Here is a 72089-nt window from a genome sequence, read left to right as displayed (position 1 = left end):
GTTCCTACTCAAGGTCAACCTATTCCAACAACCTTGGCTAAAGATGAGGAAAATGATTGCAAAGCAAGAGAAGCACTTTTGAGCGCATTGTCTGATCAACAAATCATGGGATTATTAGATAGATCTATTGCTAAAGCTATTTGGGATAAATTGGAGACATTTAATGAAGGTGATACCATAGTCAAAATTGCAAAAATGGAATGCTTCCGGGAAAATTTGAAAATAGAAGAAGACGCAATAATTTCTTCTTTTATGGAAAGAGTAAATGAAATTGTTTTGGGCATACAATGTTGTGGAGGAACCTTAAGTGAAGATTAAATTGTTTCTAAAGTTTAAATAGCTTTGCCACCGGCATATAAAATGAAAGTTACTGCTATAAATGAATTGAGAACAATGCCTAATACATCAGTATCTAGAGACACTTTGGTTGGAAAACTTTCATCTTTTGAACTTGAAGATTTGGTCTTGTTGCTACTATTAAGACAGATTTAGCTTTCAAAGCATCATCATCATATGCAACATCATTATTGTCATCTGAAAAATCTGATTGGAAAGCCTTTGATGCAAGAGAACTTGAAGAAATTAGAAAACATAATGAAGAACTAGAAGAACTTGAAGCACTATTTGCAAGGAAAATGCCTAAAGGTCCAGTTGCAAGTAAGTATGAAGGTCAAGCACCATTTAAATGTTTTAACTGCATTAAGACTGGTCATATGGCTTTTAGGTGTCCTGATAGACATGCAAGATTGAAAGAAGAAGCTAAAACAACATACAAGCCTAACCCTGAATATCAAAGGTACGGATTTAAGAAGAATAGAGACAAATCATGTTACTGTGCTGATGAAGGAGTTACTAATGATTTTGATGAGGAACCAACACAAAATGGATGGGCTTTTGTTGCAATAACAGAAGATCAACCGGCACCTACTATTCAACCAGTAGAGCAGGCCCTGGAACCTAAAATTGAAGAAAAGGATGAATGGATTATTGATTCTTGATGTTCACATCATATGACTGGTGATAAGAGTAAATTCTTAACCTTTCAGGAATACAATGGAGGTTGGAGATGACAAAGCTTGTTTGATCAAAGGAAAAGGCACTATATCTTTTGATGGTAAGCATAATATTGATAATGTTTACTACGTTGAAGGTTTGAAGCACAATCTTTTGAGTGTTGGTCAATTAGTTGAAAAGGGATTTTAGTTACAATTCAAGAATGGTAAATGCAAAATCATGAACATAACTGGCTTAGAAATTGTAACCGGTAATCAGACTAGAGGTAATATCTTTCATTTGAATAACAATGAGAAGACATGCTTGATTGCACATATTGATGAAAGTTGGCTATGGCATAAGAGATTGTGTCATGTAAATTTTGATTGCATTGTAAAAATCATTACAACTAAGGCAGTAAGAGATTTACCTAAGATTGTTAAGCCTCACAATCTAGTATGTAAGGAATGTCAATTTGGAAAGCAAGTTAGAACAACTTTTAAGAGTATTCTAGAAAAATCCAATAATGTTCTTGACTTAATTCATACTGATTTATGTGGTCCAGCAAGAACTAGAAGTTTACAAGGAGATAGGTATTTTATGCTAATCATTGATGACTATTCTAGAATGTGTTGGGTTACTTTTTTCAGGGAGAAATCATAAGCTTTTGGGAAGTTCAAACTATTCAAGGTGATGGTAGAGAATGAAACCGGCAAGAAAATCAAATGTTTGAGATCGGATCAAGGAGGTGAATTCATATCTAAGGAATTTAATACATTCTATGAAGTGAAAGGAATCAAAAGATAATTATCAGCACCTTGGACACCCTAGCAAAATAGAGTTATGGAAAGAAAGAACAAAACTATTTTGGATGCAGCTAGAAGCATGATATCAGAAGCAAATCTACCTCATGTATATTGGAGAGAAGCAGTCAATACAGTTGTTTATACATTCAACAGAGTACACATTAAAGGTGAAACCGGTAAGACCCCTCATGAACTATGGTTTGGTAATACTCCTACTCTTAAATATTTTAGAATATTTGGAAGTAAATGTTATATTAGGAGAGATGAGTATATTGGAAAATTTGATCCTAGAAGTGATGAAGGAATATTTCTTGGTTATTCATCTAAGAGAAAGGCATATAGATGTTTTAATAAGAGATTGGAGAAAATCATTGAAAGTGAAAATGTGAAGATTGATGAACAATTTAGAGATCATTCAAGGTACATAGACTCTGAATCGACAGTTGAGATAATCACAAATGAACCTACTATGAGAACACTAGTATAGAATGTTGATCCAATCACACCGACATCATCTAAGAATTCCATAGTGACTGAGGAACAACAACAAGTAAAAACACCCTGGTATGTAAGATTGAATCACTCTAAAAAATTAGATAATTGGGAACAAGTATCAAGGAGTTATGAATAGAGGAAGACTGGCAAATGAAGAGGTATGTCTTATTTCTCAAATTGAACCAGCATCAGTTAATGAGGCATGTGAAGATAAACACTAGATTAAGGCTATGGAAAATGAATTGGAACAAATTGAAAAGAATAACACATGGACATTAGTTCCCTGACCTAAAGACAAAAATGTAATTGGAACTAAATGGGTATTCAAAAATAAACTAAATGAAGATGGTAAGGTAATCAGAAACAAAGCAAGATTAGTGTGTAAGGGATATTCACAGAAAGAAGGAATTGATTACAATAAAACCTTTGCACCGGTAGCTAGAATTGAGGCAATCAGATTATTCTTGGCTTTTGCAACACACAAGAACTATAAAGTATATCAAAGGGATGTTAAATGTGCATTTCTAAATGGTGATCTAGAAGAGGAAGTTTACATTGAACAACCTGATGGATTTTATTTGACAGATGACAAAGATATGGTTTGTAGGTTAAGGAAATCTTTATATGGATTGAAGCAAGCTCCTAGAGCTTGGTATGCTAGATTGGACAAATATCTTTTGAAGATTGGTTTCACTAAAGGTAATGTTGACGACAATCTATATTACAAAGTAACTAATGATGACATCTTGGTTATTGAAGTTTTTGTTGATGATATAATCTTTGGAGGAGAAGATGGATTGTGTAAAGACTTTTCTAATAAGATGCAGGAAGAATTTGAAATGTCTATGATTGGGGAGATAAAATTCTTTTTAGGATTGTAGATCTCACAGACTGATAAAGGTATATTCATAAATCAATCAAAGTACTTGAAGGAATTACTAAAGAAATTTGGCATGGAAAACTCTAAACTGGTAAGCACACCTATGACTACAACTGATAAACTATCTTTGAAAGATAAATCAACACCTGTTAATCCGACAAGATACAAGTCTATGATAGGAGGTTTATTATATTTGACTCAAACAAGACCTAATATTATGAATTCAGTATGTATTGTTTCAAGATTTCAAAGTAATCCTAAGGAAAATCATGAATCAACAGTAAAAAGGATTTTCTGATATCTACAAGGCACAACAAATCTTGGTTTATGGTATCCTAAACATGAAAATTTTAATTTATGTGCATATACAGATGCAAATTGGGCAGGAGATGTAGATGATAGAAAAAGCACCATCGGTGGAGCATTCTTTCTTGGTAGCAGATTAATCTCTTGGTTGAGAAAGAAACAAAGTTGCACATCTTTATCAACAACAAAATTAGAATATGTTGCAGCAACAACTAATTGTACACAGGTATTATGGATTAAGAAAATGTTGAAGGACATAAAGGTAAAATACAAGGAACCTATAATCATTTACTGTGATAATATGGCAGCAATTGATATATCTAAAAATCCAGTATTTCACTCAAAAACTAAACATGTTTCTATCAAATTCAATTTTTTGAAAGAGAATGTTGAAGCAGAAGAAGTGAAATTAGTTTATGTAAATACTAAAGAGCAGATTGCATATATCTTTACTAAACCTTTCCCTAAGGAAACTTTTTAATATCTTAGGAAGCAGCTTGGAGTTATACCCTCACCGGTAGAAATTTAGACAGTTGGAGCTTGGTATTAGACCGACAGAATTAACAGAGAAATCTTTTTTCCAGCTTTGATGAAGAGAGCTACTTCTTAGGGGGAGTAGTTGGATAAATTGATAAGTTGGTATTTTGTGATAAGTTCTTTGAACTGATTGTATTTGGTTTTGTATTGCTTTGGCATTTGATGTCAAAGGGGGAGAGATATATATGGAAAAACACATTATCTTTTGGGGAGAGATTAATCATTGGGGGAGAGACTGTTACTCTCTATATCTGTATTTTGATGATCTCTTTTGGAGACTGTTGGTTTTTAGTTTTTGGCATTTCTGCTTTGGCACTTAGATGGTTTTTCCATCTTGTGTTTCCATCAATGCAAAAGGGGGAGATTGTTGGTATTTTGGATATATTGATATGGTTTTTTCATTGATGTCAACACTTGTCAATACTTGAGAAACACTTGGAGATCTTTGGTTATGTTCACCGGCATGATCAGTGACTTATGCACAGTCACCGGTATCTGATTCACCGACAGGTTATATTGTTCACCGGTACTAAGGATGATCTGTTATCATCTGGAGATTACTTGGTTATGTCGAAGACATCATTTGGACACTTGGTTTTGGTGATTTGATTATTGATCTAATTGGGTTTTCATATTTGTTGTTATCGGCAAATAGGTCCAAGATATGCACTGGGAAGCATATCTATTCCAGATCAGCACGACATGTCATAAAGATTATTTATTATTATTGTAAATGCATTGAGCCGAAATCATGCATCACATATTGATTCATTTGTAATTGATTTTATTGTAATATCTTTTAGTGAGCCGACCTACTCATTTGGTCTTAGGTTTTGGTATATATGTAAGATCTCATTTATGAGATTGTGTGGTAGAAGTGGAAAAGGATTGTAATAAGGTATATGCGAATATAAGAATAGCTATACACACAAACATCATTCAAGATTGAAGGAAGGCTTGAAGAAGCTAAATTAGAGCTTAATCAGTACTGAATCCAACATATGAAGATGCTATTTTGAGCAGTACATTATCATTGGATTTAACCATCCAATTGTAGTCAGTGTGACTCCCATTTTGTGATTGAACAGTGAGCTCTAGGCAATTGGCCTTTCTGCATGTGCAGACTCCATATTATACACACATACTATCTACATTAGTATCATCTGATTGTGGGTAAGGTTTCTCACCGTGGTTTTTCCCCTTACAGGGTTTCCATGTACAAATAACTGTGTTATGTGTTGTGTATGTTATTTGTCTTTCTATTTCATGCTTTTTAACATTACTGGTACTGCAATTAACTATTAAACTACCTACCGGCATCAAAGTTTGGTTTACCGGTATTAAGCATTAAGTTTGGTTAAGTTAGTTTTGGTTTCAAATTTATTGGACAACTGATTCACCCCCCCCCCCCTCTCAATTGCCTCTAGGACTAACAGTTTCAAGACCATGAACATCTACACATTCAACATCAGATGGGGAACTGATAATAGCCTCTAATGCTTGGTGATTTTCTTGTTGTTATTTATTCTGATCATTAGTCAGGGGTCCAGTAGGTGTAATATACTTATTTTCTATATGATCCCAATACTGACTACCAAGACTCTAAATGTAAATCTTCCTTTTGTCACTCCATATTATATAGTTATGTTTATTGAACTTCGAACCTTCTTTCTTCATCATGATCTACAAGATGTTTTCCTCAAGTTGTTAGGCTTTTAGATTAAGAAGACCTGAGATGCTCTGATACCAATTGATGGTATGATGAAAGAATAAGTATCCGGTATAATATTGAGAGGGGGGGTGAATCAGTATATTGAAAAACTGATACAAAGTTCCCAAACTCAAATTTAATCACACAAAGTAAACATATCTCAGTCAAGATCAATATTCATAAGAATACTTAACATCAATCGCTTTAACTGTTATGACAATGTTAACAGTAAACAACTTCAATCTTGTAAGCATCAACAATGCTTAATCATAACTCAACATATTCATCTCTCAATGCTTCTATTTAACATAACTTATTAGAAGTTAACCAAATAAACAAATAAGATCATAACCACAAAAGCATTCACCACTTGACACAAATGTTTATACATGGAAAACCCAAATAGTTAAAAACCACAGTGAGATGAGACTCACAAGGATAGCTATCTGAACTCTTCTGAATTTTGCCTTGTTAGGAGCCAAGCATGTTAAAGCTTTATAATAAGTCCTATTAAGAACTAATTCCGGTTAGGAATCCCCCGGTTAAGGGAATTACAAATATGCCTTGATGAAAAGCACAATACCCTGTTAGGAGTAACCTCACTAGAGGATTTAATAATCCAAGCTAATGGACCACCTTGTTAGAGGATTTAATGAGTAACCAAGCTTGTTAGAGCTTACCCAGTTAAGGGATTTCACTTATGTTGTAATTGTTAGAAAACAACAGGTTTTCTTTATCTGTCTGAGTAGCACTACATTTACTTGATCAGATCCTTCTAAGCTTCAATATGTCTTCACTGAAAGTGCAGATCCATTCATCGGTTAGGCAACTACACACTCAACTGATTTCAATCAATCTTGCCAACAATCTTTACAAACAACTTCATTGACCTTAAATACAAATCAATTAGGTCAGTAACACAACAAAAACCTAATTCTCATCATCGAGATTACAAACAAGTCGGTACAATCTTGACCATTAGAAATCATGACAATCTCTTCACATTCTTCAAGAAAATTCCAACCTCTCTATGATCACGACTTCATCAGACTTTGTAACTCATCACGCGTTGTGTATTAGATGCAATCCACTTTGCTCCTTCCCTAGACAAAAAAAAATGCACCAAAACAATTTGAACATATCCTCATACAATGATCACACGTGTCTCCATCATTACCGCTTATCAGATAATAACCCAACAAACTTGATCTGTTAGGGTTTAACAGTTGATAGGGTTTGCCAATTATATTACAGAGAAAGGTTTAACCCTTTACACCGGTTCACCGGTTCAACTCACAAACTTTACATACCGGTTTACAACATATTCCACAAAGCTCTTCTTACTGGTAACTAGCCAATATCAAAAACAACAATATCAACAATAACATGAATACCATTACCGGTTCAATTGACATCAATGACAACATATCATTAATGCAATATCTATGCAAAATGCCAACAAACTCAAAATGCCAACAAATAGAGTGTTGTTATTGTTAATGTTGCCAGTGGGTTGTTTGTATAAAGGGCCAATAGCCTAGTTTTGCTACTTTTTAATATATAAAAAATAGAATATTATTAGGATTGTTTTTAGTCTTAAAAAAACTAGAAGCATAATTTTAATGATGGTGATTGTATTAAGGTTGTGATAGTCAAGTAAGGTGTTTATGCATGTGATCAATGTGGTCATATCCTATTATCTCCAAGAGGCAGAAATAAATGATTTTGATCATAGCCTAATCATCCACAAGGTTTCTCTTAATGAAAGCTTCATAAATCTTTACTTACAAATATAAGGTAGTGTCTTATCTTTTGGTCAATTTAGCTTCCATAGGCATTTAATTGAGGTTGGAGAATAAATTTAAGTAATGTAATTTAGTATTAGGTTGGCTTAGATCTAGATCAACTTGATTAAAAAAAATTATTATATGGTTTAGATGTGTTGATATGATGGCCTCAAGAAGGGTTTCATTAGGGAAACAAGAAGTTTTTGAAAGGTTGATCTATAAGATACTTATTAGTATATTTCTTAGATCCTCTACTAGTCACAAGGATTGACAATATGTTAGTGAACAGATTTGTCCCTTAAAAAAATATACACATACTAACTCCAAATGCCCGGGATAAAGGACAAAGAGAACTAATAGCTGGATAGATTATCATTGAATTGATAATCTTCCTTTGAATTGAGAGGTACAACTCCCTCTTTTTGAATATTTCCTTTCATTATAATGTTGCTTGTAAATATTTTCCCATAGTATTATAAATGCAACTTAATAATTAAAACATATATGAATAGAGGAGATGAAAGATAAAGTATAATCTACCCTGTTTGAGCCCACTATCACCTATTCCAAATAATTTATTTTGTCACAAACTGAGGATTTCATCATATATTAGGCATTAACCATTGATAGTTATAATGGGTCTCAATACGGGAACGATAAATCACAATTGCACCGTTGGATTTAGCTCAACTTTTTATATGTTTTCGAAAAACCTAGTCCTTCACAATTTTACTAGAGCGATTTACAAGATAATGATTGGTTAGAAAGTTATGATTAATGGAATTGAGTACTATCAAGACTGTCATTAAAATATCAACTGCACAATACCTATGCTTCAAACAAATCTTTTCCCATAAACTGTTGGAGTTCGTCATTATTGGTGGAAACACTCTCATACACAATTCAAGCATCTTTTTGCATAGAAATCTTCAAATTATATACTTCCCAATTGCAACATCAACTCTACGATGATAGGAACATATCTTATGGCCATTTACCATCCTTTCTGTATTCATAGGGTCATCAGAACAAAAGAATTTGAAAATCATATGTGTTGCTCATATTTTGAACTTAAACTGTACTTTTGAACCTGAACCTATTGCAATTTTGTACTCTGAATGAACCTGTACCTTCGAGCTTTGAACCTTGAACTTTGAAAGGTTGAACCGACAAGTTCAAGTTCAAAAAAATTTTCACAAGACCAAAGCTGAGAATTCCACAAGGCTTGATTAAATAACACTCCTTACTTAATGGACATAGGAACAAGATGCTCATTAAAAATGAGGAGGGTAACATTGGCTCTGACTGGGGAATAGGACTATAAAGAACTAGGAGAGTCTAGAATATCTCTAGGAGAGACCAGTGCCTAGCATCCATTGGATAATAGAGTCAAGGAGAAACAAGGCACAGAGAGCTGCTTGCAGATGGGAGGAGGGGCAACATGCCAAAACTAACAAGCCAAAACCCAAACTAAACCAAGACTGAAAACTAAGACAAGCTGCACCTAGATTACACCAAAAATTTATTTACAAAAGATTGGGCAAACAACCCATACCTCCAATAATGCAACTAGTTGCTCATGTAAAGCCATCAACTGGTTGTGAGAAGTATCTACCAGTGCGGAAAAGTGGCTGATATGTGAGTAGAATCATTCCCAATAAATAACCCGCAACCATTGTAAAGAAGGATCTAATATCAACATATTGTAAAAGCTTCCTCAAAAACATATCAAGTCCAAAGAGCCACTCTACATCATAGACTTCTATCTGCAACATGTCAACGCCATCTTGAGTGAGCTAATTCATACTAGAAATACCACAGTCTTTCATGCGAATGTTAGAAAAATAAGCCATGCCTTTGATGGGACAACCTTATTCAAAAGTGCAAGAATGTTCTACGAGAATTTTTTTTATCTAAATATTAATTTTGACTCTCTAGACATTCATTTTCCAAGAATTCATTCTTAACATTAGCTTCAAAACAAAATGATTCCAGCATGGGATGACTATCAAATAGCTCATCTTCACAATTAAATTTGAATACCTCTAATTCAGATCGCCTGTGTGATATCATAATAGAGGTGAATGAGTTTCCCTTGGTTTGTATTTCAATATTCTCAAAATTCTTCAATGTTTTGGGCTGCAACAATTCCTCAATATCTTGCATGCAATCAAACTGAAAAGACTCATACCTTGCCTGCATATCAATATGAGAGATACTCCCTACTTTTTCACCATAAGGTGTCTCTTGTTTATGCTAATCTATTATGCTTCCTTGATCAAAATCATTAGCTGAAATTGCATTAGAAGTATCAAATGAAAAAGATTCAAAATATAAAAAGAGACATTTTCTAGCAAACTTCCATCTAATTGTTCATCATCAAATCCTTGCTCCATAGAGGAAGCATCCAAACAAGTCATTAAAATTTATGATTGCACAGTTTGATCACCCTCATCTTTAAATGAATTATCATTCGCAACATGAAAATGACAAATCCTTGCAAGCTATGAGAGTTATTTTCAATCACAGTAGGTGCTTGGAAATGTCCATCATTAAAGACTGTTAAATTTTGATAATAAGAGATAGGTAGTGCTGATTTTGTTTCTTTCATAACAAGTTTCTTTTGTAGAGGTTCTTTCTTCATATAAAACTTCCGATTATAAAGACAAATTTCAGATTGTGGCTCCCTCACAACACATTCGTCCATGCATTTCATTCCACTTAAAAATGTATCATCATCTACCTCAATAGCCTCTTTTTGTGCATCTTTCAAATTTTGTATTTTCTTATGCTTAATTTGGAATTTAATTTCAATTTGCAATGCAGCAATAAAAACACATAGCTGATTACTTTTAGTTGGTTCGCAAGCTTGAGGAATTTTACCAACACATCTATTAAATCTATCAATAAAACCTCTCATAGATTCATCATTTTTCATCTGAATTTGAAATAAATTCAACAGTAACTTATAAGTATCAACCACAAGCTGAAATCTTCCAAGGAATTTTACCTTTAATTCATCCCAGCTAGTAATGCATCCATCTTGCAAATTCTGAAACCATTTAGCAGCATTTCCAACAAGGCTGTCAACAAATAGTCTCACAAAGACATTCTCTTCTTGCACTCCAAGAATCCCATGGGTAACCATGACTGTTTTAATGTGATCATCAGGATCTTGAGTCTTATCTCTAGCAAACTTTGGAAAGCATTCTCTTGATCCTTTAGGAAGGGCTGAATATTGGGGCAAAGCAAAAGGTCCAATTTGAGTCCCCCATGGTTGAGTTGCAACTAAGGCCATAATACACTAGAATTATTTTACCAAAATATTTTTTAAATTAATATACAAAGTCGCCAATCTCTTTATACATAAAAATATTTAACATAACTGAAGAAAGAAAGCACTGATATTTCACTTCTGAACTCCCCAGCAGAGTCGCCAAAAATCTATTGGTTAATAGATTTGTCCTTCTTAAATACCTTTTAAAAATGACTCCCAAATGCCCAAATTGAAAGACAAAAACAAGAACCAATAGTTGAGTCGCTTGTAGTGGTGAGTGCAAGTGCTCTCTAAATTTTGATATGAAGGTACAACTCCCTTCGTTGGATTAAAATGTATATTTCTTAAATATGCTTTTAACCAGAAAGCAATAAAGGCAACTAACATCTTCTCTTAGCCATGACATAGATGTGAATAGAAGATTTATAATGAAGTGAATGAAGATAATTAAAACACAGTTTAATTACCCACACCCAAGAAAATTCCCTTTCCAATAGATCAAAATGCTCTGGACTCTAATCGAGTCTCTCTCATGCCTCAAAGGACAAGGGGGATCAGAATACCCAAACAAAGAGCTAACAACACATTTATTTCCAACATACAAATTATTTCTAAAATCAAAGTTTTGGAATTAAATGCATACACAGTTTAATGTAATAGAAAAGGCAATGAAAGGTAATCACAAAAGAAACAAAGCTCATTGTAATCAAAAGAAAATATTGACAAATCCACAGATCAACAAAATCTTCTTCATTTGAGCAATGTCAAAATGTGAGCTCACAGACTCAACTTTTCTGAAAAATAAAATTGTGCAGTCCAGAAAACAATGTTGCCCAGGTAAAAAAGGAAGGGGCAGCATTGTGTTTCTAGACTGCAAAATTTTATTTCTCAGAAAAAATGAGTCTGTGAACTCACATTTTGGCATTGATAGAATGAAGAGGATTTTGTTGATCTGTGGATTTGTCAATATTTTCTTTTGATTACAATGAGCTTTGTTTCTCTTGTGATTACCTTTCATTGCCTTTTTTGTTACATTAAACTATGTATGCATTTAATTTTGAAACTATGATTTCAAAAATAATTTGTATGTTGGAAAGAAATGTGTTGTTAGTTCTTTGTCTGGGTATTCTGATCCTCCTTGTCCTTTGAGGCATGAGAGAGACTCGATTAGAGTCTAGAGCATTTTGATCTATTAGAAAGGGCATTTTCTTTGGTGTGGGTAATTAAACTGTGTTTTACTTATCTTCATTCACTTCATTATAAATATTTTATTCACATCTATGTCATGGCTATGAGCAGATGTTAGTTGCCTTTATTTCTTTCCAGTTAAAAGCATATTCAAAAAATATACATTTTTATCCAACGAAGGGAGCTGTATCTTCATATCAAAATTCAGAGAGCACTTGCACTCACCATTGCAAGTGACTCAACTGTTGGTTCTTGTTTTTGTCTTTCAATTTGGGCATTTGGGAGTCATTTTTAAAAGGTATTTAAGAAGGACAAATCTGTTAACCAACACAATATTAGGAGTGGGGTCAATAATGAAGAGCATGTGTCTATAATATTATGATTCTCTAGAGATGTGCTTGAGGTTCTTTGGTTTCATTGTTTCAAACCATTTTGACTAAACATAGCATCTTAGCCTCTCCATTTATCCCATTGAGGGATGTTGGATACTTCTACGTAAGATAAAACTATTGGTTTATCTATGGAGTAATTACAAGGGTTAGGAGAGTTTGAAGTGGTATTATGTTGCTGTCATGGGAAAGAATTTTGAATTTCAAGTTGGATATTTATACATGATGAGCCCGTGGTGACTATGGTTTATGGTGTCTCAGGGATGAAGAAAGATGTCCATGACATGGAATTGTTGTTCTTTGGTGATTTTAGAATTAAACCTACTTTCTTACAAAAGGAACAAGGTTTACAATGATGAAACTCTTTAGGCCTTCAATATGAAACATATATATTCTTTGTCAACTAGGAGATTACATTACTAGCTATTTCACCCTTATTGTAATTACGTTTTGGTGATAGTCAATATGGTTGATGTTTAGAATCCATGTATTTGAGTAGATATTATATCCACCATAATTGTTGTTGTTATAATTTTGATTATTGATACCTTTCCTAACTGGTGGACTATCTATGATTCCATCTATTCTAGTGCTTTTGATATTTTTCAGGATATTGGGAACAAAGGGGTTTTTTTTATATATTTTTTTATTGTAGTTTCTTTTGTTCATGTTTTGACAATTATTCTAGTTTTAGGTTACCAACCTTGAATTGGAACCATGTGTTCTCCTTCCACTATCAATTATATCCTAGTCAATCTTCAAAGTTCTTTTTTGAGAGATTCCTCATAACACTTATAAGGGATCATCTAGGTCTCTTCCCAATTAGACCTATTTAGGACATGTAAGAAAAGATCACAAATTTCATTACAATCCATATATGGTGCACTAATTGAAGAGTATATAATTTGTCTACACTTGGATATGAAAAAAATCATTCTCATTTGGGTCTTGTTTAACATTGAGGAATTCTCCAATTCTATTTCTAACCAAATTATTCATGTCAAAGGTTGTGGAAAATTACCAATCAATTAATGGAATGAGTAGATAGATGTATTGGGGAGATTGTAGTGTAAGTCTATCATAATTCTATTAAGAATTATTATAAACATTCTTGTGATAACATCGTCCCAAGGCAAGAGATCCCTAATAGCCATAGTATATGCTTGATGTGTTGATTTGGATCTTCATATTTCTTGAAATTATGGATTTATAAAGAGGCCGTAATAGATATTGTTGAATAAATTCTTGTCAACCTTAGCCAAATTGATTACCGATCTAAGCTCAATCTTCAATAGCTAAAACACTACTAAAACCTCCATGAGAGCCCTAAAACCCTAAACCCTAAGGCATTTTTGCCTTTAATCCTTCTCGGGCTCTAAAATTCTAATTTTATGTTGAGTGGTTTCACTAGTCAAATCACTTAAACATACTGGCTGAAGGGTCTAAGTTCATGGTGAGGTCGGTTCCCCCACTTTTCCCTTTACCAACAAGCAAAGCTTAATGGCTTTTGCCATTTCATGGAGTGGGGAACTTATTATTTTGTTCCCCCTGTGAAATGGAAAAAAGGTTAAGCATTTTTCTATTTTGCAAGAGCATCAAGGAACATTGCACCCTTCTCCACAAAACAGAGAAGCAAAAGACAAAAGCCCATGGTGGGGCCCTCTCCACAAAGCTATGAAGTGGATGCAATAACATAAAGGGTTATCACCATTTTGCATCAGTTAAGGCCAATGCAACATTCAAAGATGCGAAATGGCAATAATGACCATAGTGAGGGGAAATGATATCAATATTTTCCAGCGATCATTTTACAAAGGGTTTTCAAGGCAGCAAAATGGCAATAGCTTTCGCCATTTCACGAAGAACATAGGCGCTAAATTTTCAACCCTCACGAAGCAACGAAAGAGAAATGTGGTGTAATATCAAAAAAATCATCGCTTGTAATTAATGTGACAAATGACACTTTTCCTCCATGCCATCAGAGGTCAAGATCCGTCATCATATCCATTTGCCCACTCAGACCATCCATGTCAACTCTGGCCGAAGCATTACCAACTCTGCCAACCTATCACCTTCGGGGACACAAGCATGATGTGGAGACATACACATGGTGTACAAGTGTCCCGCAAATCTAACAATATGCAAGTGGCCATTTGAGCGTTATGCCTGGGCTTGGAAGGAATCATAAAGCCTCTGCATGTGCCAACCAATGTCTGAATTCCTTCCTCACTCTATATCTCACTTGGGATGCATTTGGGAGGATCTTTTAGCACTTTGGTTAATTGTTTCTTGGAGGTTGAGCTCTTGGAAATAACTTGAAGTCATTCCACCATTGTTGTAGCACTACCAAGCATTCCAAGTATTCCAACCTTTGTTCATGATAGGGAAGTTATCTTAATCCTCTCTTTCATATTTATCAATTTTATTTCCAATTTCATATTACATTGTTATTCTCTTTATCAAATTTATCTTTCTCGTGGCTTTCTTTGGTTGTCCATGGAGGTGGAAACACTAAAACGGGGGTCTGACTTAGGAAGGACCCAAAACACAACCCCCAACATTTTCCTTTTGTTGCATATGTGTAGGCACATTATTGTGAAGAGGAGATTAACTTGATGGAGGCTTCATAGCATGGACCTTTTGTTTGTCTATTTCTTTCCCCTTTTCTCCTTCCATTCTATCTTGGTTGTTTCGTATATCACATTCACTAGTCTAGTTTCATTATTTTCTACATTTTTATTGCACCATACTTGTACTTTGAGCTTTCTATACGAACTTCGTACCTCATCCATACAGGATGACAACACGCCACGTTGGTGTCTCATATATGTGCACTTGTCCCAAGGATAGAGGCTCTATAGAGTCATCCAGAGATGTTTATCATGTGTCTAATACTTCCTACATAAATTTGTTATCCCTTTGATCATTTTAGTGCTAATTCATAGAGGTAATTGGAAGGACAATTTGTCCTCAAGGATCCATCATCCTTGAGGTGTAAAATTCCCTCAATTACATGTGGACCCAGCCCGCCACATCGAACATCAGTAGCTATCAAATCTTCATAAAAGCCACATTAGAGGGTGATGTTTTAATGTTTAGTTGGGCCTAATGGGCAATTATGTGGCATCATCTCACGCATCCATCTTCATGTGACCTCCACGATCGAACAACCAAGATTCAAATTTGCAGGCCATTAGAATTTTAAACCTCTCTATAGGGTGGTTGCCGACTGGATGGTTGATAGCCCATTGCATACCTGGTTGGTGGCCAATATCAGATCAAATTTCAGTCCAACCACTAGGAATTTTTTCCTTAACTCTAGATTTGACTTTGTAGGCCAATTTCAGACACCACCTATGGCTCTTTAATGCGGATTGAGGACTTTTGTAATCTACAAGTGCACTCAACACATCATGCATGGAGATTTCCTCTTATTTGCAGATATTTTGTTTCTTCCTAGATATGGAGAATATTTTTAAACATTGTATACACGCAGTCAGATCATGTTGATTTGATCCTTCTTTCTAATATTTTGTAACCTAACCCTAGTTGGGTTAGGGTTTCTTAACTATAATCAATCTCAATTATGTTTGAACTATAAAGGCAATTTTGTAACCCTGTTATAAGGATCTTCTTTCTTTCTTCTATAGAAAGCTTATGTTTTATGTACCTGTAAAGTAGTCTTTCCTTCATATGAATAAAATTTACTTATTTTTCCTTCATCCAGTTCTCACAATTTATGTATTTTTCTTACTTGGTTGTCTGAATGCATTATCATTAGCTTTCCTTGGCTTGGTGACTATGTTGATCCCTCTATGAATATTTTTTGTCGATCGATACAATCCCTCTCTTCATCCTATAGAATTCCAACCTTCACTCTTCTTAAGGCGCTAAGTAGAATAGGATCTTGTGCATGCCTTGAGTGGTTTTATTTGTGTTTTGTGTTGTTATAAGTAGGGAGATGAAATTTTAATCTAGGTGCAAACCTTTCTTACCTTTCAAACATTCCCTCCTCCCCTTTTCCCCCTTAAAATTAATAGAATAGGTTTATATGTGTTGGGTTGATCCAACACCTGCATTAAATTGATAATGAATTTGGCCTTCTCCGAAGCCTCAGCCTCAACAATGTAAGGTCCCACACTTGGAGGTTGTTTCAATGTGTCACAGGGTCGATGAGCTTGAGAGTTCATCAAGGGTGCACACTTTTGTGACAAGAAATTTTGGCATGCCCAATGGGACTTGTTGAACTATCTCTATTTCAAGTTTTCTTACTAAGTTGCTAGTAGTTGGTGTGACTGCCAGGAAGTTCTGCCTTTGGAGGCAAAACTCTACATACTTGGCCACTCTACAAAGAAAATCTGCTAGTTGAAATAGTCCTAAGCTCAAACCAACTAAAGATTTCAGTGTGTTATTTAGTTCATAGAGCCTTTGGAGGAAACATCTTTCAAGAACCTAGCCCCCTACAATCATTTGATGGTATATTATATGTCTCTAGTTGGGCAAATCTATTTGCCCTTTTAATAATTTCATTTAACAAAGATCATCTCTTTTAAATGCTTCTACAGTGATTTCATACCATGGAAGTAATTTCTATTCAACCCCACCATTCATATCAATAGGCCATGATTTCCTATAACTCTCCTAGGATCCATGCTTTTGTCACCTTTTGTGGTGGCAGTCTTCTGATTTTAGCCCAAAAGATTGATATCCTAGTCACTGCCCTAAAATTTGTCCCCTTTTTTACTAGTGAATGCTCTATTACCCCTGCTAATATTTAGGATACTGCTAGCATTTGCACTATGTTTGATGTAACAAAAGATAATATAGAACTGAGGCTTCTTTCCTCTTCTTTCAAAGGAAAATCCCTACAATGGTATAGGGGATTAGCCTCTAACTCCAACCACAATTGGGATGAGTTGGGAGAAAACATATGCAAGCACTTTGAGGACAAGAGTGACCATTTGTCACCAATAGAGTAGTTAGCCACTATTAAAGAGAACCTTATGAGCTCATGGGAGATTTTAATTATATATTTCAGAAGACTTTGGAGAGGATCCCTTCTTTGGTCAAATTATCTTCCAATTGTGCATTTTTATACTTCCTCGTGGCTCTCAATAGTGATATTGCTACCATGTTACAGTCACTGGGAGGAGAAAACCCACCAGATGCATATGGTCTGGCCGTAAAGGCAAAAAAGTGTTTAATACAGGCTGGGAAGTTAGCTCCTAGACCTCCAATGCTCCTATTCCCAAAGGCTCCTACACAACAGCCTATTTTGACACCTCTCCCACCTGCACCTATTCTATTAACTTCAGAGATTCAAGAGCTCAAGGCCTCTCTAGAGACCTCAACAAATAAAAGGATCAACCCTTTCTAGGGACAAATGTAGGGCTTGGGAAATGAGTTGGTTGCAATAAAGAGGTAGTAGTCTCATACTAGAAAGCCCTATCAAGCATAAAAATCAAAGATATCAACAGTAGAGGTCACCTTTTCAATGGCAGAATCAATGGAGTAATGTAAGGCCTTCAAATAGTTTGACCCTTCCATCTACAGGTAACTCAATGGAAATAGTGGCACCATGTGAACCATCCACTTCAAGACAATAATTGCATGACTACCCAACATATACTCAAGGAGATTCTTCCTTTATGAACTAGGAGGAGGCATTATTTTGTGGTGGTTATTAACTACAAATGTAGGGGGATTTACAACAAGAGAAAATTAACAGTGAGGAAGAGGACTTGGTCCTCTTATTTGATCATCTTCCTTTCTTTATTGATCATGAAGAGGAAGACACTTCTACACCCATATCAATGGTGGCCTAAGAATAGTAGATTGGTGTTGGTGATTATAGGGAGCATTTTCTTGAGGTCGAGATGGAAGTGGATGAGGATCATGGAGACCGTAGTGGCTTGGAGGATCCCAAGTCTGCTCCTATCTCAAATTTCATAGATTTCCAAGAGAGTTACAATAGTGCCAAGACTTGTTCTATTTTGTTGAAGAGTGAAGAGGAACTGGAGGAAGACTCTTTTTGGGATGACTTGGAGGGATTTTTTAAAAATTTGGACAACAAGCTAACACCTTCCAATGTTTTGGCTCTTAAGCATCATGAGGAGGAGGTGGACATACCTAATCAGTAGAACATTTAGGAAGTAGTACACAAATGGGAGGCTAGCAATGATGGTCCAGACCTAATTCCTTCAAGGGGATGCCTGATTAGGCATCTAGCTTAGACCTACAAGTCACCCCTAGTCATTCTTATCTTTGAGCATGAAGTTGAGCATCAAGGAGAACCGCGAGGGCTTCACTTAGTGAACTTGGGTTATAGCATGTGAGTTCATGGCATACTAAATAATCCCCCTGTTTTCAAAAAATATTACCCTAAAGTCCTTATTTGTCACCCCCTCCCAATACACACCCCGAATTTAAAGCCCCCCTATTTTCACCAATAGGCAATATATTGCACCCTTATTTTTGGGATATTAAACCCCCCCAATATGAATACATATGATATAATATTGCCTAGCCAGTGAAGCCCTTGTGAGAACAAGTTCTTTTCACCCATCCATCTCAGGAGAACAACATTCAAACAAGGGTGAGCTTCTTTGTTCTCAATATTTGGAAGGCATCCCAACAGTTTGTGGGATACCTATTGTGATGTAGGAAATTAGGCAAAGAATTCAAAACATATAATTAGTCAACCACAAAACTAAAATGCTATAAAAATATTTCTAACACATTCAATAGAAGCGATGAAAATGAAATATTCAAAACAAATGCAAACCAAATGCAGATATCTCCCTCATTGTTCTTCCATTGTTCTTCTTTCTCCTTCAAATTTGATGTTGATCTCACCTATAAAGCAAGTGTGTTGCAAGAAAGATTCATTAAAATTGACAGCATAAGGATACTCAAAATGTGGTTGTTGAAAATGAGCAATAAGAGCTCAATTTAAAGAAAATTGGGATTGATTGGATGGCTAAGATTGATTTGAGACTGAAAATAATCAATGGATGAGATTGAGTGCACAATAGAGTTGTCATTCGGGGAAGGATGAAGATAGAAGAAAGCAAATGAAAATAAGTAATAAAATCCTTAATTATCCTCTCATAAATACCAAATTAGAAACTTGAAAATATCAGGAAGATTTTAATAATTAAAAATTATTAAATATCTTCATTCGAAAAGATAAATAGAAGAATTAAAAATAAATTTAAATTATCCTCTCACAAAAAGCAGATTTTTGAAGATGCATACCTCATTGTGGGATTAAAAATTAAGATTAATGAGATATTGCCAAAAAGATTTATGAAAATCAAGGAAAGATACTAGTTTCCCAAATTCGAAAAGTATGAGGATTTTATGAAAAGATTTAATAATTAAAAATTATTAAATATCTCCATATAAGAGGATAAAATGGAAGAATAAAATGTTGGCTTGATGATGATTGTAATGTATTCATAACTTGTTGTCATTGATGAAACACTCACACACACACATATGGTTACATTGACTACTAGTGTAACTTCAATTGGTTTACACTATCAACCGGTACTTTGTGTCAACCGTTATGTGCATAAGAGACAACATGTGGCTACACTAAGTCAGCATCAAAATGAAGATGAAGATGAAGATAGAGATCAAGCAGAAGATTCTAGGACAACAGTTCACATGTTTTGTTCCAACCTGTATTGACTATTCTAACCGGTATCTGATTTTGTGATGAGTTACCAGTGCCGACTTCTTGGTGGTCATTTTTGTGATGAGTTTTGATCACTTGTCTAGATACACTACACCTAGGAAATTGTGTGTTGATTTCCTTAGGCCGACATAAGATTTGAATGTCTATTTAAGATATCCTAGTGAATCATTTGAAAAATATAGAGAATGATGTTATGCGAATACTGATATGCATCAAGAGTGAAATCTTTTGTTGAAGATCGATAAGTGTTAAGATGAAGAGAAGTGTTGAATGTACTTAGAAGGATCTGATCAAGCAAGTATTGTGCTACTCAGAACATATCAAACCATTCTTGTTGTTTTCTAATCATTACAATAGAATCAAATCCTCTAACCAGATAAGCTCTAACAAGCTTTATTGTAAAAATCCTCTAACAAGGTGATCAATTAGTTTGGACTCTCAAATCATCCAATGAGGTTACTCCTAACAGGGTATAAGCTTCAAATAAAGCTTTGGGATCTCTAACAAGATTCGCTTCTAGCAGAGCACTTTGTAGACCTTAACCGGTTAGTTATCTATTACTGCAGATAGTTAACTTGTGAGTTCCATCTCACCGTGGTTTTTACCTATTTGGGTTTTCCACATATAAACACTTGTGTTATGGTGGATGCTTTACTTTTTGTGGATGTTATATCATTTTGGATAGCATGCATTTAGTTTAAATGCTTGGTTAAGTTCATCTACCGGTTAGTGTTTGAAGTAGTGTTTTATTTGGTCTCACTGATTCACCCCCCCCCCCCCCCCCGCTCTCAGTGCTTTTCAAGTCCATGAATTGGTATCAGAGCCTAGCTTCTTTGAAGCCTAACCACTTAGAAGGGAGTCTTGAAACTACCATGGGGGATAGGATCTACTTTGAGATGGATAGAAAGATAGAAGCTAGCAGAAATGAAGTTGAATCCCTTAAGGGCAAACTGAAAGCTTCTCAAGTCAAAAGGAGAGAGCTATCTGAAAGATTGTTAGAAATATCTGATAATAGTTCTTCAGATGCAGCCAATATTGAAGCTTTAGTGGAAGAAGTTGAAAAGGTGAACGGTGAGAAACTGAATCTAAGGAGAGAGCTAGAAGGTCTCACTATCCGCATGAGTCAGGAACTAGAAGCCAGAAGAGCTGCTGAAGATCTTATCAAGGAAAGAGATCAAGAGATTATAAAGATCAAATGGGAAAAAGACACTATGCATGAGAAGTTGATTGTTGAAACAGAAGAAAAGGAGAACCTAAAGCTAGATCTTGAGTTGGAATCGTCTCTTAAAGAGAACCTATCTAAGCATAATGAAGATCTCGTCAAAAATCTTACTGAAGCTAATGAGAAATTGGAGAAGTTCGTCAAAAGTTGTATCATGCTGGAAGAACAAATTTAATCACAGAGAATGAAGGGTGATATCTCTGGACTTGGATTTCATACAACTGAAAAGGGTGAATCCTTCGGTACAAAGAGCAACTATCCAAAGAACAAACTCCTAAAATCAATAAGACTACCAGTAAGAAGGTTTTTAAACCTGTCTTATTTGTTTGCCATAAGCTTGGTCATACTGCAAATGTTTGTAGAGACAAACCTAATAGAAATGCAAATTACAATACTAATGCTAGGTATGTGTCAAGAAAGTTTGAAGGTCATTGCTTCACATGTGGAATGTATGGGCATATACATGTTGCATGCATATATGGAGAAAGCAATCATGTACCACACATGAATCCAAGACCAAATGGTGACCGGATAAGGAAATTTGATAACGAGGTAAACCTAAACTGGAAAATATCTTATGGCAACCGGTTTAGTCCATTCGAGATGGAAAAGGTAACAAATTTTGTTTGCACCTTCTGTAATAACTTTGGTCATGTGGCTATGAACTGCAGAAGAAGAACAGGAAGAGGAAATGCAGGTCCTTCAAGATCATCTGGTATGGTCTGTTACCATTGCAACAAACTGGGGCACTTAGCAAAATTTGGTAGATCAAGAAATATAAAATCGATCAACTCTTTCAAGGATCAGAAAGGAAAGCATAAAGTTGATGTTGAGGAAACCAGAGAGGATATGGATAGGATTCATAAGGAGAAAAGTAATGACTCGCATGGAGAAGAAATTGTTCCTTCACCTAGTGAAGAGAACCCAACACCGATGACTTAAGCCTGTTTTAACATGGTGAAGGGGAGCTTAATGGTAAAACATCTCCGGACCCCTTGTAAAATGAGCGGGAAAGAATTTTTGAATCATGAATTTTGGTGACTTTTTGTTGACATGTTATCAACCGGTTTTTCACTTGAGTGGTGAAATTAGGGTTTGTCACCCTAAAGTGTGAGCATTTATTACAGTTGGTAAAAAGGATAAAAGCAATTTTTACTTTGTCATTTTTACCCTAACTCTTTCGAGAAAGAAATTTAAAGCGATTGTAGAGCCGAATAAGATTGTCTTGTTGTCAATTAGTGAATTGTTTCATGATTAGATAAATTAAGTTGAATCGAAAGTTGCAGAGAGGCGAACTGGTGTGCATTTGGGCATTTCAATCGAGAAACAGAGCAACGTGCAAGAAACAAGGTATTTCTTTGAGTATATCACTTTGAAACTTTCTTATCTAGAATGGCATCTACTTCTAAGTTTGTAGAGAGGTTGATGATCACTGTTGAGCCTGAGGAAGCTCTAAAGGCAGACCAAATTGTGTCTTATAATGCATTGTCGCAAGTCCTGAGTGGAGTTGTGGTCAAAGGTGACTTGTCCAGTTATATAGACTGCAAGATAGAAGATTTAGGAACTCTACACATTTATACACAATTGAAATCACTCTGTGATAAGAATGGAAAGATTGAAACAAAATATGCTAGGGTTTTTTAAAAAGGTTTTCATAATGCCGCCTACTTTCTTGATGATTTTGAAGAACACATCAAAATCATTTTGAGTCGAGTTCACGAAGAGAACATGTATTTAGAAAGGACTCACACAATAACCAAGGAAGCTATTCAGTTTGTAACTGGTTTTTTCTCAACCGGTAAAATTCCTGTGCTAAGATGAATTTTAAAGGATACTGTCTTCAAATTAATCGGTTCTACATCTGATAGGCATGCTTTTTCTATTCACAATATTAACGACCCTACAATGAAACTAGCAGCAATGGTGATATGCTACCGGGTATTTTACTCCAATAGACTTAATAGTGTTCCATCTGCAACAATTCATACAACACATAGAATGATTGTTGATAATCCATATTATGATCTCTGTGAAGCCATCAGAGGGCAATTATTTCAAAATTTGCAATCTATTAAGAAGGACAACACTCAAAATTTCAAATATGGTCAGCTATTAGTTGGGTTATTTTTCTATTTCCAGAACTTCCTACGGGGAATTGGAGACATTGAATGGTCAAAAGACCTACCGGTCAATGCATAGATCAAGAACAACATTAAGGTTGTGAAGAATATCTTTTCAACTATTGAATAAGTACTTTAACGAATTTTAGAAAAAGATGAGCATGAGAATGAGATTACCTGAAGATGTGGTAAAACACTTTTCAAAAGACATAGTCTTCACTGTTACCACTGACTTTTTCTTGATGCAAGGAATTGAGCCCAGAAAGGAAGAGATGGAAGATATGAGCTATGAGGTTAATCATGATTTACTGGTTGGCTATGCTAATACCCTATTAGCATCGCCTAAAGATAAATGATAGGCAAAATTGGGCATTGTGGCAGTCCAAGTTGTACCAACAAAAACCGGTACACTACCTGTAGCTAATGTGAAAGGAAAGAAAAAGAAGTCTGATGAAACGTCTCTTATGATAAAGACCACAAGGGTGAATTGGAGTATCCTAACCAAAAAGGAACCGACACCTAAAGTATATGTAAAGAAGGAGAGTGCACCAAAGAAGAGAAATCAAAAATTGATTTTGCAACTAGAGTCTGAGGGAACAGATTCTGAAGAAGAACCAAAGAAGGAAAAAGAAACAGGAAAAACATCCAAGAAGGTAAAGGTAGTACCAAAGGCAACTAAACCTATTGATATAGCTACCTACAACCTGACACAATTTTTGGGAGAACAATGAAGACACTAGGAAGGAATAGGTTTGACAATGTCAAAGAATATTTTGATTCTTTCACTGAAGATGAGAAGAAGCAAGTTATTCAATAGGTAATCACTTATTTGGGTCATTACAATAGATTTCCGCATGACTTGGCAAAGGATATTTCAATCTCTTTGTATAATACTCTTTTAGATAAATGGGAGGAAGCTATTCAACTGGAAAAGAAAATTATTGATGAAATATTTGTGCAATATTTTCCCAATTTATCCTCGGATGGAATTAGTGCTTTAGTTGAGCAATACAAAGTACATTTTGATTTTAAAATGAGAATATTGAAGCTTCTTAATGCAAAAAGGGCAGTTATTGAGTCTGAGACACATCAGATAGCCTGTGTAATCAAACAGAGGAAAGAACTCGTCCACTCTAGAAATAAGGATAATACTACAGATGATGTTCCTCTACCGGAAATGGATGAAGAGGAGATTGTTCAACCTGACATAGTTTATCCAATCAAGAAGAAGGATGACTCCATTATTCTTGTTGATGAAGATGATAAAAACATAGTGGACCTATCTGGAGACAACACTACACCAGATATGGAGCCTCCTACAATTACTGAAGTACAGGTTACATTAGTTGATCAACCGGCTATTCAACTAAAAGTGGACAATGAACTGGCAACAGAACGACTGGAGAAACCCCAATCTCCATCGGTCATTGAAAATACTCAAAAGGAGTCTATTGAGAAAGTTGTCACTTAGTTACCTGAAAAGACAACAGAGCAAAATACAGAGAGAGCTATCATTCAAAGTGTACCTCCTGAACCGGCAAAGCAGAAACTACTTAGAAGATGATGATGATGATTCTTTAAGTATTTCAGGACCCATTGATATGAACACTTTGAGTGCATCAAAAATGTTGAAGATTGCTAATGTTATGCAATCTAGAGTGCATAAGAAGAGACTGAAAGAGCAAAGGATTGAAGAAGAGACAATCTAGAATGCAGTAGAAATTTTGTCTGGTTTACTACCGGAAATAGCTATTGCACATCTTCCTACACCCATTAGCAAACTTGGTCAGTTAGTTGCAGATGCATTTGATCAAATCAACTCACTTGAAGATGCTGCTCAATTGTCTATTGAGAAGAGCCACAAGAAAAAATATGGAGATAAATTGGCAAAGAACATTGAAAGTGGCAAAATGGATCTATCTCATAATGGAATTCTATTGAGAAAAGCTATTGAATCTGGAGGAAAGTATCTTGCCTTTACCTCCAATGTTTCTTTCTTTTATTTTGACATTTCTAAGAGTCAAGTTGAAACCGAGCAAGAAATGGAAAGGATATGCAAGGCATATGTCCCACTCTAGGACTCCATTCATGCCTTTAACCAGTTTGTAGATGATTTGCATGACAGATTGGACATGAATGATAATGAGAAGGCTAAGAGACTCTGATCTCTAAAAGAGCTCAAGAGTCTGCTCACAACATTGGTCGACATTCTTCAGAGAGCCTACTCTAATGTAGAAGCTATTCTTGCTACTCCTGAAACCTGCACGCTAGACTCAATAGAAGAATTTAACCCTAGCTGATGTCTACATTTGAGTATACTGCTAACATACTGGAATCAAGGGAAAATGCTTAACAACAGATGAAGCAGAACTTCAATGATTTTTTTATGAGATTAGCCAATGCATGAAATTTTTTAAGTTGTTAATATATGTTGAACGCTTTGATACAGATTTTCTATATATATGTATATATTTTACTTTTTCATTTTGGCATTGTTGTCAAAAGGGGAGTAGAAATATGTATGTGTGTTTTTGAAAATTTTGTATTAATGCATGCATTAAGGGGGAGTATTCATTAAGGGGGAGTATGAGTATATATGTAAATTTGTTGTATATGCACACTTAGCGGTATTGTATTACTCTAAAATTTTCTTAGTGTTTCCATCAATGCCAAAGGGGGAGACTGTTGGCTTGATGATGATTGTAATGTATTCATCACTTGTTGTCATTGATGAAACACTCTCTCACACACATATGATTACATTGACTACGGGTGTAACTTCAATTCGTTTACACTGTCAACCGGTATGTGCATAAGAGACAACCTGTGGCTACACTAAGTCGGCATCAAAATAAAGATGAAGATGAAGATGGAGATCAAGCGGAAGATTCCAGGACAACGGCTCACATGTTTTGTTCCAACCGGTATTTGATTTTATGATGAGTTACCAGCACCGACTTCTTGGCGGTCATTTTTGTGATGAGTTTTGATCACTTGTCCAGATACACTACACCTAGGAAATTGTGTTTTGATTTCCTTAGGCCAACATAAGATTTGAATGTCTATTTAAGACATCTTAGTGAATCATTTGAAAAATATAGAGAATGATGTTATGCTTATATCGATATGCATCAAGAGTGAAAGATTTTGTTGAAGAGTGATAAGTGTTAAGATGAAGAGTGATAAGTGTTAAGATGAAGAGCAGTGTTGAATGTACTTAGAAGGATCCGATCAAGCAAGTATTGTGCTACTCAGAATAGATCAAACCATTCTTGTTGTTTTCTAATCAATACAACAGAATCAAATACCCTAACCGGGTAATCTCTAACAAGCTTCATTGTACAAATCCTCTAACAAGGTGATCCATTAGTTTGGATTCTCAAATCCTCCAATGAGGTTACTCCTAACAAGGTAGTACTCTTAACAGGGTATAAGATTCTAATCAAGCTTTGGGATCTCTAACAAGATTCGCTCCAAGCAGAGCACTTTGTAGACCTTGACCGGTCAGTTATCTATTACTGCAGATAGTTAACTTGTGAGTTCCATCTCACTGTGGTTTTTACCTATTTGGGTTTTCCACGTATAAACACTTGTGTTATGGAGGATGCTTTACTTTTGTGGATGTTGTTATATCATTTTGGATAGCATGTATTTTTTTTAAATGCTTGGTTAAGTTCATCTACCAATTAGTGTTTGAAGTAGTGTTTTATTTAGTGTCACTGATTCAGCCCCCCCCCCCCCCCCCCCCCCTCTCAGTGCTTTTCAAGTCTATCATAAAAGATTAAGAAAAGCAGGAAAGAAAGATGAATTAATAAATAAAATTGATTAATTATCTTTATTTTGGAGGAAGATAAATATGAAAATTAATAAAAATGTCTTATTAATTTATTGATCATATTTATGAATTAGTTAATTAAATAAAATGAATTTATTTAATTAATGGACAAAGGGGACAAATAAATAAATATTAAATTTATTTATGTAGGACTTAGAAGAATTGTTAGTAAAAGGGCTTTAATTAAAGACAATGCACATGATATGTTAAAAAAAATAGGAGACACATTTGTTGACAATTTTTTAGTGTCCACATTTTGCCCCTCTTTTAGACAATGCGATTTTGACCATTGTTTCAAAGAAAAATGAAAAATAAAGTCATGCCCCAACAAACAGATGGATGGAGGTAGGATGCCCCCTCGAGAGATTGTTTATGTATGAAAAAATGAATGATCTCCTGAAAGAAGAGAAGAATGGTTAGAAAGAGAAAATATGAGGAAACAAAAGAATAGTTAGTTGATTAGAGATAAAGAGTTGAATGATTGATAGAGGAAATGTTAGCCAGAAGAAATTCAAGTAAGTAGTGAAGAATTATTAGTGTGATGAAATCTTGCTTTCACAAATACAAAAATGTAAGTGAGAGCCTTTATTTAATATGGCAAAATGGATGCGGTGCTCCATGGTACTGAAGGCCAGGGCGATAATGCAATCCCTTTGCATAAGAAAGTGTTTGGACTTGGACTCCAAACAATCAATCTCATTCACAACATATCATATGGCTTGCCAGGACAATATTTGTTGAATCCTCTTGCTTAATACAACATTCAGTTGGATAGCTAGATGCTTGGTAGCACAGGCTCCCCCTTATAGTGCACTCACTTCTAAAGCATACCAAGCTTCAAATTCAAGGGTCATCACTTCCCAATAATTTTTTATCTCTAAAAGAAGATTACATGAGAGGTATCTTCGACATGCGTGTATCACAATGCTTGAGCTAATAGATAGAAGGATTTTGGAATCTAAAAACAAGAGGTTCTAGTAAGGGCATCAGTTAAGGTGGGTGTAGATCTAGTGAATTTAATCATCGCTACACCATTCTAGCACTCATCTTCTACAACTTTTGTTGCACCCACAGTTATTTAGAGTGGTTCAGAAGAGGTTCGTTTTCAACCCCATCACCACTTAGGGTTGTTCCCTCTTACCAATGCATATATACATACATATATGTACGTATATATTTATATATATACATATATATGCATACATATGTATATATACATACATAGTATATATGTATGTACATATGTGTATATACATATATACATACATACATATACATATATACATACATACATATACATATGCATACATGTGTGTGTGTGTATTATAATCAATATATTTTATATTTGTTTTTAAAAAAAAATGGACAGTTGGGAGACTACGACCCCAAGGGACCACAACACCCACAACCATGGGAATTATGACCACCATGAGGTCACAACACCTCCCAATAGGGTCAAAATGGAAGGGGGGGGTTTCAAACCCCTCCATCTAGAAAAAATAAAAAATAAATAAAAGTTATTCAAATAAATTAATTAAAATGGAATATTAAAGTTTGTTGATTCAAAAAAAATGAAACCCTTCTTAGAACATGAAACGGGGGTTGAAACCCGATAGAGTTTTCATGGCCGCCATTCTTTTCCAGTCCACACCTGAGATGTCTGCAAAATAAAATAAGGAAAAGATGCATTAGATCAAGGGTTATCTCTATTAAACAAGAGACGGGGTTTGGAATCCCTAAGAGTGCAAATGGTTGCCACTCCTCCTCTTCTCTCACCCAAATCTGTAAGAAAAATAAGGGTAAAATACAATTAGATCTAGGGTTATTATGAGAAAAAAAGAGAGGAAAAAAATAATGAAAATCTCGATTAAGAGGAACAAGAAAACAAGAACACATTGAGAGAATCTTTTAGATCTTCATAGCTTCTTTAAAGTAGGCCACACATCCTTGAGAAACCTGCAACAATGGCTTCCATGGAGAAGGATAGGATTGGAGGGCTTGAGAAAATGTCCAAATGAGAGAATAGGGTCAAAAATTCCTTTCTTTCCATCATAATAGATGTTGGGGTTTCCTTTGAAGCCCTAAGATCCAACAGTAGAGATTAAAAGAACCTAATGGATGGGATTCTTTGCACAACCCATTAAGGTTGTGGCTAGAGGTTTTTTAAATGGGGATTAAAATTGTGTGTGTGTGTGTGTGTGTGTGTGTATATACATGGATGGGATTCTTTGCACAACCCATTAAGGTTGTGGCTGTAGGTTTTTTAAATGGGGATTAAAATTATGTGTGTGTGTGTGTGTATATAGATATATATATACATATACATATACATATACATATACATATACATATACATATATATAGATATGTATATGTATATATAGATATATGTATATACATATATACATATACATATCTATATATACATATACATATCTATATGTATATGTATATGTATATGTATATGTATATGTATATGTATATATATGTATATGTATATGTATATATTATGTATATATATGTATATGTATATATATATATATATATATATATATATATATATATATACGTACACACACACATATAGACACCTAAAAATGTCTCATTGATCCTACGCTAATTATTCATCTATTTGATTAAGTAATTCTTTAATTATTTTATTAAACTAACTATTTCTTCTAATCATCACCATTCAACACTCCTAATTATCAAATTTCTATTCTCAAATCAATTTAATCAATTAACCCTATCTCAATTATTTATTTATTTTGTTTTTGATCGATAAGAGGCCGAGGCCAAAATTTTTTATTAATTATTTAAAATTTACAATGCTCCACTCGTGCGGGCGCCGGTAGGAAAGAGTGGAGGCGAGAAAACCTTCGGCCTTGCTCGGGACCATAGTCTAGCTAGTAATAACTTGATACAATAAATTCCAAATTTTGATACAACAACACCCCGGGCCAGGGTGATTAGGAGGGGTGTTTCTATTTTACCCCTCCTTTACAAGCCCTCATATACAAGTTTCAGGTTTTGAATTTCAGAAATCATTTGTCCCTTCAACTCCTCCTGTATGGCTCTGAAGATATTCTTTGAGTGTAAATACTATCCTTAAATAGCTCAAAAATACCTGTTTGGCCTACATGGTTAGTAATTAAAACACTAGGCAGATATGTTAGTATCGATCAATCCTATAAATGAAATTTTAACTATCCATCTAGAGAGATTCTTTAGTAGATTATTCTGTGAAACTTATCCTCACAGAATATGCATAAGAGAGAAAAAATCAAAACTGAGTGGTTAGCCAAGACTTTATCAGATAGGGGATCTCCAACTTACCACTCTTGTTAATGCTCCTGGATGTGCTCCTTGAGAAGGATGAGATCTAGGCTACAATAACAACAGTAGGTAAGTGGGATTCAATCAGTCTCCCTTCCCTATCCCCATTATTTCTAGCTAAGAGGATGACGGAGTGTGATTATACCCTGCAGGATATAAATTTCTATCCAAACCTCGAATTAGCTACCTTTAAACCATAATCTTAAGATATGACAGGCTAGTGGTGCTAGAGTACTCACATAGAAACGCATTCTAAAATAAATATCATCAGAGTGGTAAATACCATAAAATACATACGATCATATTTATACCCATATATATACAAACATATTTTCATATATATATGTATATTTATAAACTCATTTTTAAACTCACTCATAGTCATAAATCCATATATTGGCATATTCATATATATATATACATAGGTATACATGTAAACATATGTATGCGTATTTATATATATATAAATATATAGATTCTTATATATTTATACTCATATACTAATACAATTATTCATATATATATATATATATATATATATATATATATATGAGTATAAATATATAAGAATCTATATATTTATATATATATATATAAATACGCATACATATGTTTACATGTATACCTATGTATATATATATATATGAATATGCCAATATATGGATTTATGACTATGAGTGAGTTTAAAAATGAGTTTATAAATATACATATATATATGAAAATATGTTTGTATATATATGGGTATAAATATGAATATCTATCTATATTTGTTTATATATATAAATAGGTATGAAGATATGTATGTGTATATATCGATAGAAAGAGATTTGTGCTAATGAGGGCCTTAGGATGACTCCTGGGAACTAAGACTACCAATACCCGTATCAAAGCACAAAAACCCTTATAAACGCAGCCTCAAAGCATGATTGACACTTCCCCCTTTTTAGCCTAGAAACATAAGAAAGACTTAGGAAATTAGATTTCTTTCATAAAAAATAGAGATTGAAATCCATATTTTGCCTTTATATAAACACCTACTTTATATTTCTCCTAGCTAAATAGCTCCTTGTCTTCATAAATCAAAAAACAGCCAGGTAAAAAACCATCTCAAGTCTAAATGGAAAAGTTTGAAAGACCATCTATGCAACATTCCTTTTCAAAAGATGGGTAGAATGGTTGTTAAGCGTAATGTCTCTAAGTATTCTTTAACTTCTAAAAACAAAAAGGATTATATCTGATAACGAGACCTCGTCCTTGAAGAATGCCATTCCAGGGCCTTTATCCTTTCTTGCTCGGCATGTGGGGAGGACGAGGCCCAGAGCCCTCTGGTGCTTCTGTTGAGAGGGAAACAGGGGAGCGAGGGAGAGGCATGTGATCAGGGAAGACCGTGATATTTTTCGCCTCCAGATAATTTTGCAACCACTTCTCCTGTGGGGGTTTCTTTACTTGGAGAATCCATGAGAGAAATAGGAAATTCCTACATCTGATAGAACGTAGAGCTTCAAAAGCCACAGGGTCTTCAATAACCAGAATAGGGAAGTGAGGAATCGGGTTATTTTTCCTGATTAGGACATCATAGTCTCGTGGCTTGGGAGCTGTGAGTTCTTCATCTATATTAACCATAACCCGTTCCAATTCACCAAGAATGTCTTTAATGAAAACCTTTTTACATAATTTCACCACCGAATCCCTGTCCCTCTCAAAATACATTGCCAAGGCTAGAAACATTGTGGCAATATCTGAGTTGGCTCTTGTTTGGTCCTCATTCATAATGAAATCCCTCCCAAGAAATTTCATTACCGCTCCAGAAATCAAAGGGTTCTGTTGAACAAGAATACCTCTCAGCCTCTCGTCCTTAATCTCACCAACAAAGGCCATCTGACATTTCAGCCCCATAAGTCTGAGCATCGTATCCATTGTTGCTTAGCAGAAAGAAACTTAGTATTCCAAAATAGGACTCAGACTCTTCAAGCTAAATAATGAGCAATTACTAAATAGTAAATATCAAACATGGAGTGTGAATTTCAAGGCGCAAGATCATTAATATTAACCTTGCAGCCATCAAGCCTAGGGTACCACAACTGTCCCATCAATGCGGAGACATAAACTCATCTTTCGCAATTAGCCGTCAAAAGGCATTAATCGAGAAAGGAAGTTGATGTGTGATATCCAACAATAATGATTCATATGGTCACTGAAGCTCTCCAGCTAAAGGGGTTCGAATAATGGAAAATACAGCTATAGATGCCTAGAGAGGCTGAAATCTTAGAGGAAGGCTATCCTTACATTAATAATGTTCGCTTTATATCCATGCCACATATACTTAGATGAGCTATGAAATCATGTTTATAAACCTATACTTATTTTATGTGTGACTTATTCTTCTTCTAATCCTCAAGCTATTCTAGGCATGACATCGCGACAATAGCTAAATTTAGGTATAGCCCAGAAAGAAGGGAAAATGATACCAATTACATCACAAACTATCCATATGATTTAGAGCCTATTTGAGTAAGGTTAAAGGAGAAATTCCTAGAGGATTAATTAAATAATTGAATATTTAAACAATGGCTCTGAGGGTCTTGGATAAGTGGTTTGGAGGATTTGAGCAATTAGGGCTGACTATAAATCTAAAGATAGACTTGCTAGGATCCGAACTTATCTTGGTCATAAATAAGCTTGAAATATATGTGTGAATGTCTATAGATATGAATATATATATAAAACTTATACATGAAAATGTATTTATATATATATAGATATATCTTTCTCAAGGATATATATATATATATAGCTGAAGAAATATATGTGTGAATGTCTATAGATACATACATTTGTGCATGCATACATCCATACATACATACATATAATTGTATATATATATATATATATATATATCTATCTATATGTATTAATGTATGAGTGTGTGAATGTATTTGTATCTATGTATATATACCCACATACACATATATCTAAAAATGTATATATATACTATATATATTCATACATCCACATATATATATTAGAGAAAGTTTTGAGGTCGCCCAGATTCTCTTCATAGATCTGAATACAGAAATGAAAACTCTCTAGGTTTGCCTAGATATGTCTGTAAGATTAATGATTCTCTGAACTGCAAGGTTCAAGGGATGGTTTGAGTATGAAGCTAAACTGAGGTGACTAAGGTCTAGACATGTGAGATGAGAGGGAATGAAGATAGATCTTGTCTTAAGTTGGCAAAGACAGGAGCTTGATGCCATCAGCCCCCATGTTGGCAAGCTCATCTGCCCTTTAATTACCTTCCCTATAGATGTGATTAACTATAAACCTATCAAAACCTTTGCATAGGTCCATAGCCTTTGATAGCAAGGTATTAAGTTTCCAATTGGGCATGCTACCTTTTCTTAGAGCATTAACAACTATAGCCGAATCTCCCTCAATATCTAAACATTTAGCTTCAAGTTTTCTGCATAAGAGCAATCCTTCCACCAGGGCCAACAATTCTGCCCAGTTGTTTGTATTGATGCCAGCTAAAGAGGCAAGGGATGCTACTTCCTTTCCTTCCCAATTATGAACAACGCATCCTATCCCCGCTTGCCCTGGGTTGCCCCGGGCAACCCCATCAAAGTTTAACTTCAGCCACCCTTCACTAGGGGGCTGCCATCTGCATGTTGCTCTAGATCGGAGGCTGGCCAGAGGGCCTTCACCTACAAAGGGGGGAAAGGACAAGCCCTTCCATCATTTTTTAATCCTTTCATCCCAATAAGATATAGAAGCATTTTTAAGTGAATCTGAGGTGAGTCTATTATTCACAAGCTCGGTGACAGCTGACTCTATCTTATTGATGATTCTTAGGACATCTAGTTTTTCATTCTTAAAGATGCGCCTATTTCTTTCTTTCCATAGTTCCCACATTATGGATGATGGGAGAGCTCTCCATAAACCTTCAAAGAGACACCCACGCCTAAGGAGAGGCCAAGCCATGAGCATCTCTAAGATGGTGTTGGGGAAGGCTGCAGACCATTCAAGTTTATTGGTGAACCAGATCCAACATTGATGAGAAAAAGGACAGTTAAGGAGTATATGATTGGTGTCCTCCTCCTCTGTTTCACAAAGGGGACATCTACTAGGACCCTCATAGCCCATACGCTTAAATTTATCCATAGTGAGGAGTTTGCTTTGGATTGCAAGCTAGGAAAAAATGCCTGCCTTGGGCAGACAATTTCTATCCCAGCAAAGATTCAATGGAAGTTCTACCTTAGGTCTTAAAACTGCTTTGGATATGTGAGAATACCCATCCTTGGAATTGTATTCTCCTTTTAAGGAGCCTTCCCAAACAAGCTTGTCCTCATCATAACTTAGGACAAAGTTCCTAGAATTGAGAATTGACAAGAGTTTATGCTTGTCTTCCTCCGAGATGGCTTCATCGTCCCTTTCAATCCACTGCCATCCAACCCCTTCCTTTGAAGGGGAGAGATAACTATTTAACAGGGGACCTCTTTTTACTTCAAGAAGGGCCCGGGTAATCCCAAAGTCATGGATTTTTGCAATGGCTTTATATCCTCCCCAAGAATCTGACCAGAAGAGGGCTTTGTCCCTAGACCCTAGGTTCCAGGTTAACCTATCCAAGATGATCTTCCTACAATCAAGCATAAAATTCCAAAGGCAAGAACCTCTGGGAGGGTTGGGCTCCCTGAAGATTTGGGATGGATCATCTCCATTAAGGTACTTGAGGTTAAGTAATCTTGCCCTTTTGAGGTGTGGAAATCTGAATAATCTCCAAACCAGCTTTGCCCCCAACGCTCTACCTTGGTCTCGAAGGTTTTTGATGCCAATGCCACCGTCCTCTTTGGGTGAACATATCTTGTCCCAAGAAATGAGTGAGATTTTGTGATTGCTATCAGTTCCTTGCCAAAAGAAAGTTCTAAGATGCTTATTGATCTTAGCAAGTTTGGAAGAGGACAACCATTGAAGGGAAAGCTGGAAAATGGGCATAGCTGATAAGACCGATTTAACCAGGGTGGCCCTGCCAACCGAGGAGAGCCATTTCCCTTTCCAAGTGTTGATTCTAGATTTGATCTTATCCACTAAGTTGTCCCATAAATTAGAGGGTCTCCTACCTTTGTCAAGGGGAATGCCTAAATATTTGCAAGGAAGGGATCCTATACTAATTTCCAGGATTTTGCAGATTTCCTTTTCTAAAAGGGGGTCTATGTTGAACAAAAAGACAACAAATTTAGCTAGATTAACCCCTTGACCCGAGGCCATCATGTAGGAATTGAGAATGTTTTTAAAGGCACGAGCCTCCCCCATATCACCTTTCCCAAAAATCATTGTGTCGTCAATGAATTGCTGGTGGGTAAAGGGAGGGAGGCCACTGGTGATGGGAATACCTTGGATCTTCCCCTTCTCTTTGGCCACCGAAATAGCTCTGCCTAGGGCTTCAACCATAATAATAAAAAGGAAGGGAGACATAGGGTCACCCTACCTAAGCCCTCTCGAGCTACTAAAGAAGCCTTCCGGGGAGCCATTAACTAGAACCGAGAATCTAGGGGTGGATATGCATTCGAAGATAAGGTTGATCCAGGTTTTGGAAAAGCCAAAGGCCTCCAAGCATTTGTAGAGGAAGTGGCAATCAACTTTATCATAAGCTTTACTTATGTCCAATTTGATTAGCATGCTTGGTGATTTGTTAAGCTGAACCGAATGAATAGCTTCCTAGGTGATAATCACCCCATCATAGATTTATCTATCCATTACGAAGCTAGTTTGTTCCTTGATAATAATTAAGGGAAGGAGATTTTGGAGTCTGGCTACTAAGGTTTTAGTTAAAAGTTTATACAGAGTGTTGCAGAGAGCAATTGGTCTGAAGTCATTGAAGCTCTCTGGGTTTTCTTTTTTTGGGATGAGGGCAAGGAAGGTATTGTTGACTTCTTTAAGAATCTTTCCCGAGTTCCTTACCCCCTCCAAGGCCTCAGTGATTTTTGTTCCCATAAAACCCCAACATTTTTTTAAAAAGCTAGTGGGAAGCCATCCGGGCCCAGAGCTTTATCTGGATTCATCTTGAAGAGGGCAAATTTAACCTCCTCCACTGAGAATTTATTTAAAAGGATTTGGTTGTGGTCATTGGTAATAAGTTTCGGGATATTCCTAATGATATCGAGTTGGCCCTTAAGGTTAGAGCCTTCAAGATTGTTTAAGATATTCTCATAGAACTTAACTACTTCAGACGCCACCTTATCTAGTTCAGATAGAATGGAACCTTGGTTGTTCATAATCTTAGAAATTCGGTTGACCCCTCTCCTTTGCTTGGTGCTATTGTGGAAGAACTTGCTATTCCGGTCCCCATCATTCAACCAAGTCTCCCTGGAATTTTGTTTCCAGAAAATCTCTTCGTAGGATAGTATCTTTTCATACTCTAAGAGTAGGGCCTTCTCCGTAAGGAAAAGATGCTCATCCATCCCCTTCTCAAGTACCTCAGTGTTAACCATATTGAGATCATTCTTTATTAGGGTTTTTTTGTCAAAGATGTTACCAAAATTGGTCCTATTCCACGCTAAGAGCTTCCTTTTTATAAGTTTTAACTTCCTAGCTACAATAAACATCTTCGAACCTAAGAAAATAGAGCTACTCCACCATTCCTCAAGTAAGTTTAGAAAGTTGTCGTCTCTAAACCACATATTCTCAAATTTGAAGGGGCATTTTTTAGGGGCATTGTCGGATAATAAGTTTAATTGGAGTGGGAAATGGTCCGATCCAGATAAAGGGAGAGGCTCTGCCTTCAAGGAGTAATTTAGCTTTGAGAGCCCACCATAGATAAAGAACCTATCAAGTTTCTCTGCTATATTACAAAAACTAGGTCTTCTATTGTTCCAGGTAAAGGCATTCACTGCCATCTGAATTTCCAACAGGGAATTCCTATTGATCTAGAGATTGAAATCTACAGCTGAAGGGGGAAGCTTGCTACTTCCTCCTCTCTTATCTAAAGCTTTAGTGATGACATTAAAATCTCCACCAATTATACTGAGGTCGTTCGGGAAGCTTTTAAGAAAGGTCTCAAGTTCCATCCACACCTTCACCTTATCCTTGTTCTGGATGGGGCCATAAACATTAATTAGTTTTAATCTAAGGTTATTTTTATAGCTTACAACCTCTCCTCCTATCCAATTCTGCTGAATCTCTAATGGTGTGAATGAAAGGGTTCTAGAATCCCAAATGATAGCTAAGCCCCTTGAAGCACTTGTGGCCAGGGAATGATTTAGTTGTCTAACCCCTAGTTTTTGCTCAAAGAGAGAAATCTCAGATGAGTTCATTTTTGTTTCTTGAATTAACATTAAGTCAGGTTTAGAATCAGAGATACAATGCTTTAAGATGCGTTGTTTGTTAGGGGCATTCAATCCCCTAACTTTCCACATTATTATTTTCATGGCTCTATGGGAAGGAACTTCCCCTCCCCTACATTAAAAAGAGTAGATATTTTGGATTGACCTCTAGCCTCTCCATCCTTCAGTCTTAATTCAACAAGGGATCTTCTGCCCCTTCTTTTACTAAATTTAGCACAATCCAGAGAGTCTTTACTTTTAACAGAACAGAGAATGCCAAGAGTGTTAGGTTGCTGATTTTCCAAGTTCTCTGAGGCTATGAAGAGTTCATCTATTTCTAAGTTAACTCTAGTAATATTTACTAGATTATTAACGAGGAAATCCCTTTGTCTTTCCAATTCCTTATCATCACAGATTTTATCAACCAATTGATCCATGAAGTCGTTTACTACTTCTTCCCCTATATAATTTGCAATGATGTCCACTTCCTTAGACACTTGGTCACTCTCAAAAACTACAGTTGTAACAGGGTGAGCCCGTGGTGAAGCAAGGTAAGCCTCCTCCCCAAGAGAAGTCTTAAGATTTGAGATTGGGGAGAATTGTTGATAATGCCAAGAAGCCTTTTCTAGTTCTTGGGGAGAATTATCCTTTTCTTTGGATAGCGATAGGGTGATGAGATTCTGTAGAGGGGAAGTTTTTGAGGAGTTCATTATCTCTAGTGGGGTAAGAGAGCCCAATGGTGACATATTTGTCATACCGGGATGTTCTTTCTGGGGGAGCCCTTCACAGATTTCCCCCTCTTCCAAGTTACTAACCCCGAGAGAAGGGTCACCTCTTGGGGGGATAACAAAGGGAAGTGGTTGGGGCAAGGAACATAGGGTCTTGATTGGGGATTGATGACACAGAGACATGGCTGGGTGATTAGTGCTAGAATTATTAAAACCCTTAATGGAGAAACCCCCCCAATCCACAAATCTAATTGGAGCTATTCTCGACGCATAGATTGATTTAGGGAAAGCGTTCTTAAAGGGAGTCTTCCTTGGTCTTTCAAATTCAAAAGGACCATTGTAGAAGGGTAATTCAAGGGATAAACATAGATTATCATAACATAGTGTTACTAGTTCGATGGTTTTAATGTTCATATTCATGTTAACAATCAAAAGATGGTTAAAGAAGCTTAAAGCTGACTTTTTAACTCCTACAAATTTACCTATTTTGTTCCCTAAAATACTTAAGAAATCATTGTTTCGTAATTCAACCAGAATTTTTTCGAGTGATATAGCTCTATTGACCATGTATGAATTTGATTGCGAAGGATGAAAGAGGGTTTGCCATCCCCAACAGTCAAACCCTAAGCCCATGAACTCTGATAAACCCTTATTTAGCAATGAATTTCTTAAATTTTGATTACTGCAATCAATAGCTAAGAACTGATCAGGAAGGATGTCAATTTTTACCCGGTTATTGAGAGAAGATGCCACCCAGTTAGCAATTTGTTCAGTCGGGATCCCCCAACCTTTCCATCAGACAAAAAACATTCTATCGTTGCAATGCATTTGATACATATCTATTGTTTGGGAATCAATATCAATGATTATCCCACTGAGGCTGGCTTTGGGTGATTTGCCAGCGAACATTTTAGTAACGGGAGCCGGGGGCCTGTTTGTCCAGTTAGGTTTTACAGAACCTTCCTTCCACCCAAGTTTGGGATTTTGTTTAAGACAATTTGATTGCCCTTCTACCTTGTTATTTCGGTGCCTTACCGACTACCAATTTCATTCCCTACCTTGGAGCGAAGGAAGGGGTGCCCTAACCGAATCAACCAGTGAGTATTTTGTTTTTGTGAAAAAAGCTTCTTGCTTGATGATTCGATATTTTACTCCGCTCATCTCGTTTGCCCTAGCATCACTAGCCAGAACTACAAAATGATTTCCATAGCCCTGATAAACACCTCGCAGTGGAAAGGGATGTTCGCAAAGAGAAAGAGACTTGATTCTACTTTTCGCATGCTGAGCCATCTTCTCAATTACTGTCGAAAATGTAGCCTATCCAATAATTGATTTATTAAATAAATTAACCCTATCTCAATTATTAATTAAATATTAATTATTTAATTAATTGCGACATTTTCCTTAGTTAAATAATATTTATTATTTAATTAATTCAATTCTTATGATTAAATAAAATTATTTTAATTATTTAAATTAATTAATTATTCTTCCAAACCCCTAAATTCTAATTCCAAATAATTCTATCTTATTTCATTTCATTTTCCCCAAATTTGAATTTCACCTAATTTCAATTAATTTCATTTCATCAAATTAACATTTCACCAAATGTGAATTTCAGTTAATTTCATGTGCATTTCAACATTTGAAAGTCCAAATGCAAATCCAAATTGAAAATGAAAATCAAATTTAATTTCAAAATCCTACAACAAATGCTAAAATAAGAACTAATTGATCAAATTAGTTAACTAATCAATTAACTCATCAATCATCCTTTTTCACTTTCAATCAACTTTTTCTAACTAATCCATCTAATCAGTCATCTCTTCAATCAATGCAGTCATATCTCAATCAATTTAGTCAACTAACTGGTCTATTCAGTTCACTATCCAATCTATCTAGTTGAATCCCCAATCAAATCAACTAACAAGTCAATCAATTTTGTTAACAGATCAATCTATTGAGTTCACTGATCAATCAATTTTAGTTATCTGTCAATCAACACTTGAGTTCTATTTCTCACCTCCTTTGTGTTGAAAATCTATAAACTCGACCTCTTTTCTCAAATCAATCTAGAATCATTGAATCACAGTCTTCGAAATAGTTGTCTAATCTATGCAAGAAATCAGTGCAATACCTGAGAGCCACCTACACCAACAACAATGGAGAAGAGCAATGGAAGCTTTGTCAAATCGATTTAGGGACTCTTAATTAGATTCATTTGTTTATTATTCAATTGATTTTGCATCATTCCATTGTAATTTAGGAGTAATATTAATTAGATTAGAGTTGTGATTTTCTCTTTGATTTTTGATTATGCAATTTACACTTATTTTACCCCTAGATAACAATATATACATACGTATATGTATATATATACATATATACATACGTATATGTATATATATACATATATACATACGTATATGTATATATATATACATATATATATACATACATATACATACATACATATATATGTGTATATATACATATGTACATATACATACATACATACATATATACATATATGTGTGTGTATACATATACATATACATGTATACATGCATATCTATATATATACATGTATATCTATATAGATATACATGTATATATATAGATATGCATGTATACATGTATATGTATATGTATACACACACATATATGTATATATGTATGTATGTATGAATATATGTATACACACACATATATAAATAAATATATACATATAAATATATGCATACATATAAATACACACACACATGTATATATATGTATATATACATATGTGTGTGTATATATGTATATATATCTATGTGTATACACATATGTGTATACATATATACACACACACAAATATATATATATATATAATTGTTGTCCAAGCATAAATCCGATGTTTAGTTGTAATAGAGGAGTACTAGTCATTTGTTTAGCCATTTATAATTGTGTTGCAAAAAATGACTATAATTTAGTCATTTTTAGTTGTCATGACTAAAAGTTTTAGTCGTGTAGTCATTTATATGCCAAATTCTACTAGTGGGTCTTTCCCCCAAGCAGGCTTGGGCAGGCTTGGGGTCCCCTTTAAGTCGCCAAAAATGTTGACTAAATTCTTGTCAACCTTAGACAAATTGATTTACCGATCTGAGATCAATCTTCACTAGCTAAAACACTACTAAAACTTCCATGAGAGCCCTAAAACCCTAAACCCAAAGGCATTTTTGTCTTTAATCCTTCTTGAGCTCTAAAATTCTATTTTTATGTTGACCGGATTCATAGGTCAAATCACTTAAACATACTGGCTAAAGGGTCTAAGTCTGTGTTGGGACCGATCCCCCCCTTTTTCTCTTTACTGGCAAGTAAAGCTTAATGGATTTCGCCCTTTCACGAAGTGGGGGACTTATTATTTTGTTCCACCCACGAAATGGCAAAAAGGCTAAGCATTTCTCTATTTTGCAAGAGCATTAGGGAATATTCCACTCTTCCCTACGAAACAATGAAGTGAAAGACAAAAGCCCATTGTGGGGCCCCCTCCACAAAGTCACAAAGTGGATGCAGCAACATAAAGGGCTATCGCCATTTCAGAGCGATTAAGGCCAATACAACATTCAAAGCTTCAAAATGGTGACAATGGCCACCGTGAGGGGAAATGATATTGTTGTTTCACAGCGATGGTTATACAAAGGGTTTTCAAGGCCGCGAAATGGCGATAGCTTTCACGGTTTCACAAAGAACATAGGCGTTGACTTTTCAACACCCATGAAGCAATGAAAGAGAAATGTGGACCGAGCCCACCATGTCGGATATCAACAACCATTAGATCATCATAAAATCCACATCGGATGGACATGTTTTAATCTTTAGTTGGGCCTAATGAGCAATTACGTGGCATCATCTCATGCGACCTCCATGATTGAATGACTAGGATTCAAATTTACAAGCCATTAGAATTTTGAACCTCTCTGCAAGGTGGTTGTCGACTAGATGGTTCACAACTGATTGCATACTTGGTTGGTGTCTAATATCAAATTAGATTTTAGTCCAACCACCGATATTTTTTTCCTTAACTCTATATTTGACTATGTAGGACAATTTTAGAGACCACCTCAGACTCTTTAATGCAGATTAAGGACTTTTGTACTCTACAAGTTCACTCAATACATCTTGCACAGAGTTTTCCTCTTATCTGCAGAGATTTTGTTTATTCCCAGATATGAAGGATATTTTCAAACATTGCATGCATGCAATCAGATCATCTTGTTGATTTGATCCTTCTTTCTGATATTTTGTAACCTAACGCTAGTTGGGTTAGGGTTTCTTAATTATAATCAATTTTGGTTATGCCTGAACTATAAAGGCAATTTTGTAACCTTGTTACAAGGATCTGCTTTCTTTCTTCTATAGATAACTTATGTAGTTTTTATCTATAAAGTTTTCTTGCATTCATATGAATAAAATTTACTTATTTTTCCTTCATCTAGTTCTCACAATTTGTGTATTTTTCTTACCTGGTTGTCTGAATGGATTCTCATTAGCTTTCCTTGGCTTAGTGACTGTGTTGATCCCTCTATGAATGTTGTTTGTGGATTGATACAATCCCTCTCTTCATCCTATATACTTTCAACCTTCACTCTTCTTAAGGCACTAAGTAGAATAGGATCTTGTGCATGCCTTGAGTGGCTTTGTTTGTGTTTTATGTAGTTATAGGCAGGGAGATCAAATTTCAATCTAGGTGCAAACCTTGTTTCCATTTCAAGAATTCCTTCTTCCCTCTTTCCCGCATAAAATCAATAGAATAAATTTATATGTGTTGGGTTGGTCCAACACCTATATCAAATTGATAAGGAAGTTGGCCTTTTCTAGAGACTTAACCTCAACAATGCAAGGCCCTAGACTTGGAAGTTGTTTCAATGTGTCACAGTGGTGCAGGAGCACCCTTCTAAACTCTTTCTCTTTCTTTGTTTTGTTGGTTTTATGCTTCTTATGAAGCCATTGTACATAAAATAATGAGCCATGTGCTCATAGGTCCTAGTTAGGGTCCTAGTGGAGATCTTAGGGGTCATGAGTCAAGATTGTGATTTTCTTGAAAATGGAGGCTATGTGTGTCCTTGAAGTGTTTAGGGGTCCTTTATAACATGGTGGTGTCCTTAGGTTGGCCCAACGTGGGTCTAGGAGTCATAAAAAGTAACATTGGGAAAGTTGCTCAAAAGTTGCAAAAGTTGCATGACAACTTTTAAAAGTTGTCAAGCAAATTTTCCACCATGATGTCAAGTTCTTTACGTTAGCATGCAAAACCCTAGTTTGGGCACATAGACCAAGGCAAAGGTGGTATAAGTACTTGCAAACCCTAAATTCATGGGTTGGATGTCAAACATTGTACGACCCTAGCAAAGAGATCGGACTGAGACTATAAAACTATTACCAGTCAGTTTGAATGAAGGAAACAAGCAAATTAATGGATTGAGATACGTCCAAAACTGTGTGGTTTGTCTTTCATGGTGTAAATACTTTCATTTAAAGCAATTGGTTTAGGTTTTTACTTGCAGATTGAGTGAGTTTGTAAACAGTTTGTAAACTGTCTTCTTACTGTCCAGTTTTGGACAGGATTGTGTAAATGAAGTCTTAACTCCATTCCCCATTGTGGAAACACCATGAAACCATGGGGAATGAGAGCGAAGACCCTGTACTATAGTCCCATGCAAGCAGGGCCCTTAAAAATGCAAGAAGGCCAAGCAAAGACCTACTCCTAGACAAGACTAGATAGTGCCCGGTTAGGAGAGGTCAAAATTGCAGAGGTCTTGGAGAGCAAGGTTGGCTAGTGGAGAGAGCATCCATTGGAGGAGGTGCAGAGGAGTGTTTGAAGTATCATTAGTGTGAAGGAGGAGCCTCCACCAATCCAAACAAGGTGGCTAAAGCTCAAAGTACTCACTATGACCTAGGCAAACCCTAGAAACCCTCACAAAACCCTTAAAAACCCCAAAATTCACCCTAGGCACTGTACGGCCACTTGGAGGCCCAAAACCTAGAAAATCCTTGAGCCCTTGCCAATTGAATGGCAGTCTATTTTGGGAGTTAGGGTTGTGTATGCATCGTTTGTGAGAGGGAGCCCTAGAAGACCGGTTAGGAGGCCTAATTGGTCCTAATCCTTGTAGCCCTTTTTGAAGGCCAAAACCCAAATTTGTGAAATCGGTAAGGGGTTAGAATCTTGAAACCTCTTGGGGGCTCTTGAATGGGTGGAAAGGCCATGAAAAAGACCTAAAACAACCTTGCTAAGACCTTGGAAGGTGTGGAATAAGATTAGCCCTTATTAGCCATAGTAAGGGGTTTTGAGTCTCATGAGTAGGTGAGACCATAGGAGCAGCATAGCAACTCATTGGTGGGTGGATTGGGCAAGGTTAGGGGATTCCTCAAGCAAAGGAAATCCTAGAGACCCTAGGGTGTCAGGAGAACACCAAGAGATCCAAGGAAAGGATCCAGGAGCATAGACTAGGCTAGTTTATCCCAAACCCCATCCCATCAGATTGGTATTAGAGCAAGTAAAAGACTTGTTGGACTGTGTATGTCTGTATATACTGGTGAATCAGTATGGGAGAGAAGAATGGTTACTAATGTAGAGATGGCTAGAGAAGTAGAAGAGACGAAGGAGAAAAATAGACTCCTTGAAGCAGAAATGAGTGAGATAAGGGATAAACTGCAGGAAGTGGTGGATCAGAGAACACATGAACCTTGGGATGAAGACACCAAGGGTAAAGGCAAGAGAACTATAGACATAGATGACATAATTCCTGAACTAGATCCCTTGTTCAATGAAGAACCTTTTGTGAAGGCTATTAAGGCCTTGAACACCAAAGCCTTTGAAGGATTGCCACATTTCAGTGGAAGAATGGACATAGACACTGTTATGGAATGGATTGAGGGCATGGAAAACCACTTTGAGTGTGAAGGAGTGACAGAGGCTCAGAAGGTTAAAGTTGTCAAATCAAGATTAAGGGGAGCAACTTTGACATGGTGGAAGTACCTGCAAGAAGAAAGGGTTAGTATGGGAAAGCTACCAATTGCAAACTGGAAAGTTATGGTGAGTAAGATTAAGGAGAACTACTTACCAGAGGATTATGAAGTCCAACTTCATAAAAAGAGACAGGGTTTGAAGCAGAAGGATCTTGATGTAGCCTCCTACACTAAAGATTTTCAAAAGCTATGTCTTAGATCTAAAGTTCAAGAAGATGAATCCATTAAGGTGGCTAGGTATCTAAGCGGCCTAAAGTGGAACATACAGGAGGAGATAAGCCTATGGACTCCTACTACTATGTAGAAATGTCATCAGCTTGGTGTCAAGGTAGAAGAGAGGAGCAAAAGGAAAGGAGACTGCAATAATAGGGGTAGAGGCAGACGTAGAGACCAAGTGAATCACCGAGGTGGTTACCAAAGCAAGACAAATGAGCCAAGGAACCAAGGAGAAGCCAAGTTGACTGAGCATGGTAGTGAAACCAATCTTAGAGGAGGACATTCTAGAGGAAGAGGTGCACAAGGTGGTCCAAATAGGGGTAGAGGTACTAACAGAGGTAACTCTTATTTTGCAACTATGAAGTGTTACAATTGTGGACAATTGGGACACTCGACATATAGATGCCCTGACAAGCCTACATCATCAAACAGTGGAAAGAGGGTTGTTTATGCACAAGAAGACTCTTCAAGCAGCAAGACACCGGATGTGGACCAGATTGAATCAGAAGTTCATGGTGAGAACCTGATGTTCAATAGGATTTTGATCAAATGGCCGGTTAAGGAGGAACCCAAACATAGGAGAGCATTGTTTAGGGTGAGATGCAAAGTTCTTGGTAAAGTGTGCAAGGTGATAGTTGATATAGGCTCAACTGACAACATCATCTTAGAAGAGGCAGTTAGGAAGTTGAAACTCACAACAATACCCCACACCAATCCTTACAAAGTGACTTGGTTGAACAAAGGACAGAGTGTGCTAGTCAATGAGCAGACTTGGGTAGAGTTTTCTATTGGAGGATATAAGGATAAGATCCTTTGTGATGTGTTACCTATGGATGCATGCCACTTATTGCTAGGAAGACCCTGGCAATTTGATAGGAAGGTGATCTATGATGGAGAGGAGAACTCCATATCATTCAAGAAGGACAGCAAGACCTTCAAGATTCAATCTTTGATAGAGGATGAAGAGGGCACTTCAAAAACACCTAGTGTTTTAATGGCTACTGGTAAAGACTTCTTGAGTTTGCTACATGAGGAGGAGATAGTGAAGTGTCCCATCTTTGTGAAGCCAAAGGAGAAAGCAGACAAGTTGCAGGCAGAAATACCCAAGGAGGTGAAGCACATGTTGCAAGAGTATAAGGATATAGTGAGTGATGGAGCACCTGCAACACTCCCACCAAGAAGGTCTATAAGTCATCAAATAGACTTTGTTCCTAGTGCATCCTTACCTAAATAGGTTGCATATAAGCTCACACCTGATTAGAATAAGGAAGTAGCAAGGCAAGTGCAGTAGTTATTGGAACAAGGAATGATTAAGAAGAGCATCGGCCCATGTGCAGTCCCGGTAGTGCTAGCATCAAAAAAAGGAGGTAAGTGGAGACTATGCACTAACTCAAGAGAAATCAATAGGATTACCATAAGGTATAGGTTTCCTATTCCTAGAATAGAGGATCTAATGGACTGTTTAGAAGGGGCTATGTATTTTACCAAGCTAGACCTTAAAAGTGGTTATCACCAGATAAGAATTAAGGAGGGTGATGAGTGGAAGACTACTTTTAAAACCACAGATAGATTGTATGAGTGGCTTGTGATGCCATTTGGGCTTACTAATTCTCCAAGCACCTTCATGAGGTTGATGAATGAGGTGTTGAAGGATTTTATAGGCAGATTTGTGGTAGTGTACCTAGATGACATTCTCATCTATAGCAGAACCAAGGAAGAGCACCTTGAGCATTTGAGGTTAGTTTTAGAGAGGTTGTATGAGGAGAAGCTATCCATCAGCCTAGAGAAGTGTGACTTCTTGAAGCAAGAGCTAGTTTACTTAGGATTTGTGGTGTTTAAAGGAACCTTGAAGATGGATCCAAGCAAAGTGGAGGCAATCTTGAATTGGCCTGCACCTAAAACAAGGACTGAGGTTAGAAGCTTCAATGGATTAGCTCAATTCTATAGGAAATTTGTGAGGAATTTTAGTGGCATATGTGCACCAGTCCTTGACACCATTAAAGGAGGTCTTAAAAATAAGTTTGAATGGACTGAGCAGGTAGACAAAGCATTTCAAATGTTGAAGTAAGAAGTAGCCACAAAACCTATCCTTCTCCTACCTACATTTGATAAGCTATTCACTTTGGAGTGTGATGCAAGTGGAATTGCAGTAGGTTCTGTGTTGAGTCAAGAGGGAAGACTTGTGGCATTTTTCAATGAGAAGCTTACTGAAGCAAAGAAGAAGTACTCAGCCTATGACCTAGAGTTGTATGCATTAGTGCAGTCTCTAAAGAAATGGAGGCATTACCTACTTCCTAAAGAATTTGTAGTGTTCACTGACAATTAGGCATTGAGTTACATTAACACTCAAGAGAAGCTAAGAAATAAGCATTTGAAATGGATGGAATACCTCCAATCCTTCACCTTCACCATCAAGCATAAGAAGGGGCAGCTTAATAAGGTGGCAGATGCATTAAGTAGGAATTTGTTGACAGTTCAAGAGTTACAGTTGCAGAGCATAGGAATAGAAGGTTTCAAAGACCTCTATGAAGGAGATGAAGACTTCTCAATAGCTTACAAGGTTTGCAAAGAGTTTGAGAACCATTTCCATGGTGAGTATGCAGATTACACTCTCCAAAATGGTCTCTTGTTCAAGGGTAACCAGTTGTGTGTACCTAGAGAAACATAATGGCAGTTTAAGTGGACACTTTGGAGTCAACAAGACTTTGGACTTAGTACAGAGGTAATACTATTGGCCTAAGTTGCCAAGAGATGTGAAAAGATATGTAGAATAGTGTGGTGTATGCCAAAGAGCCAAAGGTGGATCAAGCAATGTCGGTTTATATCAACCATTACCGGTCCCTAACAGACCTTGGGAATGTATAAGCATGGACTTTGTAGTAGGACTTCCCAAGACAAAAATAGGTATGGATAGCATCTATGTGGTAGTAGATAGATTTTCCAAGATGAGTCATTTTATCCCATGTAAGACTACACATGATGCAAGCTATGTTGCACATCTCTTCTTCAAAGAGATTGTTAGGATTCATGGACTCCCTTTAAGAATTGTTTCAGACAAGGATAGCAAGTTCATGGGTCATTTTTGGCAAACATTATGGAGGAGACTAGAAACCAACTTGTCATTTAGCTCATCTTACCATCCACAAACAGATGGTCAAACTGAAGTCATAAACAAGGTGTTAGGTAACTTGTTGAGGTGTTTAACTAAGGAGTATGGCCAAACATGGGACCTAATCATTTCTCAAGCAAAGTATGCATATAATGACAGTGTGAATAGAACCACTGGTAGAAGTCCTTTTGAGGTTGTCTATGGTAGACATCCAAGAGGAGTATGTGAGTTGAGAGACCTTGGTAGTTTGGAAATGAAAAGTGGGCAAGTAGAAGACTTCACTCAAACCATCAAGGAAGTTCAAGAGCAGGTTAAGAAGGCCACCCTTGAATCCACTCAAAAATTGAAAACCAAAGTGGATGAGAAAAGGAGAGAAGTTTAGTTCAAGGTGGGTGACTATGTGATGGTCCATTTGAGCAAAGCTAGGATGCAAGGAGGTAAGCCTACCAAACTACAGATGAGAAGGGTAGGACCTTGTAGAATCCTGTCGTAATATGGTAAGAATGCCTAAAAAGTTGACCTACCTTTAGATTTAGCTATATCACCAGTCTTTAATGTAGCTGACCTGATCATGTGCAAGGGTGAGATAGCAGGGAAAGACTGAGAACCAAGCCAAGGTACTGCAGGACCTTGATGTTAATGTCTTACCACAGGTGAAGAAGCCTATAGCAGAGGAGATCTTGGAATCAAGGGTGAAGAAGTCTACTAGACACCAGGTCTACATGGAGCACTTAGTGAAATGGACAGATCAACTAGTATCTGAAGCTACATGGGTGGAGGAGAGCAGGTTCAAGGCACTTGGAACAGACCCGACTCTCATCTCTTCTTCTATTTCCTAAGTTGTGTGTAGAGGGGGAGTATGGTGCAGGAGCACCCTTCCAAACTCTTTCTCTTTCTTTTTTTTGTTGGTGTTATGCTTCTTATGAAGCCATTGTACATAAAATAATGAGCCATGTGCTCATAGGTCCTCATTAGGGTCCTAGTGGAGATCTTAGGGGTCATGAGTCAAGATTGTGATTTTACTGAAAATGGAGGGTATGTGTGTCCTTGAAGTGTTTAGGGGTCCTTTATAACATGGTGGTGTCCTTAGGCTGGCCCAATGTGGGTCTAGGAGTCATAAAAAGCAACATTGGGAAAGTTGCTCAAAAGTTGCATGACAACTTTTCAAAGTTGTCAAGCAACTTTTCCACCATGATGTCAAGTTCTTTAGGTTAGCATGGAAAACCCTAGTTTGGGCACACAGACCAAGGAAAAGGTGGGATAATTACTTGCAAACCCTAAATTCATGGGTTGGATGTCAGACATTGTACGACCCTAGCAAAGAGATCAGACTGGGACTGTAAAACCGTTACCAGTTAGTTTGAATGAAGGAAACAAGCAAATTAATGGATTGAGAAACGTCCAAAACTGTGTGGTTTGTCTTTCATGGTCTAATTAATTTCATTTCAAGCAATTATTTTAGGTTTTTACTTGCATATTGAGTGAGTTTGTAAATAGTTTGTAAACTGTCTTCTTACTGTCCAGTTTTGGACAGGATTGTGTAAATGAAGTCTTAACTCCATTCCTCGTTGTGGAAATACCATGAAACCATGGGGAATGAGAGTGAAGACCCTGTACAATAGTCCCATGCAAGCAGGGCCCTTAAAAATGTAGGAAGGCCAAGCAAAGACCTACTCCTAGATGAGACTAGACAGTGCTCAGTTAGGAGAGGTCAAAATTGCAGAGGTCTTGGAGAGCAAGGTTGGCTAGTGGAGAGAGCATCCTTTGGAGGAGGTACAAAGGAGTGTTTGAAGCATCATTAGTGTGAAGGAGGAGCCTCCACCAATCCAAACAAGGTGGCTAAAGCTCAAAGTACTCACTGTGACCCAGGCAGACCCTAGAAACCCTCACAAAACCCTTAAAAACCCCAAAATTTGCCCTAGGCACTGTATGGCAACTTGGAGGCCCAAAACCTAGAAAATCCTTGAGCCCTTGCCAAATGAATGGCAGTCTATTTTGGGAGTTAGGGTTGTGTATGCATCATTTGTGAGAGGGAGCCCTAGAAGACCGGTTAGGAGGCCTAATTGGTCCTAATCCTTGTAGCCCTTTTTGAAGGCCAAAACCCAAATTTGTGAAATCGGTAAGGGGTTAGAATCTTGAAACTTGTTGGGGGATCATGAATGGGTGGAAATGCCATGAAAAAGACCTGAAACAACCTTGCTAAGACCTTGGAAGGTGTGGAACAAGATTATCCTTTATTAGCCATAGTAAGGGGTTTTGAGTCTTATGAGTAGGTGAGACCTTAGGAGTAGCATAGAAACTCATTGGTGGGTGGATTGGGAAAGGTCAAGGGATTCCTCAAGAAAAGGAAATCCTAGAGACCCTAGGGTGTGAGGAGAGCACCAGGAGATCCAAGGAAAGGATCCAGGAGCATAGACTAGGCTAGTCTATCCCAAACCCCATCCCATCACATAGGGTCGATGAGCTTGAGAGTTCATCAAGGGTGCACACTTTTGTGATGATAGTTATCAATCTTCATTTTGTTGCAATTCTCCTTTATTGTTGGTTCCTTTTTTCTCCAAATTTCTTGTCTAATTTCTACAATGAGAGCTTTAGATTAGGATGGAGTAGATAGTCAAACTCCATCCAATTGTATGGTAAGATAAGACGATGCAATGAGAGGTTGATATAAAGAATTAATAAAAATAAAGTTGAGCTACACAATTAAACATTGACAAGAGTTGGATATATATGCCTAGTAAGATACATGGAAGGGCTATGAAGTACATTGGGCTGGTCTTATATATAATCTCTATTATTGTATATCCTCATGAGGTGGAGGTGTACTACTCAATTTTTATGTGGTTCTTGGTACCCATGATGACACTCCATTACAAAATCATTTATATTAACCCTCTTCTCCTCTTGGATATGTTGTATTGCATACTTGATGTGCATATTTGATCCCATAGTATATTTTTTGATTGGCATACAATCCTTCTAGTCTTACAATGTTATTATTCTTGTATGATTTTTTTTACATCAACTGCTTGTTTGAGTTATCCATGTGTCATTCTAATGGTGGTTGATGTGTGTTAGTTGACTACCTAGTTAGTTAACTAATTGTATAAAGAGGTGGGCCTTAGGATTCCACATGATTAGGTGTTGTTGAACCAAATTGTTAAGGACACATATTCTTTGGAGAATCTTGGGAGTGTGCAAAAAGAGTTCCATATTTTGGTGTTATATCTTTTTTTTTTATGTAGTTTGAATAAAATGTAAATTTGGGATGTTGGAGTCCTCATTTGAAAAATTATAATTATCATTTTGAACTCAATTGAGTAAGAATTCAATATGCCCATAAAATTGAAAATATATACATCTTTATTATTGCCATGTCTAGATGTCGATGTTGAACATGGATGACATTCTGTATTGTTTTCTCATATTTAGCTATGTGATAGAAACATGATTAGAAAGCCTAGTTTCATATTCTTGTAGAATGAAAGTAAATTAGTATTGATGTAATGTACATGTTATGTATAATTGGTGTAATGGATGACTAAAAATGGTATCTCGTGTGTTTGTTGTATCCCTAGCTTTATTACTATTCTTGTAGCATTTGTGTACCAATGTGTGTGGGTGAATATTTGTATGTGGGTTTAGAGACATAATGAATTATTTTAACTCTCTACTTTTCCTATCTCTAAAATTAGAAGTTTTTGGAGACACATGCGAGTTATGACACTTTTAATTTTGGGAGTCATGCCTAGTGTCAATACAGCTAGTGTGGAGCGATATGGGCATGCCATTTGGTTCCCCTATCTTTCTAGCCCTCTTATTATGTAATTCTTAGATTGACATATTGATTCACATCCTAGGATATGTGTGCTCTTGTCTAGTTTGAATCTTGAGATATTTAGCAAGTAGTAAATTTTATATGGTTAAACTCCTAAAACTTGTTTAGTTATTTTTGTGTTAATAACCTACTAGAAAATAGAGTCCAGTCTGTGTTTTAAATCAAGGAAGTTACTTTTAATAAATTCCTATCCAAGATAGAAGCACAATCATAGAACTATAGCATAGATGAGATAATGTATTAAGGGTGTGCTAAATTCTAGAAAGTGCATTGCTATACCAAAAGTGTGTTGGTGTCCCAAAATGCATTGTAGTCTAAACCCTTAGATAGCGATAATTTCACACACTTTTTCAAGAAAATTTTTTGAAGGAGAGTCATTCCTAGGAGTCTCCTTTGTGTGTCTTGCATCATAATTTGTGTAGACATTTTGGTGCTTTGAAATATATTAATCTTGTCACACCTAACCTTTGGTTTGTGCTTACCAAAGTCTTTATTTTTGTATTGACTACCTTATGGACATATATTCTTGTTGTTGGAGTTTGTGGGATGAGTTATACTATCTTCTTCATCTCCTATCTATTTATGAGTGTGAGTGATTATTAAAGTAAAAAGATCCCCACCCCATAAAATTATCATGATGATTTTGTCACGAGTAGTGAAGTCTTTTGCTCCTGCAACCATGCTTGGTGAAATGGTGATGGGTGTCATGTGTGACATGCTTTTGCTACAACATCTTGTGTGCATGAGAATGAAATACTGCATGCAAAAATTACACTTGAAATGAGAATTTGTTTAATCCAATTTTCATTAGTTAATATCTTGATGGAAAAATTAAGACATTATATATGATACATCACCTACCAAAAATGATCAATTATAATGAAGTGCCTTATTTTAATAAATTAAATTGGATTCCACATCAATATCTCTTTTCATGAACTTTCAATATAATGGATTATGGATTCATGCTTAATGATTCTTTATGAAAATAACTTTGTTAATTTCTGCCAAAAATATCTTTCAGCAACCAATCTATACCATATATGCCTATAAGATAAACATGGTGTTTTAATCAGTCCTCCAAATTGTAAAATTCAACACAAATACTATTCCTGAAATCCATGTAGGACCCAACATACACCATCATGACCATATACTCAAATATCAATTCCTCATTAGTAATTAAAGATATTGGTCTTTCTAAACATAATATTTCTAATAAATGGCCATATGCAGTCTATATGCCATTAACATCAAAGGATGTATGTGTAGTTTGTGTATAGGTCCCTTAAATAATATGCTCGTCTATGGCCTCTCAACCTTCCCATGCAAATGTGCTCCCGATGACTATGGGAAGTTTCCCAAAATGGGTTATTGCACAAGGCTAAACTTTCCATGCTAGAGAACATACATGTTGATGGGGACTATAGAGAGTCTTCCCATGCAAATGTGCTCTCAATGACTATAGGAAGTTTACTAAAATGGGCTATTTCACAAGGCTAAACTTTTGATTCTAGAGAACATACATGTTGATGGGGACTATAGAGAACAAAGGAATTTTGTGGTATGCCAACAAAAGTGACTCCTCTCCACCAGAGTTACAATCTATGTTGGCTAGATCCTTAACAACTTAATTCTACACCCTGATCTCTTTGATGTTCAACTATGAGCTTTGATATTTGTTATTGTTACTGTGTTGTTAATTATTTGTTGTTTTTTTGAGTTGGTAATACGTTGTAATCTTGTAAATTTCTAAGATTTAAACTTTGACCATTGTACATTGACTTGGACCCTTGCAAAAAATTAATAAGAAAAAATAAAAAATATTATATTTTTATTTTAAATATTAAATTGAAAAGTGTAAATATCTCAACCAATATTTAGTTTTCTTTTCATGAATAGAGAAAATGATTATAATATTTAATTATCTTTAAAAACAGTTAAAATTATTTAATTATCTTTAAAAACAGTTAAAATTTGACTCTCATGAATATCGCTTTCTTTTCAATTAATTAAATTTTTTATTTTTCTTTTTAATTATTATAAACCTCCATATTTCAATTAGATTCTTCCCATAATGTGTTGGTTAAGTGGTGGTGGTATACAGAGTTTAAGTATGAGAGTATGGAAAAAAGAAGATATATTTAAATTAAGATAATGACGCATATAACATATTATACAATTTCGATAGACAAACTTAAATTGTTCAATCATTCATTCTAATGTGAAAATGTTTAAGAACAAGTATTTATTTCATTAAATAAAATATTTAAAACATTAATAATGATTTAAATTTTGAATCTTTAATTGTCATTATAAAATCTCACAAATTGTTTAACATTTCTACATGTAGAATTCAATCATAGATGATAAGCAAAATACCAAATAAATCTAGGATATAAAATGATTAGAATTGAAATCTTCTTACATAAACAAAAAGATGAAATTAAAGTTAGATATACCCAATAATTCTAAAATAAAATTTAATCATCAAGGGATGTGATACATGATACAAGAATATCATGTTGATCAAAAATCATCTCAAATCTCAAAATTTGTATTGCATAGAGACAACATTATGAAATTTTTGCAATCTAAATTTACAAAGTATATCACGGAGCCACTTAAATAGCTTTTCTTTCAAGTAGGGGTCAATTATAACAAGAAAATAAAAGACTTTATAATAATAGATAAATTATACTAGGAAACAATACACTTTGAAATAATAAAGTTTGTTAATTTATTTTAGTCTATTAAGATTTAAAAAAATTAAAAAAAAATCTTGATTTCACATATGACTAAATCAGGATCCATTATCTTTATCAAAAGAATATATCATCATTTACTTTATACTAGCATAGAAATTCAATAATAAATGAAATACTTAGAAAACGTCACTTATACACGAACATCCTAAAAATAATACAAATAATGTCACATTACTTTAACTAATATCAAAATTTATGTGACAAGCACAAATAATCAAAATAGCATCAAACTAGAGTCGAACGTGTGCTAGAAATACTTAAATATAATTAATATAAAAAAAACAGTGATAAATATCCACCAAAAATATATTGAAACCACCTTTTGAATGTCTATTCTAAGATTAACATATAACATAAAATTTCACTAGAATAATTTGGTTATAAATTTTCATAATCTTTTTTCTATATATATATATATATCACTTAGTACTTTGACCAACGTTTTGTGACTAGCTTCTACATTAAAATTATTAGCTTTGTTCAATGAACAAAAACATCCCCAAAATTCCCATCTCACTAAATAGTTTGGGGCTCTTCCCTTGAGCCGCCATTGGACTGCCTCAAAGGTTTGACCAGTTTCAGTCACCATTTCTAATCATAGCGCACGTGTGCACTCCATCAAAACCTACCATACATTATATAAAATATATTGGAATTTTGCCATTAATGGCAATACCTAGGAGAGGAATTTCAATGTTACTAAAAGAAGTATGTGTACACCAAAGGGAAGTTATACAAACTGAATTGGGCTTTGGATGAAATCTATCTCAATCATATGTTCCACATTTAAAATATGGTTTTTTAGTTTTTGGAATTTTCTTGAGTGTTTGCTTCAAAAGAACTTAAGGAAAATTACTAAGGGTGTGTCACTCTATTAGTGATAAAAGGGTTTTGAAATATGCTTTTAGATGATGTGATGGATTATTTTTCTTCATTTTTTCTTATTTGTAAGGTTATTTTATCAAATGGGTTAGTTTTATTTTATAATTATTTTAAAAAAAAATCTAAGTTTTTTATTTATATTTTATATAATTATTTGTTTCAATATGATATTTGTTAATTAATCAATTAAAAATATTAATGAGGAGTTTTGTTTATAAGCTAAAATATTATTAAGATTGGTTTTAGTCTTAAAGAAATTGGAAGCATAATTTAAATGATGGTGGTTGTCTTGAGGTTGTCATAGCCGAGTAAGGTATATGTATATGTGATCAATGTGGTTGTATCCCATTATGTCCAAGAGGGAGAAAGAAATGATGTTGATCATAGCTTAATCATCCACAATGTTTCTTTTAATGCAAGTTTGATAAATCTATACTTGTAGATTTAGGGTAATGTCTCATCTTCTAGTCATCTTAACCTTAATAGGCATTTAATTATGGTCGAAGAAAAACCAAGGTAATGCAAGTTAGCATTGGGTTGACTTAGATCTAGGTCAACTTGATTAATTTTTTTGTTTAGGAAGTGGCATTATATGGTTTAGATTTTTTAATTTGATAGCCTCTAGAAGGGTTGCGTTATGCAATGAGATTATTTTGAAAGGTTGATACATAAATTTATTATGATTGTGTTTTTAGATCCTCCACTAGTTATAAGGACTAACAATATTGGGAGTGGGGTAAAGAATGGAGAGCATATGTCCATAACACTATGATTCTAGATATGCTTGAGGTTCTTGTGTTTCATTGTTTCAAACTAGTTTGACTAAACCGAGTATATTGACATCTCCACTTATCCCTAATTGAGGGTCCTTTATTTAGATTTGGAGTAATTACAAATTGCAGCTTTATGCATAATAAGCCCCTGGTGACTATGGTATGTGGTTTTCTAGGGATGAAGAAAGATGTGCATGAAAATGAATTGTTGTTCTTTTGTGATTTTGGAATTAAACCTATTGTCTTACAAAAGGGACAAGACTTATAGTGATCAAACTCTTTAGGCCTTTAATATGGATCATATATGTTATTGTTATCTACAGATTACATTATTACCTATTTTACCCTTATTGTAATTGCTTCTTGGGGATAGTCAATGCCATTGGTTTTTAGAACCCATGTATTCAAGTAGATATTGTATCCAGCATACTTATTATTGTTGTAACTTTGATTAGTGTTGTCATTCCTAGCTAGTGGATTCTCTATGATTCCCTCTCTTCTAGTTCTTTTGATATTTTTTAGGATATTATTAACAAAGGGGTTATTCTTGAATGGCATTTTTAATGCCATGTGCTTGTTTGAGTTGGCCATATGTCATTCTAGTGGCAATTGGTTTGTGTTAGTTGACTACTTAGTTAGTTACCTCATAGTGTAGAGGGGTGGGCCTTAAGATTCCACATGATCAAGTGTTGTTAAACCACCATTAAGGATACAAATTATTTGAAGAAGCTTGGGAGTGTGTGCAAAAGGATTTTCATATTTTAGTGTTATATCTTTTTATTTTTATGTAGTTTGAATAAATTATATAATTTGAAATGTTGGAGTCCTTCCTCATTGGTAAAATTGTAATTATCATTTTAAACTCACTTGAGTTAGAATGTAATATGCCCTTAAAATTAAAATGATATCTATATTTGCTCTCATCATATCTAGATGTTGGTGTTGAACATGGGTGGCATTTTGTATCATTTTTTCATGTTTAGCTATGTAATAGAAACATGATTAGAAAATCTATTTTCATATTCTTGTATAATGATCAAGTAAACTACTATGGATAAAATGTACATGTTAAATGTCTTGGACAACTGAGAGGGCAGGTGAATCAATTGTAAATTAAAATTTATTCTACTTTTCCCACATAAATAAATCTAGTAAACTAATCTCTAATTACTCAACCAAAAGCAAATATAAAAATGAAATAACATACACATGAAACACTAGATATGATGTGAAGAAGGTAAAAACCATGGAGAATGTTAGTTCTCAATATGAAAACACCTGTTAGGGTGACACCAGTCAAGGTGATTTTTATAAAGATGGCCCATTTCCAAAATGCTCACTACAAGTGGGCTCACTACCTAGCTAAAACCACTAGAAAAAGAAAGAGAGCTCACTACCTAGAAGAAGAAGAAAGAAAGAAAGAATCTAGACCACTAAAGCACATAGTTTAATTATCGAAAGAAACCTTAGGCTCATTGCCACTAGTCCCTAATAGCATCAACACATAACCATATTGATCATTTACAACTAAACATAACCTCGCACAAACCAACGGGAGATAGACCTTCTTTTCAATACAAATTCTTCTATATCCTTCTACATTTTCTATATATTCTTCATTTATACTGATCTCCGAAATAGAATTTTCAAGTCGACTAAGAAGATAAAGAAACACAATTCAAAATAGGTCTTCATTAAGCATTCTCATGGTGGAAAGGAATGAGAAGTAGACCACACCATGATGCAACAACACATTATCCAAACGACGTAATCATCAGAGTAGAAGGTAGAGCATCCAAGGTCAATCGGACCCAAAATGATCATATCCAAAACCACAACTCCAGAGCACACCAACATGTGTTGAATCATAATAAAAAATATAAGTACATGAAAATATAAATGCAAAATAATAGCAACTGAACTGGCAATGTGGAGAAACGCGAAGCACTACAACTTCTGCCAAAAAATGTCATTTACTACATAGACTTCTAGAGCACATCTTCTAGACCTCCAGAACATTAGATTAATATCTCAAGGCAATATCCAACAACATATCAACACATCATGAATACATTCTACAATATATTGGCAATACAGAGAAAAAACCAAACACTAAAACATAGAATCAGTATGTTTTACATTAATGACAATCAATGACAACCATACTGACACATCAAACATCTTTACATTTACAACAATCTCCCCCTTTTTCATTAATGGCAACATTCATCAATGAAAAACTCTCCAAAAAAATTCTCCCCCTTAGAAAAATAACTATGTCTCTTCCCCTTTGACATCAAAGACAAAGGTGAGCAATAACTCAACTCAAAAACCACACAAATCCCCTTAAGAGGAAGCCCCAAGCATAGCCCAGACAAAAATATGTATGAAGCTCCTTGGGCTAATGCGTTGTTAAATGCACTTAGTTCAAACTAGGAATGGGTATGACCCCCAACATTTGTTGAAGATACTCAAAAGTATCTTTTCACAAATCTTGCATAAAGATATCTGCAACTTGCTCTTTTGTAGGTATATATTTAGGTTTCACTTCATTGTCTAGCACTTTTTCCCTTAAGAAATGATACCGAATAGAAATATGTTTTGTTCTGGAATGCAGTACCGAGTTCTTATAGATATTGATTGCACTTGTATTGTCACACATGATTGATATCAGTTCATCAAACATCATGCTAATATCCTTTAATATTTTTTTCATCCAAATTATTTGTGTAGCATGATGCAGTTACAATATAATCAGCTTCTGCAGTTGATAAAGATACAAAATATTTCTTCTTACTTAACCATGCAATTAATCGAGAGCCAAGGAAGAATGCTCCACTACTACTACTCTTTTTGTCATCAACACTTCCTGCCCAATCTACATCAGTATAGGCTTTCATAGTAAAGTCTAATCATCTGGGACACCATAATCCAAAATCTTTTGTTCCTTTCAAGTATCTAAATATCCTCTTTCCTGCAACAACATGAGATTTTTTCAGTTCTTGTTGAAATATGGTTGCAAGATAAATATCATACATGATATCCAGTTTGGTAGCAATTAGGTATAACAATCCTCCAATCATAGATATGTACTTTCTTGCATCATCTTTAGGAGATTTATCATTATTAGTCAACTTGCATCCAATAGTCATAGGAGTATATATCAGTTTGGAATTATCTAATCCAAACTTTTTCAATAGCTCTCTAACATAATTTGACTGAGAAATGAAAATGCCTTTACTATTTTGATTCAATTGCAATCCAAGAAAGAAATTTAACTCACCAATTGTAGACATTTCAAATTCTTTTTGCATTTCACTAGCAAACTTTTGGCACTTGTCATCATCACCTCCAAAGATTATATCATCCACATACTACAAATATTAGGATCTTACTTGCTTCAACTTTAAATTAAATATTTCTATTAGCAGAACATTTTTGAAAACCTTGATTTAGTAGATACTTGTCTAAACTTCCATACCAAGCTCTAGGTGGTTGCTTTAATCCATACAATGCCTTCTTCAATCTGCAAACAATATCCAAATCATCTGATAACTTGAATCCTTTTGATTGTTGAATGTAAACTTTTAACTCTACATTCAAAAATGTTGATTTCACATCCATTTGATAGACTTTGAAATCTTTAAATGCTGCAAAATCCAAAAACATCTTGATAGCCTCCATTCTAGCAATAGGTGCCTAAGTTTCTTCAAAATAAATTCCTTCAACTTGTGTGTATCCTTTGCATACCAACCTTGATTTGTTTCTTAATACATGACCATCTTCATCCACCTTATTACACCCACTTTGTTCCAATAGCATTCTTATTAGTTAGTCTATGGACTAATTCCAAAGTTTGATTCTTCTCAATTTGGTCCATCTCTTCCTTCATAGCCTTCATCCAATTTTGATCTTTACAAGCTTCGTCAATTGTCTTCTTTTCAACTTTAGAAAGTAAACATAAAATAACTTGTTCTTCAGCAACTTTGCTTCTTGTAATAACTCCCCTATTTTTGTCTCCTATAATTTGATTCTTAGAATGATTTTTCTGCACATACCTCGAGGTTTTTAAACAATTGTTGGAGAAACCCGAGTTTCTTTCTTCATTTTTGTATATCTTTGTTCTTCTCTTCTTCTCTGCTTGCAGACTCATCAGATTCATATCCTACTTGTATACTAGTTTATTTTGAAACGTTTTCATCAACCTTCATATTTGCACTTTCAATTATTTTATTCAACTTCTTGTTATAACATTTGTAAGCCTTGCTCTTTGTAGCATAACCCAAAAATATACCTTCATCATCTCTTTTGTCAAACTTTCCAAGATTTCCTTCATCTCTCTGGATATAATATTTACTTTCAAAAACTTTGAAATACCTTACTAGGGGAATTCTTCCATGGCATAGCTCATATGATGTCTTCCCATACTTCTTTCTGAATAGAACTCTATTAAGGGTATATATAGCAGTATGTATTATTTCTCTCCAGTACACTTCTGGTAGGTTTGCTTCTTTGATCATAATTCTTGTCTCTTGTTGAATAGTCTTGTTCATTCTTTCAACCACACCATTATGCTAAGGTGTCCTAAGAGAAAATAAATTTCTTCTAATTCCATATTTCTCATAGAAAGTATCAAATTCATCAGAAATAAATTCTCCTCCTCTATCAAATCTTAAGTATTTAATCCTTCTATCAACTTCATTCTCAACTCTAGCTTTGAATGTCTTAAAATTTTTCAATGCCTATGTTTTTCCTCTTAGAAATGCAACCCAAGTCATTCCAGAATGATCATCTATTAAGAGCATGAAATACCTCTCACCTTGTAAGCTCCTTGTTCTGGTCATACCTCAAAGGTCTATGTGTACCAAATCTAATAATCTGGTAGAACATTTTTCTTTTCCTCTGAATTTTCCTTTTGTCTTCTTTCCCACTTGACATTCTTTGCAAATATTGTTATCTGATTTGGTCAATCTTGGTAAATCTATCACAGTTGTTGTCATACTAATCTTTGCCAAATTATCAAAGTTGATGTGACACATCCTCCAATTCCATAGCCAATTTTCATTGATTTGAGATAATAGGCAATGTTTAGTAGCAACTTCCAATTCTAACCTTCCATACCAAGCTATAAATGGTTGCTTTAATCCATACAATGCCTTCTTCAATATGAAAACAATATCCAAATCCTCTGATAACTTGAATCCTTCTGATTGTTCAATATAAACTTCTTTTAACTCTACATTCAAAAATGTTGATTTCACATCCATTTGATAGACATTGAAATCTTTAAATGTTGCAAAATCCAAAAACATCTTGATAGCCTCCATTCTAGCAGTAGGTGCATAAGTTTCTTCAAAATCAATTCCTTCAACCTATGTGTATCCTTTGCATACCAACCTTGCTTTGTTTCTTAATACATGACCATCTTCATCTAGATTATTACACCGACTTTGTTCCAATAAAATTCTTATTAGTTAGTCTATGGACTAATTCCAAAGTTTGGTTCTTCTCAATTTGGTCCATCTCTTCCTTCATAGCCTTCATCCAATTTTGATATTTTTCAAGCTTCGTCAACTATCTTCTATTCAGCTTTAGAAAGTAAACATAAAATAACTTGTTCTTCAGCGAATTTGCTTCTTGTAATAACTCCCCTATTTTTGTCTCCTATAATTTGATTCTCAAAATGATTTTTCTACACATACCTCGAGGTTTTTAAATAGTTGTTGGAGCAACCCGAGTTTCTTTCTTCATTTTTGAATATCTTTTTTCTTCTCTTCTTCTCTTCTTGCAAACTCATTGGATTCATATCCTACTTGTATACTAGTTTATTTTGAAATGTTTTCATCAACCTTCACATTTGCACTTTCAATGATTTTATTCAACCTCTTGTTATAACATCTGTAAGCCTTTCTCTTTATAGAATAACCCAAAAATATACCTTCATCATGTCTTTTGTCAAACTTTCCAAGATTTCCTTCATCTCTTCGGATATAATATTTACTTCCAAAAACTTTGAAATACCTTACTAAGGGAATTCTTCCATGACATAGCTCATATGATGTCTTCCCATACTTCTTTCTAAATACAAACTTTGTTAAGGGTATATATAGCAGTATGTATTGTTTCTCTCCAGTACACTTCTGGTAGGTTTGCTTCTTTGATCTTAATTCATGTCTCTTCTTGAATAGTCTTGTTCATTCTTTCAACCACACCATTATGCTAAGGTATCCTAGGAGAAAATAAATGTCTTCTAATTTCGTATTTCTCATAGAAAGTATCAAATTCATCATAAATAAATTCTCCTCCTCTATCAAATCTTAAGTATTTAATCTTTCTATCAACTTCATTCTCAACTCTAGCTTTGAATGTCTTAAAATTTTCCAATGCCTTTGTTTTTTCTCTTAGAAATGCAACCCAAGTCATTCTAGAATGATCATCTAATAAGAGCATGAAATACCTCTCACCTTGTAAGTTCCTTGTCCTAGTCAGACCTCAAAAGTCTGTGTGTACCAAATTTAATAATCTGGTAGTAGATTGTTCTTTTCCATGTTCTTTTTGTCTTCTTTCCCACTTGACATTCTTTGTAAATATTGTTATCTGAACTAGTCAGTCTTGGTAAATCTATCACAACTATTGTCATACTAATCTTCACCAAATTATCAAAGTTGATGTGACACATCCTCGAATTCCATAGCCAAGTTTCATTGATTTGAGATAATAGGCAATGTTTAGTAGCAACTTCCAATTGATACATGTTTCCACCTATCTTTTTCCCTACAACAATAATAGTTCTAGATCTCTTCCGGGTCTCACAACCACCATCTTAAAAAATAACATTGTAACCATTTTCACACATCAACCCAACAATCAAGAGATTATGATGTAATCCTTTCACATAGAACATTATCAATATTATGCTTTCCATCAAAAGTAATAGAATCAATTCTAACAATCTGAACAGTTTAATCATCTCCAAATCTAGCAGAACCACAGTCATATTTTTCAAGCTTAACAAATATACTTTTATCACCGGTCATATGATTTGAACATCCACTATCAATCAACCATTCATTTCCATCTCTTCTAACATGCAATGTTGAAGCAATAGTCTCAACAATCTTAGAATTATTACTTGGTTTAGGTCCATCTTTTCTACCAAGAATAAACAATCACCATCCTCATAATCTGACTCATCATCTAAAATACCAACATCATCTCTAACATAGTAAGCTTTCTTATTGAACTTTCCTTTGTTTTCCTTAAATTTTTATTTTGATCCTCTTTTTGGACATTTATATGCATAATGACCAATCTTTCCACACTTAAAACATTTAAGAGGTAACATACTTTTATACTTGTCAATTCCTCTCTTCAGCTTTCTCACAAAGTTTGCTTTCATTTCATCCAGGCTCTCATCATTTGAATCTTCATCTGCTGCATTTGATACTTTAAATGTTGTCTCACTTTTTGCTTTGTCTTTTCCAAACAGTTTCCTCATCTTGAATGTTGTTAAGGTGCCATACAACTATTCTCTAGTAAACCTTGATAGATTATAAGTTTCTTCAATAGCTGAAATCTTGTCACTATAGCACTCCAGTATTTAAAGTCCTCATAATTTTCTCTATCACATCTTTGTCATCCAGGGTACCACTAAGATCTCTAATCTCATTTACTACACTATCAACCTTTTGAAAATAGCTTGTTATATCTTCACCTTCTTCCATTCTCAAATTCTCATATCTACCTTTAGCAGTATGCATCTTATCTAGCTCAATTCTATTGTTTCCTTCATAGATATTCTTCGATCTTTCTGAAACTTCATAAGTAGTATCTAATGCAACAATCTTTGCCAATTCAGTTTTATATAAAACACTAAAGATAGCATACCTTGCTCGCTCATTATTTTCATAGGCTTCAATCTCATCCAATGTAGTATGTCCATTTGTCGGCTGCACATACTTGGTCTTCATAGCTTTCCAAGTCTTGTAACTCAAAGAAATCAAATATCCTTGCATCTTCACTCTCTAGAAACTATATAGGATCCTTCAAACTATAAATAGTCAATTTATGTGTCATCAGATCTCCTTGAGTAGTTAGTCTCACTTTCTACGAACCAAAGCTCTAATGCCAATTGTTGAATATCCTAGACAACTGAGAGCAGGGTGAATCAGTTGTAAATTAAAATTTATTTTACTTTTCCCACAAAAACAAATATGATAACCTAATATCTAATTACTCAACCAAAAGCATATATAAACACGAAAGAACACACACATGAAACACCAAATATGACATGGAAAAACTAAGAAGGGAAAAACCATTGAGAACGTTAGTTCTCAATATGAAAACACCTATTAGGGTGACACCAGTTATGGTGATTTTTAACAAAGATGAATCACTGCCAGAATGCTCATTGCAGGTGGGCTCACTGTTCAGCTAAAACCATATCAATGACGACATGGAAAAACTAAGAAGGGAAAAACCATTGAGAATGTTAGTTCTCAATATGAAAACACCTATTAGGGTGACACCAGTTATGGTGATTTTTAACAAAGATGAATCACTGCCAGAATGCTCATTGCAGGTGAGCTCACTGTTCAGCTAAAACCATATCAATGACAACCATACCGACACATAAAAAATCTTCACATTTGCAACAGAACATGCTATGCATAATTGGCGTAATGGATGGTTAAAAAGGGTATCACTTTGTGGTGGTTACATCCCTAGCTTTATTACTATTCTTATAGCATGTGTGTACCCATGTGTGTAGGTGGATAATTGTATAAGGCTTTACAGGTTTAATGAATTCTACTATCTTATCTCTAAGAGATGTATGATGGTTAGAGTTATAACTTTACCAAATAGATCTTGACTGAGACCCCTTAATCATGTTCAATATAGGATCAAATTTTCTTACTAGGGTTATGAACAATGTCTTAATCATCATTGTAGTTTACATAATGTGCATGTGGATTCCTATTTGGCTTTCCCAATGACTCATCCATGTTATGAAGCCCATAAAAGATCATACAAACACCTTGGCCTATCCCTCAAGTTCAAGGGCACAAAAGTATATTTGTCATTTGGCCTCCTAAGGGGCACAAAGATACATCCATCATTTAGCCTCTTGCTTGACTCAGACAAAAATTTAGGATACTTGTTTTCCTTATATGCCCACATCTCCCCTCCATAATGGAATGACAGATTGGATAAATCTTTAAAGGTATCTTCATCATTATTAAATAATAGAAATATATAAATGTATATAATAATAATATGTTAATTACATCCATTTCTATATGGATGACAAAATAACAAATCAATGAAGACATGGTTTATGTATTATGCATCAAACCCAAACAATTATAAAATGCATAGGGATTATATGACTAAATATTATTCATTTATTCAAATTCCTACTTGATCAATTGCCTTTGATTTGATTACTCTTCTTCTTCTGTTCTTTCCATATATAAATATATGTATTTCAACAAATATAATAATATACTTAACACCATAATCCCACATTAACCCTCCTAGATTCGATTGATGGTAATAAGTTGAATCTTTGTCCTTAATTATTTACAACAGATTGAATACCTTTTTATGTGTATGTAAATCCGATATGCTCCCCCACTCTATCAATTCTTGCCTAATGAATAAATACCTTCCACATGCCCCTTCATGAGAGGTAGTATCTCTTGAAAGAGATATCCTTTCTAATGGACACAACCTTTGGTCAATTAAACAAACCTTGTTAACCTAATGTAGGTCATGCCTTTTATCTCATTTCTTTTATATGAGTCATTGTTTTTAATCAATGATTCATAACAAATCTTTTAAGTATTGCTTTAACACTTTGATTAATGCCATTATTATCCTTGTTTTTAATAAGTGACTTCCCTTTTAGAAGATCCCCTTCCTTGCTACCTTTATTTCTATAGCCGACAATAGACTTGTCTTAAAATAAATCGCATATCAATGCATGTGTTTAGTCAAGTGTGCCACCTTTAGTCTTCATTCAAACAATTCTCATAGTAATCAAGTGTGCCACCTTCTACATTTGTTCATATCAAGTCTCTATTTAGATCATAATCGGTCTTGATTATGACTTCTTATTATTGATGAGTATATCTATGTTTAATGTTAGTCACTCCTCTTTGCTAATGGATTACTGCATATCTATGGATTGTTGTTTTTCTATCTTATAAATAATATTTGGCTTCCCAAAGAAAATTGTGAAGTCTTGTAAATAAGACAATCTTCTTGGTAATTGGTCATTGATATCTTTTCTGAGACATGACAAGATCACCCACCAAAATTGATCAATTATAGTGAAATGTCTTCTTTCAAGAACTGTTGTGGTATGTCAACAAAAGGGACTCTTCTCCACCAAAGCTACAATCTTTGTTGACTACCCCAGCAACTTCATTTCACAAGGATCTCTTTGTTGTTCAATTGTAAGCTTTGAGATTTGTTGTTACTATGTTTTTAGTTATTTGTTGTTTGATTTTTTGTTATGACTTGGTAATAGGTTGCGATCTTGTAAATTTCTAAGATTTAAACTTTCATCATTTTATATGACTTGGAGCCTTGGAAAAATTTAATAAGAAAAAATAAAAAATATTATATATGTATTTTAAATATTAAATTGAAAAGTTTAAATATTAATGATATCAAGTATCCGCAATCCATAGGAAATTATTACAGATGCTTCTGGATTAGATTGTGTAGAATTTTTTGCATCAACTTTTCAGATCACACTTCGTGATCTATCATCAAGATGATAAAGAGAGCTAAAAAAGAAAAAAGTATAAATATCTCAACCAACATTTAGTTTTCTTTACATGAATTGGGAAATTGATTATAATATTTGATTATTTTTAAAAAATAAAAATTTAACTCATAAATATCACTTTCAATTATTTTAATTATTAATTATTAATTATTAAAAGCCACCCCTTTTCAATAATATTCAACCAAATAAAAAGACTTTTAAAGAAACAAGTTTCAATGACAAAACAATTAAAGCACTTTATAATACAAGTTAAATTTTCAATTGAATTTATCAATATTAGTATTGAAAACCATTGAAATTCTATCCAAAAGGAAATTGTGCCATGCAAGAGGCGTAAAATTTTGCTGCTTATTTTAGCAAGTGAACTTTTTTTCTATCTATTTTTAGTAATTGTTCTTGTGTTGGAAGTCAAGAGTACATCCTCCAAACTGACACACTGTCCAAAAAAGCCCTGCAACTTATCATTCTGAATCACTGACTAATTGTGTGTCAAAATTGACAATAGATCTTCCAAACTGACATGCAACTTATCATTCTGAATAACTGATAGATTATGTGGTAAAATTGAGATTTTCGTGTTAAAAAATGGTGTCTACTGGAGTATAGCATCATGATAAAGTCGTGGTCATCAAGATTCAATTCATTATAAGGCGACCACCAAGATTCAAACTTCTATTATATTAATGAAACAGAGAAAAACATAAATGATCTAAATGGAAAAACATAAATGATCTAAATGGAAAAACATCTTCCGTAAATGGTCTCTCTCGACCCAAACCAGACAAAACTCAGATTTCTCCAAAATAAAAATAAAAAATGGTTAAAAAAATGGACATATATTTAATTTTCTGTTTGGCATTTTGTATGTACAAGTAAGTTTATCTTTCTATGAAGGTGGTCTTGACTGTTGCCAAGTGGAGACCCATGTTAAAGGAGTAGACTGCCACAGTAAAAGCAGCTGATTGGTGCCGGCCATTTCCACTCTGTACTCATTTTGATCCTTGACCATGTACTTGGCATACAGAATGTTTTTACTGCTCATATCACTTTCAGCAAACCCTAATTGGAGAACACTGTCAATTCCAGATGGAAGAGGAACATCCCCCACTTTTTCCTCTGACAAGTAAGTAATGGGCCTGCACGTCAATGGAGCCATGAAGAAACGTTCCACCATAGCTCGGGCAAGTGCATATTGGGCAGGAAGCCCTGCTTCCACGGAATCAAGCACTGCACACAAATTATTCAGGCATTGAGCAAAACGCTCTGAGAAGTTGAGCTTCTCATGATCTGCCATGGAGTTGGGTCCAGTGCCCATAGTCAGAATTGCTGGATTCAAATCCTGGGCGCCATGAATGAACTCTAATAACTTCTTTCTACCCCTCTGCAGCATGTGTGGCAATCCCCACATGCAATTCACTATCACTATCTCATCCTCCTCTTTGCAATCTAACATTCTTTTGAGATTTTCCAATTGGGTTTCTTGAAATGAAAATGGAATCCCCAATGAGCTTGCATATTCAGACAATCTTCTTCCTGTGTCTTTGGGCCACCCTGAATCATCGCCTTCATTATCATCATCATCATCCCATCTGAGGGCTGTAATTCTGAGATGGGCAATATTGCAGTTTTCACTTTTCAGGGTTTCCATCAGTGGTGGCCACTGCATGCCCTCCATGATGTCAAAATCAATTATGTGCACTTTCTGTCCGTGGGCAGTGATTGCTTCTAAAATGCTCTGGTTGGCTGTGAAATGAGCAAACCTGATATAAGGATAAGCTTGGTTTAGCAAACTCAAAGCTCCCAAGTAATTAGGATCTTTAGTTCTGTTGTTAGAGCTCCTCACAGAGCTTTGATGGCTATGGTGCTGGTGCAGGGATTGAGAGAGATAGTAAGCCACCCTCTCCATAGCAGACCCAATTGGAGAAACCAACTCTCCTAATCTAGCAAGAATAATCTCAGCCAGATCATGGGCTCCCTCTGAAATTGCATCAGCACAAGCAGTGAGAAGATGTATAAGCCTTAGTCCCCTGTACTCTGCTGAATCAGTATTGCATGGAATTAAGCCTGCCCAATCAAAATCAACAGACCCTGATGTATTCACAGCCTCACTTGATATACTCTTATTCCCTTCACTCCAATCTTGACAGAGCCCTTCAGAACATTGCTGAGAAGCATTGACAACATCTCTGTCATCCTCACAGAACTCATGAGATTCCATACAAGCCTCCATCTTCAGCCCTTCAGAACACCGCTCATCAACACTCACAACATCTCTACCATCCTCACAGAGCTCATGAGATTCCACACAAGCCTCCATTCTCACCCCTTCACATTCATTCAATATAACATCCATTAAATCCTCTTCCATTGAACAAAACTCAACTGTGGTGGAACAGGGTGATTCAGAGTGAGCTGAACTGAAATCTGAGAACATCTCATCATAAACCCTTAAATCTTCACCTCCACTAGGGCAATCAAAGATCAGATCATCAGATACCAAATCCATTTTAGGGCTCATTGGAATTCCAAAAACTTGCTTCGAATCCTCTGCAACAGAAGCAGGGGCCTCTGATCTTGATGGTGAAAACAAGAATTCAACTCCATCAAACATCAGATCATTCCAAGATAGCAAATCACAAGCATTACTACCAAAACCCAAATCTCCATCATTGAAACAACAAGATGTATTGATGAATGAAGTGGGGCAAGAGTAATAATCTCTGTCACACCTCCATTCTTGTCTTAAGCCCTCCTCCATTATCAAACTCATTTCAGAACAAAAGCTCAGAACAAAGATGGGAAAGCAACGCTCTGAAAGAGAAGGCAGAGCAATTATATAAGCACTTTCCAAGTGTACACTCATTTCTGAGTCAATTTTCAACACCGCATGAGAAAGATTGGATTGTTCAAACAAGTTAAGCGCATGGCCCAAACACTAGATTATAATTTTCTTGCTGCAAATTTGACTTGCCACCCAGACCATATAATCCAAGACGAATAGTTAGTAGATAAGGACATAAATATGAGTGGTATAGAAAAACGAAATACTCGCTTTGTACAAACACGACATTTTAGCATTTGTGTAAAAAAAGGAAATACTAGCCATTGTTTAATCCCGAAATATTAGCCTTGGTAGACACTTTAAAGGTGTCTTTTTTGGCTTGGGGGTCATATTAATCTATCTTTTGTGTATCGTTTCAAATTTTTCTATGCTTTTTTTTATGTATTGTTTCAATTTTTTCTAAAAAACTTTTTTAATGTCAATAGTAGACTATTCAAAAGATTTTTATTGTTTTGAATCTTTCTTACATTAAGAATAGACATTTTTTCCACAAAACTTCTTTAACATGAATAGTTAGACTCTTCAAAAAAAAGGTTATTGCTTTGAATCTTTCTTACATTAAGAATAAACGTTATAAGATATTGGACAAAATGCTTTTAAAAGTCTTAAGATACATAATTGATTATTTGGAAAAATATATATGATGATTTAAAAGTTTGGAGTGCTTGAACGAGATAAAAAATGATCATTTTTTTAATTAATAGTAACTATTTGTTTCAAATATTAAAATGATTAGGTGCATGAATTTAAAAATATTTGACTACATATGTTGTTTAAAACATTTAACAATGTGATTTGAACATTTTTTATGTAAATAATCTAATGTTTACAAGATTATCTATAGAGTTAGATGCATAAATAATGATTTGAACCCTTCTTATATAAATAATCAACTATTTACATGTAGTTGCTACCTAATTTGCTCACCTTTAACCGGCTCCACTCCCTTTGGAAATGCAGATTTAAATGGCCTACATGGAACAAACTTAGCCTACAAATTTGGAAGTCTAAAGTTGATGCCTAGTCCCAATTCATTGCTTTGAAGCTTTTGCATGTGAAACTCCCAGTGGGTTCCCACCTTAAATTCCTTAGCCCTCTCCCTTTATGTCCCATATGTGGTAAGAATGAAACCTCCAAACACTGCTTATGGATCTGACATCAATTCAAAGTGTTATGGGCTAAAATTTTTACCTCCCTACCTACCCTTTTCCACTTCCAATG

At 35.2% G+C, this 72089-nt stretch overlaps 1 protein-coding gene across 1 annotated transcript; it reads right to left on the bottom strand.

Moving 5' to 3' along the window:
- Positions 1 to 33872: 33872 nt before the first annotated feature.
- LOC131859802 (uncharacterized) lies at positions 33873 to 64723 on the bottom strand. The gene is made up of 2 exons (XM_059213887.1): positions 64573 to 64723; positions 33873 to 34288 (listed from the first exon to the last, which is right to left on the bottom strand). The coding sequence occupies exons 1-2, from the start codon at positions 64721 to 64723 to the stop codon at positions 33873 to 33875; spliced, it is 567 nt and encodes a 188-aa protein (XP_059069870.1).
- Between the last annotated feature and the right edge of the window lie 7366 nt (positions 64724 to 72089).

The sequence above is a fragment of the Cryptomeria japonica genome, chromosome 2, assembly GCF_030272615.1.
Source record: "Cryptomeria japonica chromosome 2, Sugi_1.0, whole genome shotgun sequence".
In the NCBI taxonomy this organism is placed as follows: Eukaryota; Viridiplantae; Streptophyta; class Pinopsida; order Cupressales; family Cupressaceae; genus Cryptomeria; species Cryptomeria japonica.
The sequence above is the reverse complement of the archived record's forward strand: the minus strand, read 5'-3'. Positions and strand labels throughout refer to the sequence as shown.

Excerpts from the sequence above, each read along its gene's own strand:
- LOC131859802 (XM_059213887.1), bottom strand. The coding sequence starts at position 64,723 with ATGAGGAAACTGTTTGGAAAAGACAAAGCAAAAAGTGAGACAACATTT. Across the intron at positions 34,289-64,572 it reads AGGAATTGACAAGTATAAAA|GTGAAGGCCCTCTGGCCAGC; the intron begins GTATGTTACCTC and ends CCCCCTTTGTAG.